Source organism: Magnolia sinica, chromosome 6 (assembly GCF_029962835.1).
Source record: "Magnolia sinica isolate HGM2019 chromosome 6, MsV1, whole genome shotgun sequence".
Classification (NCBI taxonomy): domain Eukaryota; kingdom Viridiplantae; phylum Streptophyta; class Magnoliopsida; order Magnoliales; family Magnoliaceae; genus Magnolia; species Magnolia sinica.
In genome coordinates this window covers 17,262,585-17,334,673 of record NC_080578.1, presented here as the reverse complement: position 1 = coordinate 17,334,673, position 72,089 = coordinate 17,262,585, and the positions used below count along the sequence as shown (strand labels likewise).

The window sequence follows — 72,089 nt, the reverse complement described above, 5'->3', positions numbered from 1 at the left end:
TACAAAGTCATCACAGATGAACAATATTAAAAGAAATAGTTTATAATTAACAAACAAGGTCAATATCATTGTGGGCCACTATTATCTTCAACAGAAAACAAAAAAAATATAAAAATATTTATGTGATTTATGACTATAGATGCCAATAAGTGGGCCCATTCCTATTTTACAGGGTGCACACCTTTTGACTCTCGAAAATGCGGCCGTTGTAACGGCAAAAGGCATTTTTCTCCATGAAAAAGCTGGCAAAGGATAAAATAAAAATAAAAAACTAGCTGTTAAGAAGATAAGCCTAAAACCGAGGCTTCATGCAACCTTAAGGCCATTTAAAAAAAAAAAAAAGTGGAAAGGGACGGCACAGCTGATTTTGGACCGCAGTTTTGCTTATGTCCCTACTGTGAATCCACGGTGTGTCTCCACCTCGTAAGCCCCACATGCTGAGATGACATGTTGATCGGAACCGTCCATATCATGGAATATATTCTGTAAGAGCTACTGGAAGAAAATTACTCTAAACAGGTATTTGTAACCCGTCAAAACATGTAGACGAATGTAGAATAGTGAAAAGAAGATTTCCAACGGCTTGCATTCCATCCTAAAATCGAAGTATAGGATAGCTAATAAATCTTAATTATGGTAGTAGAAAGTTAAAATCATCCGAACGTGGATCAGCATGTGGGCCCAGATGGTGGTTAGACGTACTGGATCGTGAGTCGCGACTAAGGCAAAGCGAACTCGTCTCCGTAGGCACGCGGACGCGGATTGCGTAGTGACAGCTTAGTAGCGTGGCGGTATATATATGTGTTTTATCCGTCCATCTGTTTTTTAAGATAATTATAGATAAATATTCCAAAAATTATGGATATCCATATCTGTAATGGACCACACTACAAGAAAATAGTGAATATTGAATTCGAGCCGTTAAAAACTTCCTAAGGTTCAATGTAATGTTTATTTGTCATCCAACCGGTTGATTAGGTCACGCACACCTCAATGAAGAGAAAACATAAATATCATGTTAATCCAAAACTTTTATGGCCCCTAAGAAGTTTTTAATGGTAGATGTTCAATCACCACACTCTTTTTCTTTAGTTTGTCCATATTAGACTTGGATCTGCCTCATTTTTGGAATCAAGCTATAAAATAATACGAAAAATGATATGAAAAAATAGAACAAAGGCTTAGATAGGATACATACACCATGATGGCTCCCACACGGTATTGTCAGTAGCCACCACGTTACTGATGCTGTAAGTACGCAAGCAGAGCAGGTGGGGAGCGGATTAGGTGCGGGTAACACCTTACCGTAGGGTTCAGCTCGATCATTTGTGGTATGTCCATGCCATCCATCTGTTTTTCCAGCTCAGTTTACGACATGGTACCATGTAGATTCAAATATCAGGTGGACCACACCATAGGAAATAATGGTGATTTAATGCCCCATCATTAAAAACTTCTAAACACCCACCGTAAGCATATCCGTGATTTTTTACTTTCCATACAACCTGTTGATAAGGTCCAACAGACATACAGTAAAATACAAAGATCAGCTTGATACAAAACATTTGTTGGTTACAGAAGTTTTAAATGGTCATTCACTGTGTGGTCCACCAGAGATTTGGATCTGCTTAATGTTTGGGATAGCATCCTTTAAATGAGCTGCAAAATCGGATGAACGGTGTGGATATAGAAAATTTTAATCAAGGTGGGACCCAGATGGTAAGGTTAACTCCCACTAAGGTGTTATCCAGGTGACACCTAATTCGCTCCGGAGCAGGTGCAATAGCTAAGTGCGAGAGTATGATTTCGCGTGCTATTGTAGTGCGTCTACGCGACATGCAACTGTTCATGTGGTGGGCCCTACTTTCTCTGAGGTGCGGCAAAAGATGAGATAGGTGGAGTTATCTGGCTTGCCACCGCCTATGGAGAAAAATTAAAACAACGACAAAAAAATAAAAATCATGGGATTTGGATGCGTAGAAACGTGAGGAAAATTCCAATGAAACAGTAACTTTGGGCAGCATTGATGGTTGGTAATCCAAACCGTTTGATCTATCGTTGGATGGAGGATGCTCCGAATATATCCTAGACACCTCTCATCTTTGGTTAACAAAAGGACGGTCAAAAATGAAAGACAGCAATGGTCCATGGAAGAGGCCACACTAGGATCTAATGAAAACATTTTAAGACGTCTGCCCATCCTTGATAGGGACCTCTGTTGGACGGTTACAAAGGACCGGTGATCTTTCCCAAGGGCTTGTTTCGACCTGTGATTAAAAAAATAAAATTAAAAAATGGCGGGTCCAGATCCCATGCTCGTCGCATATAGGAGTTTCCCATTTGTGATTGGACCACATCATCACAGATTGTATTTAATACAGCAGTGTTGAGTGCCAGTGATGGTGTGGATCAGTCACATTATAGGAAAATAAGGAATCCTTGTTTAGAGCAAGCACAAGATCAAGATTACTTCTCAAAAAAATCTAAAGGAAACAAGGGATCCATGTTTAAAGCTAAAGGAGAAATGAAATTATTTCTTTTAACATGAGTTTTTCAAAAAAATCTTTGTTTTTTTTTTCAAATATATTAGTTAAAAATTAAAAAAGTTCATTATTTTGATTTTATATGAGATGCTTTTAGATGCCCGATGGTATATATTGTACACGTGACACATTGATGCGTATTGTATATGTGGAGCACTTAAAATGGATTGTTGTTGCACGTAACACAGTGGTGCATTTGTACATGTGGGGTGTATAAAGATAAGGGCATGTTTGATTTTTCCAAAGTTGTAGTAAATACAGAGCAAATGGATAATAATTATTGTTGTAAATTGTATAAATTAATATATGTCTGTATAATGTGGAAACCGAAAAATTGTAAAATAATCTGAAATCAGGACATGCTGAAGCACGTCTGAAACGCTGTCCTTAAAGCGTTATTTGCCCTTACTCAAGTGAATTGAGTATGCTGATAGGTTACAAGCAAACCGCTTCTAGGATACGACGAGCCTAGTGTGGGTCTGCGTTCAGCAAACATGAAGCCCCACCAAATGGAATTCTTATACACTTTATCTGACAGAATTACAATATAGAAAAAGTCTCAAAAGAGAAAGAAATAAAAGAAATTTCTTTTGATTTAGACCATTGCACTGGTCAGTTTTTCAGCCACTGATTCAGATGAACCGTTCTAGACCACACCGTTGGTCTGTTTTTCTAGCAAAAGTTCAACCCTTACTGTCTTGATGGAACCACTGGAGTATTAGAGAGAAGTAGTGAGTTGTGTCTCAATTCGTATGGGTCTGCTGGAGTGGATTGAGATATGGTTTGGAAACTCATTCAGACCCTCATTTTATAGGCTATGATGGCTGGGGGTTATGGTCCAGGGAATTAAATCCCATGACCGTTTTCTAACTGTTGGAGAAAACTAGCCGCTTACACGTTTCGCTCCGGTTCGCTCAAGGTAACGAAAGAGCGGCCCTCTGCGACACGATACGGACGTGCGAAGTGCAAAGTGCGCCACTAGCACCTCTACAACCACACTGCCTCACATACCCACGCCCTCGCACCGTGTCCGTGCCTGTGCCCGTGACCGTGACCGAGACCGAGACCGAGCCCGAGCCCATGCCGGTGCCCGTGCCCGAGCGCGGGTGTTCCAGTGCGTATCCATAATCCTTGGACTAGGTGAGTAAATATTATAATACTCCACTGTTTTCATTTAAATCATTTTATCTTCTCTTCCCTTTCTCATGTGGGACTATTCCTAAAAATCCACAAAACGATGTTTTTTCAAAACAACTTTTTATATATCATTTATTATTTTTTTATTAAAATATATTTTATTAAAATCAATATTTTTTCAACAATCCCCTACTTGATTTTTTATAACATATATTTTTCCAGTTAAACAATTCTGCCAGAATAATTAACTTATATGCATAAAGAAATATATCTTTTGATTTTAATCTTTCCTTAGTGTAAGTATCTTAAAACTCTGTCGAAATGACTGGTAGTCGTAGCGTTGAACCAGTTATTCTTAGATAACAGAGTCAAAGAAACCACATACACATTCACTATGTGTTTGTTAGAGTTCCCACAATCTTGCTCAACACAATTAATGGTCATGTGCTTGTCCTAATTCGTGAATGATCTAGAGAAAAAACTCTTAACTCTCATAAGAGACGGCACCATCTCTACGTCCATATAGGTGAAATTCTTCTAGTGTCTCCGTTACTATAAGACACTTGTCCTTATAGACTGGATTTCATTAAGAGTTCTAAGACTCAACCTTCTTTCGTAATGCTCAGCACTTATCTATTATGAATGAGGTTATATAATTTAGTGCTGAAAACTTTTCACATATCAGTGACTTGTTCTTACCTATTAAACCCAAAATTAGAGATTTTCTGACTTTAGGTTGGGTTACCATCACTAGTGGAACTTTGGTTGAAGAGTTTTAACCTCATCCCTCTAGATGTAGCCTTTACTGCCTCTCTCAGTAGAGGTTTAGTGAAAGGATCTGTCATGTTATTACTTGATTTCACATAAGAAATAGCAATGATTCCATCGCGAATCAATTGTCTGACATAATCATATCGAAGACTGATATGTTTAGACTTACCATTATAAGTACCGTTATAGGCTCTAGCTAATGTGGCTTCACTACCACAATGTAGTGACACAGCGATATAGGCTTTACACAGAAAGAAATTTCTAATAGAAGATCTCTTAGCCACTCAGCCTTTTTGCCTGTTGCAGCCAGAGCTATAAATTCAGACTCCATAGTCGAATGCGTTATGCAAGTCTGTTTCTTGGATCCCCAAGATACAGCTGCACCTCATAGGGTTTATACCCATCCTGTAGTAGACTTGTTGTCCCCTGTACTCGATATCCAGCTCGCATCGGTATATCCTTCCAATACGGTAGGAAACTCTGAATAAAATAGTCTTATGTCTTTGGTTGCTTTTATGTAACCAAGGACTCTACTGATTGCATTCTAATGTTTAGTACTGGGGTTACTAGTAAACCTACTAAGTTTACTCACAACATATGCGATATCAGGTCTAGTGCATTGCATAGCATACATAAGACTCCCTATCGCACTCGCATATTCTAATTGTGCAACTGTTCTTCCAGTGTTTTCTTTTAGCTTGATACTTAGATCAAATGGGATCTTTGCTTCTTTTATATTTAGATGGTTAAACTTGTTTAGTGTTTTCTAATATAATGAGATTGACATAAAGCATAACCCCCACAATGTTTTTTAACTCTTATACCTAGAATGGTATCAACTTGTCCAAGATCCTTCATTTTAAATACGGAAGATAGAAACCTCTTTGTTTCAGTCACACCTTCCATTTCATTACTTATTATTAACATGTCATCAACATACAGACAAATAATAACAATATAACTACCATCTATTTTAGAATATATGCATTTGTCAGCTACATTATGCAAGAAACCATGAGATAGTATTTTGGAATCAAACTTCTCATGCTACTGTTTTGGTGCTTGTTTTAATCCATATAAAGATTTGATTAATCTACATATTTTATTTTCATTTCCTGGTAGAACGAAACCTTCAGGTTGTTCCATGTATACCTCCTCATTGAGGTCATCATTTAGGAAAGCGATCTTTACATCCATTTGGTGGATGTGAAGATGATGTATAGAAGCTAGCGCAAATAATATCCTAATGGATGCTATCCTAGCTACAGGAGAGTATGTGTCAAAGTAATTTATCCCTTCTTTTTGTCTAAAACCTTTAGCTACTAGTCGAGCTTTAAAGGTTTGGATAGTCCCATCAGTGTGATATTTCTTCCTAAATACCCACTTACAACCTATGGGTCTAGAACCTGGAGGTAAGTTTACTAGTTCCGATGTTTGGTTTGATAGTATGGATTCCATTTCATCGTTTATAGCTTCTTTCCAGAAAGCTGAGTCTTTAGAAGATACGGCCTCTTTATAAGTTTTAGAATCATCTTCTATAGTCATCACTATAGGTATTTTTCTTATAACATTTTCTCTATCTCCTTCTACAATATGGAAAATGACGCGTTGTCAGTCTATGTAGTCATCTCCTAGACTCTTCTCTATTCTTATCATTTGAAACCTATGAGGTTCAACAGGTGCTTCCACTATCTGTGGAGCTGTGGTATATAATTCTCTATTAGGAGTTTGGATTTCATTATCCTTTGACTCCAAGGATAGTGAGTTTTGAAAGAACTCAACATCTCTTGATTCTATTATTGTATTAGACTCTATGTCTAGAAGTCTATAAGCTTTACTATTTTGTGCATACCCTATGAGGGCGTACTTAATAGCTCTTGGTCCTAACTTAGTTCTTTTTGGATCAGGGGTTCTGCAATATGCAAGACACCCCTACACTTTTAGATATCTTAAGTTAGGTTTTCTACCTCTCCATGTTTTATATGGAGATATTTTATATTTTTTAGACGGAATTCTGTTTATTATATGGCATGCTGCAAGCAGTGCTTCACCCCATAGACTTAGTGACAACTTTGCTCTTATCAGTATTGAGTTGACCATTTCTACTAATGTTTTATTCTTCCTTTCAGCTATTCCGTTTTGTTGAGGTGTGTATGACGTTGTACATTGATGTATCAGTTCATGTTCTTTACAGAAGTTATTGAATTCATTGGAGAAGTATTCTCCTCCTCTATCACTACGGAGAATTTTTATCTTCTTATTTAATTGATTCTTTACTTCTGCTTTATATATTTTAAACATGTTTAATGCTTCATCTTTTTTCTTTAATAGGTACACATACACATACCTAGAACAATCATCTATAAAGGTAAAGAAATACCATTTACCTCCACGAGTAAGAATGTTGTTTAACTCAGAGATATCACTGTGCACAAGATTTAATACTTGAGACGATCTTTCAATACTTGGAAAAGGTTTCTTTGTTATCTTGGATCTTATGCACACTTCACATTTTTCGGTTTCATTATCTGTATATGAGATTAAACCATTCTTAGCCATGAACTTCAAGGTACTATACCTTATATAGGCTAGCCTATCATGCCACAGTCCAGCGGATTCAACCATATACGCAGAAGTGCTATTTTCATTCAGAGAAAACTTAACCATCCCATTATAAGCATATCCCTTTCTGACAAAGTTTCCATTCTTGGACATAATCAGTTTACCTGACTCGTACACCATCCGTATGCCTGGTTTTCTCAAAAGATCCCTAGAAACTAAGTTTCGCCTCATGTCTGAAACATACAGTACATTAGTCAGAATCACTTTCTTTCCAGAGGTGAATATCAATTCGACAGTTCCTTTGCCAACGACCTTCGATTGGACTTCATTACCCATTTGGACTTCTTGACCATCGGTCAATTCCTCATAGGTTTTGAAGGCTGATTTGTTGTAGCACACATGTACTGTAGTGGCAGTATCATACCACCAACCTGGAACTTTGCCTTGAATGGTATTCACCTTTGTGATCATAGCCACGATATCGCCTTCTTCTACTGCACTTGCCTCTTTTTTAAATTTGCAATAGCAACATACTCGAGTATAGTGCACGGTTTTCCTACAGACATGGCATGGGCCTTTGAACTTTCCGTTTTTCTTTTGGATATTATTCTTGAATTTTCCTTTATTAGGTTTAAGGGAATCGTCCTTCTCGGGATATTTATTATTAGTGTTTTCTACAGCATGTACCTTGGACGAGGCATTCCCGTTATCATTCTTTCTATCGCGGTTATGGGATTCTTCCTCAATCTTGAGGTGTGTAGTCCTCGATTTTATGTAGCAACTTTTTTCTATAGTCTTTCTACATCGGTGACAATTTGACAATTATAACCCTGACTTGGAATGATTCAGGAAGATCGATTTTTATCGCTTTGATTTTGTTAACTATTAGCTGCAGTTCTTGGATTTGGGGCAGCAACGGTTTATTATGTACCATGCTGAAATTAAAATACCTAGCGATGAGAAACTTATTGGTACCTTCTTCTTCAGTCTTATATTTGAATTCCAGAGCGGCCCAGATCTCCTTTGCTGATGACGTCTGTTGGTACAGATCGTATAGGCGGTCGGAGAGAGTGTTCAGGATGTGTCCTCGACACAAGAGTTTGTCTTCGGCTCTTTTGGTGCAGGCAGTCACCTGTTCAGGTGTGTCTTTGTCGGATGCTTCAGGTAGTGCTTGCAAATTTGGATATAATATATAATAGATCTTCGGCGCCGTCAAGAGAAATTTCTGCTTGTCTTGCCATATTGTAAAATTGGTTCCATCGAACCGATCAAGACGTATCAAGTCCCGATTCATCAACTTGATGGATGAAATACTGTCGGCTTCCATCTAATAATGCTTTAAGAATGTTGTAAATTATACAGATTAATATATTTATGTATAATGTGAAAACCGAAAAATTGCAAAATAATCTGAAATCAGGACAGGCTGAAGCACGTCTGAAACGCTGTCCTTAAAGCGTTATTTGCCCCTACTCAAGTGAATTGAGTATGCTGATAGGTTACAGGCAAACTACTTCTAGGATACGACGAGTCTGGTGTGGGTCTGCGTTCAACAAACACGAAAGCCCACCAAATGGAACTCTTATACACTCTATCTGGCAGAATTACAATATAGAAAAAGTCTCAAAAGAGAAAGAAAGAGAAGAAATTTCTTTTGATTTAGACCACTGCACTGGTCAGTTCTTCAGTCACTGGTTCAGATGAACCGTTTTAGACCACACCGGTGGTTTGTTTTTCTAGCAAAGGTTCAACCCTTGCTGTCTTGCTGGAACCACTGGAGTATTAGAGAGAAGTAGTGAGCTGTGTCTCAATTCGTATGGGTCTGCTGGAGTGGGTTGAGAGATGGTTTGGAAACCCATTCAGACCCTCTTTTTATAAGCTATGATGGCTGGGGGTTATGGTCCAGGGAATTAAATCTCATGACCGTTTTTTAGCTGTTGGAGAAAACTAGCCGTTTCATGGCCGTTTTCTAACTGTTGTGCATGGGCCATTAAGCTGCTGCATGCTGACTGTTGTGAGACAACAGTTAGCCATTTTCTAGCTGTTGGGCTAGTCATGCAGCAGTTACAGCTAGACCCTGCATTAACCGCACAGCTGTTACAAATCGTCTCGCTCCGATTCGCTCAAGGTCGCGAAGGAGCGACCCTCTGCGACACGATGCAGAGGTGCAAAGTGCAAAGTGCGCCAGTAGCACCTCTACAGCCGCACTGCCTCACATGCCCACGCCCTCGCACCGTGCTTGAGACCGAGCCTGTGCCCGAGCCCAAGCCCGAGCGCGAGCGCGGGCACACAAGGTTCATAGTCCTTGAACTAAGTGAGTAAATATTATAATACTCCACTGTTTTCATTTAAACCATTTTTTCTTCTCTTCCCTTTCTCATGTGGGACTATTTCTAAAAACCCACAAAATGGTGTTTTTTCAAAATAACTTTTTATATATCATAAATTATTTTTTAAATTAAAAAATATTTTATTAAAATCAATATTTTTTTCAACAATTATTTCACCAGGCATTAAGGGCATTGTTATCTATACTTGATATGACACTTACTTTTTTGAGCTTTAAAACTAAGGACACTGCCAAATATATGTGGGGCCCACTATGATATTTGTGTCTTATCTACGTTGTCCATCCGTTATGCCAAAAAAAAAAAAAGATTGATAAAAAGCTCAAGTGGACCACACCACAAGATTTAGAGAATTTCACATATATAGTAAAAAACGTACCAGTGTCACTGTTTCCTTTAGTATGGGCCACTTGGGTGTTGGATTAGGCTCATTTTTTGGCCCATGGTTCAAAATATTACATTAAAATTGATGGATGACACAGATATATCTCATATATATACACACGCACACACCGGAAGAAAATTACTCTAAACATATATTTGTAACCCGTCAAAACATGCAGACGAATGTAGGATAGTGAAAAGAAGATTTCGAACGGCTTGCATTCAATCCTAAAATCGAAGTATAGGATAGCTAATAAATCTTAATTATGGTAGTAGAAAGTCAAAATCATCCGAACGTGGGTCAGCTGGTGGGCCCAGATGGTGGTTGACGTACTGGATCGTGAGTCGCGACTGAGGCAAAGCGAACTCGTCTCCGTAGGAACGCGGACGCGGATTGCGTAGTGACAGCTCAGTAGAGAGGCGGATACTGGCAGTTCTCTTTTGGCCCGTTATGATATATATGTGTTTTATCTAAGCTGTTCATATATTTTTAAAGATAATTACAGATAAATTTCTAAAAATTATGGATATCCATATATCTAATGGACCACACCACAAGAAAATAGTGATTATTGAATTGGAACCATTAAAAACTTCCTAAAGTTCACTGTAATGTTTCTTTGTCATCCAACCTGTTGATTAGGTCACACACACCTTGACGAAGAGAAAACATAAATATCATGTTAATCCAAAACTTTTGTGGCCCCTAAAAAGTTTTTAATGGTGGATGTTCAATCACCACACTCTTTTTCTGTAGTGTGGTTCATATTAGATTTGGATCTGCCTCATTTTTGGATCAAGCCATAAAATAATCTGAAAAAATGGATCAAAGGCATAAATAGGATACATACACCATGATGGGGCCCACACAGTATTGTTAGTAGCCACTGCGTTACTGACGCTGTAAATACGCAAGCAGAGCAGGTGGGGAGGGGATTAAGTGATTAGCCGGTAACACCTTACCGTAGGGTTCAGCTCGATGATTTGTTGTATATCCATGTCGTCCATCCGTTTTTCCAGCTCAGTTTATGACATGGTACTAAGTAGATTCAAATATCAGGTGGACCACACCACAGGAAACAATGGTGATTTAATGCCCCACCATTAAAAACTTCTAAACGCCCACCGTAAGCATATCCGTGATTTTTTTACTTTCCATACAACCTGTTGATAAGGTCTAACAGACATACAGTAAAATACAAAGATCAGCTTGATACAAAACATTGGTTGGTTACAAAAGTTTTAAATAGTCATTCACCAACTTTTCTAATGGTGTGGTCCACTAGAGATTTGGATCTGCTTAATGTTTGGGATAACATCCTTTAAATGAGCTGCAAAATTGGATGAGTGGTGTGGATATAGAAAATTTTAATCAAGGTGGGACCCACATGGTAAGGTTAACTCCCACTGAGGTGTCATCCGGGTAACACCTAATTTGCTCCGGAGCAGGTGCAATAGCTAAGTGCGAGAGTATGATTTCACGTGCTATTGCAGTGCGTCTACGCGACATGCAGCTGTTCATGTGGTGGGCCCTACTTTCTATGAGGTGCGGCAAAAGATGAGGTAGGTGGAGTTATCTGGCTAGCCACCGCCTATGGAGAAAAATGAAAACAACGACAAAAAAAATAAAAATCATGGGGTTTGGATGCGTAGAAACGTGACGAAAATTCCAATGAAACAGGTTCTTCGGGCAGCACTGATGGTTTGGTAATCCAAACCGTTTGATCTGATCGTTTGGATGGAGGATGCTCCGAATATATCCTAAACACCTCTCATCTTTGGTTAACAAAAGGACGGTCAAAAACGAAAGACAGCAATGGCCTATGGACGAGGCCACACCAGGATCTAATGAAAACATTTTAAGGCGTCAACCCATAGGGACCTCTGTTGGACGGTTACAAAGGACCGGTGATCTTTCCCAAGGGCTTGTTTCGACCTGTGATGAAAAAAACAAAATTAAAAAATGGCGGGTCCAGATCCTTTACTCGTTGCATGTAGGAGTTTCCTGCTTGTGATTGGACCACATCATCACTGACTGCGTTTAATACAGCAGTGTTGAGTGCCAGTGATGGTGTGGACCAATCACAATATAGAAAAATAAGGAATCCTTGTTTAGAGCAAGTTGAAGATCAAGATTCCTCCTCAAAAAAATCTAAAGGAAAACAAGGGATCCTTGTTTAATGCTGAAGGAGAAATGAAATTATTTCTTTTAACAAGAGTTTTTCAAAAAAATCTTTGTTTTTTTTTTTTTTTCCAAATATATTAGTTAAAAATTTAAAAAGTTACATAATTTCAATTTTATATGAGATGCTTTTAGATGACCGATGGTTTATATTGTACACATGACACATTGATGCGAATTGTAAATGTGGAGCACTTAAAATGGATTGTTGTTGCACAATAACACAGTGGTGCATTTGTACATGTGAGGTGTATAAAGATAAGGGCATGTCTAATTTGTCTAAACTTGTAGTAAATACAGGGCAAATGGATAATAATTATTTCACCGGTCATTAAGCGCATTGTTATCTATACTTGTTATGACACTTAATTTTTTGAGATTTAAAACCGAGGTCACTGCCAAATACATGTGGGGCCCACAATGATATCTGTGCCTTATCTACACCGTCCATTTGTTATGCCAGCTGAATTTAGGACTTGATATAAAAATATAAATAAATAAATAAATAAAAGATTGATAAAAAGCTCAAGTGGACCACACCACAAGATTTAGAGAATTTCACATATATTGTTAAAAATATATCGGTCTCACTGTTTCCTTTAGTGCGGGCCACTGGGGTGTTGGATCAGGCTCATTTTTTGGCTCGTGGTTCAAAATATTAGATTAAAATTGATGAATGACACACACACACACACACATATATATACATATACATGTATACACACACACACACACACACACACACACACACACATATATCATGGTGGGGCCCAAAATTTTAAATCTGTCTTTTTTACTCGGTTTTCAAAACAGAAATACAAATGCTTTTTGAAACCGGAGGAGAAGTAATAATTACTAATTCCCAATGCATTTACATGCCATTTGGAGAATCAAATAGGACATACTTAATAATGGATGGTTGACATATATGTGCTTTAAGATTGTGATCCATGTGAGTCATTTAAATGAATATTTACACATGTAGAGCACTTGAAGATAGCTAGTGTCATATGTTGTATATATCACACATAGCACATATCACACATGTGAAGCCCTTAAATATTAATGGCGATCATGCGGCAACGTAGAACATTTGAAGATTAGAGTGTCATATGTTGGATATATCATGTGAACATCATTTTCACATCATTTTCAAAAATTGAGGGAAATAAATCGTTGAATGAGTAATGACATATGCAACCACTTAGAAGATGTGGTTGCAAATGTGACTACCTATTCAGTGCATCATTTCCCTCAATATTTAAAAAATAACCCATAAGTTTAGATAAGAAAATAAGAACAATAAATAAATTAATTACGGCAATAGATAGTGAAAGTCATATGAACTTGGGTCTCAATATTTTAAAAATAACCCATAATTTTAGATAACAAAATTATAAGAACAATGAAATAAGTTAATTATGGCAATAGATAGTGAAAATCATCCTAACTTGGGTCAAACCTGTCAAGTCAAGGGCATTTTCATAAATGACTTTCAAGAAATTCATAAAACAAACAACAACAACAACAACAACACCATTTTTATGAAAATAACATTTTCTTAATTTACATTTAAATGAATCCAAGCAGGTCCTAAAAAATGCCCCAAGGGCTATTCTTGCATGCAATCTGAGTGGATGTCAATTGTTCAATCGATCACAACCATTATATTTGGACTGGGGCTCTTTTTCATCTTCTTGGTCTCTTTTTTGTTCCTGTGTTGATTTGGGGTTGCCAATTGATAACAGTCCCATCAATGTGATTTTTGGCCATGATTTATCCAGCGTGAAGCCTGCAACTTGAGTGGTCTTTGATGCATATTGCTATTTCACTTCAACGGTTGAAGATTTCTTTTCTTTTCTTTTCCTTTATTATTATTATTTTTTTTTGTCCTGTTGATTTGGATAATCCCACTAACGTGATTCCTGTTGAAGCTTGCAACATGGTAGCCTGTGATACAAAATTTCAGGCTAAAGGGGCTAAGGCTGATGTCACCTAATGTGAGCCAGAGAAACTAAGGGCCCCTTTGAATATCACCAAATAAGTTACTTTTTCTACTTACAACGGTAGATAAGTAACTTATTTGAGATAAGTAAGTTTGGTTTAATATCAATTATAAGTATTCTTTTTTTACTTAAAGTTATTTAATCACTTTAGATTATTAAGTAAAAACTAAAATAAACTACTTGAAGTAGAAAAAAAAAAGAAGTATAATTAACTTAAGTAACTTAACATCCGAATGTCCCCTAAGGGACATGGTGGACTTCCACCGACAACAAGGTGGGCTCCAGAGCTTCAGCGTAAAGGGGCTCTATCTTGTGGGGGCACAAGAAAGTCCAAGCCATGGCTAACCACCTTGAAAGGAAAATGCAGAAATCTCGTCCATGGCTAACCACGTTTCTCTTCAAAGAAAATCCAGAAATCTTACTTCCCTTCGAATGCAAGCTTAACCAATCAGATTGCATGTTTCAAGTCACGGGAATGAAATGTCATGCTATCGTATTAAAGAAAAGAGAAATAAATAAAGAAAAGTCATGCTAACTACGCAACTGCCCCAATTTACTCCACGCTCCTGCTTACTTTTCTTGTGTCATTGACACCATTTTTTTCACTTGCTTTTTCTGTCCGTTCACCCACTGTTGCAAGTCAAGGTTGCCAGCATATATGGCCCCGGTGAGTCCCACCTACTAAGATAGTGAGATGATTTGAACTCTCCAGCTATTCAATTCTATCATTAATTAAAGGCTTACCTATAGCTGTGCTTTAGTGATGATCCTGACTGTTGATTTATAAAATTGAATGTAGATTGAAAATCTTCTTTTTAAATGTTCTTGACTCATTTACATACAATAATGGTCAGAATCATTCATTCAGTGTATGTTTCTTACCATAGCTTTAATAACATGGAATCTAGAGCACAGCTCAGATCTGTTCATTGAAACACCTCATCATGTGGACCTCTATGCCGCTGGGGCATGCTGGGATCATGAGCATCCTTCCATTGCCATTAGACATATTTAAATTCGCCTCAGGATATTTTAATGGTTGATTTACCTTATTTTCAATAAATTCTACTTTATCGGCAAGGAACGAGTCCTTACACAAATTACAGTGTCCTCTGCGTAAGCTAGAGCCGTTGGATGATCTTTTTTTTAATAAATATCATAGAGGAACAGCCATCACTAAGAGTGGAAGGCAACTGGCACCCAATTTCAAACGAGAATTGTGGTGCTAGAGGACTCTAGCTTATGCAGTAACCCCTAATGCGCCCAGCTCTGCGGGCCCCGCCATGGTGTATGCGTCTTATTCATCCTGTCCATCCATTTTGTCATTTATTTAGGGCATGGCCCAAAACTGAGGTAGGTCCAAATCTCAGGTGGACCACACTGCGGTAAACAATGTTTAATCAACGTCCATCATTAAAAACTTCTAATGACTCATTTAAATTGTAATATTTATTTGCCATCCAACCTGTTAATTAAGTTACAGAGACGTAAATACCAGTTTGAAACAAAACTGTTGTGGGTCCCAAGAATTTTTTAATGGTGGGTGCTCAATCACTGACTATTAAAAAATTCTCGCGGGAAATCAAGCTCGTCCATGTAACCCTAATCAGAATTCTGATATGCTCATGGGGCTAGCCCTTAAACAGCACTAAGAGTCGCAGCGGCACTGCAGCTCCATCATAGGCAGACCACTACTTGCGATTATCCATTTTCATTGGACGGCTATGATCATATGTTCAGACAAGTATATGGACATGGCCCACCTAGTGATGGGACCTACTAGAAGAACAGATAAGTTTAAAAAAAACGTAGGCCCTACCTGCACAGTTACCATGTGGGTATATAATTTGATTTTTCCATTCCGCAAGCAGGAAGCGGATTGGCTGGTGTACCACACACCAGCTATATAGCTCTTGTATTGATGTTAGCAAGCTCTGTGGGTTAAATCATGACGTATGTGTTAAATCCAAACCGTCCATCCATTTGCAAGCTAGTCTTAAGGCTGGAGCCGAAAAATAAGACATATCTAAGGATCAATTGGACCACACTGCCAAAAACAACAAGGGATTGAACGTCTACCATTGAAACCCTTTTGGGGGTCACGAAAGTTTCAGATCAATATTGTAAGACCCGTATCCTAGCCCGTACCATTCCGTAGGCCTCCACGGTTCTCCTGGTTGAATTTCGGCGACCTGTGATCTGTTATCGGCGTTTGCGCGCGATCTTAAGTCGTGTCCCGTATATCAGAGTCGGCTTGACTCGAAACTTATATCCTTGCGACCGCGCCGTCGCCACGGTTCCGACGCCGCTTCTCGCGCGCGGAGGCGATACCCAAGCTAGGAGATGTGGGCCCGTGTTCAATTTGAGGAAAAATGTCACGCGTTGCAATCCCTAGAGAACATCATATCAATCACATCAATCAAGTACACATCACTTTCATCACTCACACCTATCTCCAAGTACAACCACTCTCCCCAAAATCAATTTTCTCTTACAACAAAGTACACCCATCACTCACTCACCCATCACACCCCATCCCTCTCTCTCTCTTACAACCTCTCTCTCTCATCTCTCTCTCTCATCTCTCTCTCTCATCTTCCAAGCAACCCATGCCCCAACCTCCATGAGAGAGCTTGGTGTGGCCCACCTTTCTACCTTCCATCTCCACCATCTAAAGATCATCTCAATCGTTGAAATCGTTCCCTTGGAGCTCTAGAGGCTATAGGCGGAAGAAGGAAGAGGAGATCAAAGGTAGGTGTTCATAGCCTTAGATCTTGATATTTGATGTAAGGCTCAATTATGATGGGACCCATTGTCATGTATGTGGTTGTAAGCAAAGACGGGCCCATGTGGCGGGGTCCCTCTATCACGCCGTCTCTCTCTCTCTTGTGATGGGTGTGGCCCACTTGATCCACACCGTACAAGCCGTGTGGGCCCACCTAATGTATGCTTTTCATCCAAGCCATCCAACCGTCCATTGCTTTGGACAGTGGGGCCCTAACATGTGTTCCATCCACGCCGTCCATCTTGGACGCTGGATGAAGGGAAATACAAATAGCACCTTGTTCCATAGCGTGGGGTCCACCTTGATGACGTGCTACAATCAGCACGTGGGACTCACCCAGCTGTAGTGTTGCACCCACCACCGTCCAGTCCCTGGACAGTGGGACTGACTGTGATGTATAAGTTCCATCCCCACCATCCATTGCTTGGACGTGTGGCCACCTTGATGTATGGATTTAATCCACACTGTCCAGCGATTCCGTGGACCCCACCTATGGTGTACATGTTATATCCAAGACGTCCGTAAGTGGGGCCCACATGATCATATGTTACATCCTAACCGTCCATCAGACGGACGTCCAGATAGGTTGGAAGATTAGCGACTCTTTAAACATATATATATATATATAAAATATGTATAAATAATAGAATATAATATATATTATGAGTATTATGGTGGGGCCCACATGGGTCCACTGCTGAGAATCTGATTGGCTGATGTATCTCCCACCAACTATATGGCTGTATTGACACAGCAGTGCTAGGCCATCCATCTGGACGGCCAGCAGCAACAGCTACTGTACGCTAATGTCAACAAGTTCTGTAGTCCCTATCGTGAGATATGTGTGATATCGACACCGTCCATTGATAGTGGAACCCACCTTAGATACATGTGTTTTATCCCTGCCTTCCAAGTGTCCTGGACGGTGGGCCTGCTGATGTAATGACGTCAGTAGAGTTATGTGGGTTTCATCCATACCGTCCATCTGTGGACTCCCACCAACAGCACTGCTGCTGTACTAACGTCAGCACGGGCCCATGGTTCTGATTAGGTATGTGTTTTATGTTCACCGTCCAGGTGGCTAGATGGTGGGACAGAACATGGTGTGTGTGTTTCATCAATGTCGTCCATCTATTGGCAATCCACACCGTTTAGATAGCTGGACGGTGGGACTCATGCCGTGATGTATCTCTATTTCCACACCATCCGCCTGTTTTGGGACGGTGGACCCCACCGGTAATGTATGTGTTACATCCAAACTATCCATCCAATTGGCAAGCTCATCTCAAGGCCTGAGACTAAAAAATGAGGTGGATCTATCAGGTGGACCACATTACAAAAAACAGTGGAGAGTTGAACGCCTACCATTGAAATCTTTAGGGATCATAGAAGTTCTGGATCAATATGATATTTGTTTTTCCTCTTGATTCAGGTCTTTGTGACTGTATGAACAGATTGGATGGAAAATAAACGTTATGGTGGGCCCTGGTAACTTTAAGAGTGGAAATCATTATCTCCACTGTTATTTGAGTTATGGTCTAGACGATCTTCTAATGTGATTCATTTTTGGGTAATGCCCTAAATAAATCTCTAAAATAGATGAATGGTATAGATGGTGCGCCCCATTGTTGCGGCCCACTTGATGTACATGAGGCCTAATGGTGCGACCCATGTAATGAAACCCACCTTGATGTATTTGTGGTCCATCCATGAGGCCCACCTTGATGTATTTGTGGTCCATCCATGAGGCCCACCTTGATGTATTTGTGGCTCATTCGAGAGATATAATGTGACGTATTTGTGGCTCATTCGTTAAGGTCCACCGCGATGTATTTGCCGCCCATATGATGAGGCCCAATAGGCCCACCGTGATGTGTTTAAGGCCCATGGGTTGTGGCCCTTTTGATGTATTCGAGGCCCAGATACGTAGCCTATTTGATGCATATGATACCCATGTGTAGGGCCCACATGTTATGGATTTGAGGACCATGTGCAGGGCCCACCTGTTTTGTATATAAGGCCCACGAGTGAGGCCCATTGTGACGTATTTGAGGTCCATGTGATGCGGCCCATCATGATGTATATGTGGCCCTTGAGTGAGGTCCAATGCGATGAATGTGTTGACCGATGTAATATGTGATTACACTATAATGTCTGTACTGAGGTTTAGGTGAGCCATTGCTTGGGAGCTATGATGGTTAGATGTCTACATTGTGACCTTCCCTTGGGCCCATTGTGAGACCCATTCTTGTTATGAGTAGGATGTCTAGGCCCATCCTTGATATGAGGAAAGTACACCATCATTATATAACATGCTTAGTATAGCTTCACGACTCATGCCCATGCGCATCATATGTATGCCTGATATAAGGAATGATTTATCATAGCACATGCCATTGGGCAGATTATTACGGGGCTTCCTGATAGGAGGAGTTGTCCACATGAGCGCGTAGTGACCGGATTGTATGACTCATGCATCTTGCATTGTGTATTATGATTATTGTACGCCTTAGCGACAGCCTCCACGATTATATCGTGGATGGCCAGATGGGACACCGAAAATCTGTTCTAGCATCGGGCCACCATAGATTACCTTGGGTGAAAATTCCTAAACCCTCTTGGTACCAGAGGACGCCCCAACGTCGAGACTGAGTGGATACATGAGCGCCCGAATATCGAATATCAGGAAGTCGCGTTTCCTACTGTATCGTGGTCGGTTGGGAGGGGGTGTGGCCTTACCTGCCTGAGGGAGTAGGCAATGTTAGGCTGAGTCTGACCAGCTTGAGGAATGAGTCCGCTATTGACAAGTCGGGCCCGATATTGGCAGGCGGATAGTGAGGTCTCTTCCACTTACCCAGTTGTACGCTTGATGGGGCGGCAGGTGGCATAGAGTGTACTGGAACTCGGTGATGATCCCAGAGATGTACAGTATGATATGTGGACTTATCGAGCAGGAGTTGCATACTCATTCATTCATTCATTCATTATCCACTCAGGCTGATGGTGCGCAACTATTTGTTACATGTACATTTGTAATGGCCAGGATTTTGGTTGGGGTGCGCGACTAACCTGAGATCAGGAGTTTACCACATTGAGTCTGATTATCTAAATTTAGGTATGGGACTGGTTTAGATAGAAGTCCCTTGTGGTGGACCTCATAGCTCGCGATACTACATACTATCATCCCGACTTCACACTCCAGCTTGATCATTTCATTCACATCGCATATTGTATTGCATCCGCAGTATATGATATTTAGCTCATTGTGATCTACATTGTGTACTCTGATATTACATGACTCGTGGACTTACTAGTGTGTTTCCGCTTATTCTGTTATCGTATGATTCATGATCTCACCAGTATTTTCGACATTATATGATTATGGCATTGTATTTGTGTGTTTGGCACTTATCTTGCGCACACACTTTTATCATCCTCTAAGCTTTCTATAAGCTTATGCACGATAGATGCGTGCAGGTGGCATTATGTGGCAGCAGAGTTGAGCTTGGAGCATGTAGCTGTCTTCCGGAGCTTTAATTTTATTTTTTTTTGCATATGTATTTCCCTTTCGACATTGTATTCAAAGTTTATATTAGTGGATATGTGATGATGATGTTGCTTTTGTGATTTGGGTAAACTTGTGGTTATGCTTAGAGATAAATATACGTAGAAAAATCCTCCTTGTAGGATCCTAGGATCAGAATCTGGCTTATGCGCACTGGGAGCCGAAAATGGGGTATATGGAGGCTGTCGGCATCGGATTCAGCGATCAGAAATTTTGTGAGTCTGGTTTCTGAGTTTGGAGCGTGACAAATATGAAATTTGTTTTTCCTCTTCATCCATGTATTTTTAACCTTATTAACAGATTGGATGGAAAATAAACGTTATGGTGGGCCCTACGAATTTTTTAACGGTGAAAATCATTATCCTCGCTGTTATTTTTCGTGTGGTTCATTTGAGGTTTCAAAATGATTCATTTTCTTTCTAATGCTCTAAAATGTTCTTGAAAAATGGATGAATGGTATGGATATAATAAATACATCATTGAGGGGGCCATGTAACTTTGATCTCATTTGAACTGTTCGTATAGCTCGGAGATCAAGGCGCGTTGGTGCTCGTCTTCGCATGACACGTATCTACGCCAGCTATATAGCTGGTGTGTGGTACACCAGCCAATCCACTTCTTACAAGTGCTGTTGGTGGGTCCCACGTGATGGTTATGTCATGTTGTCCTGATTTTTGGGTGTCGAATTTTCGCCGTGAGGCAAATTAGATGGAAGCGAATTGGCCGGTGTACCACACACGAACTATATAGCTACTGTAGGTACGTGTCATGCCAAGACGAGCACTGATGCTCCTCGAGCTCTAAGTTGTATGAGCGGTTCAAAGGAGATCAAAGTTACATGGCCCCATAGTGATGTATTTGTTATATCTACACCGTTCATCTATTTTTATAGATCATTATAGAGAATTTTTCAAAAAAATAATAATATCCAAAGATCATCAGGGCCACACCATAAATAGTAGCAGAGATAATAATTTTCACAGTTAAAATTTTTAAGGCCCACCATAACGTTTATTTTCCATCTAATCCGTTCATAAGGTCACAAAGACATGAATTAAGAGGAAAAACAAATTTCATATTGATCCAAAGCTTCCGTAACCCCAAAAAGGGTTTCAATGATAGACGTTCAATCCCCCACGACTTTTTGCAATGCGGTCCACTTGGTAGACGTTCAAATCTATCTTATTTTTCTTCTCAAACTTTAAGATGACCTCGACAAATGGATGCACAGTTTGGATATAACACATATCTCATGATCAGAGCTACAAAACTTGCTAACATCAATAAAGCAGCTATATAGCAGATGTGAGGTGTACCAGCCACTTTGCTTCCAATAAGATGCCGTGCACATGGAAGGGGATTGGCTAGTGTACCTCACACCAGCTATATAGTTGATGTATTGACGTCATTAAATTCTGTGAGTTCAATCATGAGGTATATGTTATATCTAAACCATTCATGCATTAGGAGAGATTGTCTTAAGTCTTGAGACAACATAAGACAGATCTAACTATCAAGTGGACCGCACTACAAAAATCAATGAGAGATTCAACGTCTACCATTGAAACCCTTTTTGGAGCCACATAAGTTTTAAATCAATATGAAATAATTTTTTCCTTGTAAGTTCAGGTCTTTGTGACCTTATTAACAGATTGGATGGAATATAAACGTTTATGGTGAGCCCTGTGAATTGTTCCACTGTGAAAGTCATTATCTCTGCTGCTATTTGTGGTGTTGATGGTTATCGGATATGATTCTATTTTTTGGATAATGCCCTACAATGATCTCTAAGAATAGATGAACCGATCGGGTATAATAAATACATCACTGTGGGGGCAATGTAACTTTGATCTCCTTTGAACCGTTCATACAACTTGGAGCTCGAGGAGCGTCGGTGCTCGTCTTGGCGCGACACGTATCTACACCGGCTATATAGCTGGTGTGTGGTACACCAGCCGATCCGCTTCCATACGAAGGCCGCCACAAACAACAGCAGAGATATGATTTTCACCGTTAAACAAGTCGTAGGGCCCACTATAACGTTTACTTTCCATCCAATCTATTCATAAGGTCACAAAAACATGAATGAAGAGAAAAAAAAATTTTCATATTGATCCAAAACTTTTGTTAACCTAAAAAGGGTTTCAATGGTGGAGGTTCAATCCTCCACTTCTTTTTGCAGTGTGGTCCACTTGATAGTGAGATATGTCTTCTTTTTCGTCTCAAGACTTAATATTATCTCACCAAATGGATGGACGGTTTGGATATAACACATACCTTAGGAGGATTGTAATGGTTGATATCCAATCACTATTGTTTTCATGTGGTGTGGTCCACTGAGATTTATATCCATATAATTTTTGGGATAAAGCAATAAAATAATCTGAAAAAGTGGATGAACGGAATGGATGAAACACATACATCATGGTGGGGCCCACAGAGCACCGACCACCAGCCATTGGCTGGTGGCAGGGGGAGCAGCCAATCCGTTTCCCTCTCCCTACCTCAGTCGTCAGTCAGTGGTTATTCCGTTCATAGGCCAACAGCTATGGCAGCAGCAACCTCGTGCTTTCCCTCCCCAACCCTCCCACAATTGAAAACTCCTTTCCCCTTCTCCCGCCAAATCCCAACTAAATCCAACCGTCCTCAAAAGGCCCTTACAACAAGGCCCACCTCCATTCATCTCCTCAACCCCACACCCGCCATTGCAGCTCTCCTCGGAGCAGGATTCGCCCTAGCTTCCACGTCAGCAGCATTCCCAGACCTAGCAGCCTATGCTGCTGAATTCCCATCCATCCCCCTCAACGAACCCACTAACGCCCTTTCCTTGCCGACGTGGGCCATCCACGTCTCTAGCGTAGTTGAATGGTAATCACAACATCTATCTCCTTTTCTAATTTCCTTCCTTCCTTATTATTATTATTATTATTATTATTTTAAATACTCTTTCTATCTTTCATTTTCTTGAAGGATTACAGCTATGGTATTGGTTTGGCAATACGGGGAGAAATCCGGACATGATTCATGGAAGGGGCTTTCTTGGGGTATGGTAAGAACTTCCTATCCTTCCGTTTTCTGTTGCATTTTTTCTTTTTCTCTCTTCTTCTGATATAATTTCTTCTCTATGAAATTCTACTTACAAATGATAACTGGTACTTGCATGCAATTGTCGATGAAAAAGGAACAAATCTCATTGTTTTGCATACAAGAAACTTGGATGTGGTCATTGTCAATATGGGGATGTATTGCATCATTTTGGGCATGCATGACATTAAATTCAGTGCATTTGCATCTTGATATACCAATGTATCAGAGAGTGCCACTTGTGTCAATCTTCATTGTGGATGCATTCCGATACAAATGCATAGCAAGCAAAAGGCAAAAAAAAAAAAAACTGCATATCATCAGAATTTATCATTACAGAATATATCCTCCACCCCCAAATAATTTTAACAAAGTTTGATATTGTGTTGAGATCAATAAAATAGGATGGCATCATATCATTTGGGAATTAAACCCCGTATGCTGATACAATAAGTTCAATTGGTATTTTGAATCTTGCTTTACACATCATACTTGAGCTTTCATTTCTAAAAAGTGGGGTACATAGTTTAGTCTTCTGGACCATTGGCTTGCTGCGTCCAACTGTGGATGGACCATACACCAAAATCTCTTCGATGGGACCATAGTATCAAGGTGTAAATGGATGTGAGAAACAGATGCATGAAAACTAGAAGCGAGAATGAATGTGGGAAGTGGGAAGCAAGTAACCTAGGGATGTGCAAGGGGAATTGAGATTCTCGATTACTATTGATAGTACAATTGTAGCATTGCAATTTGTGGCCTACATTGACTGTTCATCACCACCATCACATTTTTATTTGGGTTGGCTTTTTCAGTCTGGTTTCATTAATATTCCCAAGGCTCTACCATCAGTAAAAGCAAGATTTCGTATCTTTCTCACCCTTCAAACCCATGTCCTTTGTCTTCCTCTCATTATCTTTTCAGGCCCTTTTATGCTACTCAAGCTTCTTCTTCTTAGCAGAGCCATTTCCAGACTTTGTTGCACAATGAGTCAATGGCCAAACTATTTTGATTTATTCTCCATCATTTTACATCACCCAATTCTATTCTTCCTAGTCTTTCTGCACGTCAATTTCAAACATTTTCATCTCAGCAACAATCATCATCTTCTCAGGTTACTTTTTAACCATTGTTTTAAGACTCGTCATCTTGGACTGATTTGCCCAATCCTGAGTCGAGTCACAATTTGGCTGGTTAGGCGGTGACTTAGCCCAAGTCACCCATATTTTCAATGCTGAGTTGTGGTGCTGAAAATGACTTAACCAAGTCTGAGTAGACTTGGAGGAATCATTAATCCATGCTTCTAGCTTCCCAAAAATCTGTCCCATAAACCATAACTGGTGGAATAGTTGTCCTACAAAAATTTCCCTTGAGTTTCATGAGCATGTGGTGATCACATAGCAGTCTAAATGCATGTCTCCACTTCAGTCTTCCAGTTCTAATGCTACTGGAACCATACTCATCTGTTTCCATCCCTTTAATGACCCGCGAATAGATGGTTAGGAAGAAAAAGCAACTGTCCACATCTGTCTGGAAAAAAAATAATCCCAAGATTGGTGGCTAGGATCTTCCAATTTCGGAAAATTTTGGGGCATAATCCATTCATGGTGGGACACAAAAATCTAATGGTTTGGTTTGCTGAACCACGGGCCTCCTTGCCATAACTGAAAACCCAATGATGCTATTGAAAGCCTTGGGTTGAGGATCCTATAATTCCTCCCACTTCATTCATCATAAGTAAATAGTTCTCGTAGTTTGGCTTTCCACAGCAGCATGAGCCCCCTCGTAGACTAGTCAAACAATCCCAATGATGCAAGACGTGAAAATTTAAATATGCTATGCAAAATTTCAAGCTTTAGATCATACTAGTTTAGAAACAATCACAAAAATTTCCACATCCCACTACAGTCAAGCACTCAACAAGGGAAATCTATGCGGGTCCAAGCTTACACATGATAAGGCTGGATCGATTAAAAATTATAGACCAAACAATGATCAAAGGATAGTAGATTTATCCACACATGCAAAGGATTATTTTCCAATCCAAGGGATTCACATGTTTCAATTTGGGAAACCCTAGGGTTGCAAAAGTGGAATAGAACTTGGGGATTTGAGATGATCTAGGGTTAGGGTTATGGAAACAAGACGAGAGAGGAGTGAAATAGAGACGAGAGGGGACCTGTGATCCGCCCGCACGTGTGGAAAGCAAACCGACCTGACGCACGTGCGTGGATGGCGGCCCGCACGTGTGTGGGGCCCACAAATTTGTAATCGGTCAGTTAAGGCCTGGTCGGCCAGGGTTGGGCCACGTTCCCTCCAAATTTTAGGCCAAACGGATGATCGGTTTGAACACGGTGATCTGCCGAAGTTTCAGCCCTCTTGCAGGGCCAGATTTTGAAAATCTGCTATAGGAGAAAGATTAGCTGCAAACGTAGGTGGATTTGATGAGGGGATGGTTGTAGAAGATGATGAATATGGAGGTTAGGAGATGCGGGCGATTTGGGATGGGTGTGGCTTCGCACCACAGTACTTAGCCTTTCGAAGAAGGGAGGGTTTCGCACCCAATTGGATTTCCACAACTCATAGAATTAGAGAAGCAGGAAAACGTAGAATTTTATTCATAATATTCAATGAGAAAAAAGACTACAAGGGGTGCCTATTTATAATAAAATCCTATATCCCAGAACTCGCGCCATGTGCGCAACCTATTATTTAGAGACGAAATAACCACAATTAACAACTAATCAAAATAATCTAAACCGTCAATGATGTTCCTAATAACAATAATAACCAAAACTCAAAATACTAGATCGTTTAGAATAGTGGGCCACGATTATGAGAACCCAAGGTGGGATTCACATGACGATCGGGTCCACTCCAAGGAACCAAAACACAGTCCCTAATTAGGGGGTCCTCTCTCAACGTCATCATCAATCCAGATCGACGGTGGGGCCCTCCTCCTCCTTGCGTGTGTGTGTGCGCGAGATGTCCCCATCAAAGCTTGTCCAAAATTTTGAGTTACAAGTGTTGTCCAGTGTGAGATGCAACTCTCTTGAAAAGGACTTTTCAAAAAATAAATAAAAAGTTCTACCCCACATCCGTAACTGTAACTGCACTCTGTTGTATGCAACCCAACACTATATGAGCTTGATTTAAGAGGAAAGCATGCTCATATGAGATCTTTTGATATTTAATGGATTTGAAGTGCCTGGGTAGTCTTGTAAGGCTTAATGAAATAACAAAGCCGCTCTACTGGTGCCTCTTTCGTTACTCAAGATTACCTCGCCTTTCAGTTTTTGACTTCTTCCTTTTGATTGTATTTATTTATTCACTGTTCCTATGACTTTACTTTTCACCAGCTGTTATCTTCAATTTAACTCAATTTCTACATCTAATTCATGTATCTATGTTGCCTTTTCACATCTTGGAGGCATAACAATTGAGGTTGGTTTTTACAGCATGCTTAGTTATTTTAGCATCCCTAGAGTTATATTGTCAAGGGAAATGTGCCTTGTCCAGGCCTGTATTATGTGTGAGTGTAATTTGTATCTATTTTTATTTCTATCCTTTTAATGTATTCAGGTACCCCTACTTGGTGGTGCGTTTTGTGCGTGCACGTGGCATTTCTTCTACAACTCTGAGTCACTTGAAGTAAGCATACTATGTTATTTATTTCAGTAGCCAATGCCTAGATGGTTCCGGCACTAAGTTGATATTCAGATCCTCACTCAAGTTATACATTGATACACACCATTTACATACACCTTCTTTAAGCTCAGAACAGTATACGGTTTCGAGTTATGTGAGGTTAATGTATTTTGTAGATGGAGAAACTCCGTATTGGATGAAGTTAACACATCCCAGGTGTTAAAATTTTTGGTCTGTGCCAAGTAAAAACAACTCAAACTCAACTTTGATTCTGTAGGAGGTGAGTCCGAGTCGTTCGTAGATTTGGTTGAATACTAAACCAAGACAATTGAATTGGGTTTTTTGAGTGTTTGAATGTGATTTTTTTTTTTCCCCTTTGAGAATAGACAAAATTGAAAAGCTAGTGCAACACCAAACATGTTAGCCACAATTTCATTATTCACAAGTTCTCATACTAACTAATCAAGCTGTTAAAGGATTTGCTTGCATTTTCTGCATGCGAACTGTTAGTGTTTATAAGAGCAATATGGTTATGGGCGGTTTGGTGATCCCATCCTTCTGTATAGACATGGCTAAATCATGGTCAAAGATTCATATATAAATGTAAGATTTTCAAAATACAAGGATGGATTGTAATAAGGTTTATAAAGCTCTTCCCTATATTATTGGGTTCCCGCTCATAATTTTGGATGACTTCTTGTCATCTTTACTGATGTTTTGTTCTTGGGTTTCTGGTTTTTAAAAAAAGTTTCATCATCCAATTAAAAAAAGGGTCCCTACTCCTATGGGAGTTTGTTATTCCTCTTGTACTACTGTGTATTGCCTTTAATGGCTAGTCCCATCTTTTGTAATCCTGTAACAGAGACCTGCTGATCAGGTATGAGCTGTTTTTGAAACTCAATGGGCTTAGGCTATGCAAATTTCTATTGAGGCAGGCACCAAACCGATGATCAAGCTTGCTTTCTATGTTAATGGGCAGGCTTGGGCTTGAAATTTAAAGGCCAAACTAATTAATGGGCAAAACCAACTTCTGTCTGATTAGAAATCTGGTCAGGCTCATTTGACCCTGACCCGGCCCATTGCCACCTCTCTGTTACATGCCCATGAGAAGGTCACACTAAGCAATCCAAGCTTCCTACTGCTACAATTTACTGAATACAAAGGAAGAAACATATTTCCTTTTTTTCTTACTTCCGAGTTTCTATGGCTTTATTGTACTTTCGACAGGAGCAAGCAAGAGCATCCTTCTTTCTTTCCAAGTTTAAGACAGATTACTTGAGACACATCAATTAACTAGGCTTTGCTATGTATCTAGATACTGGTGGCCCTACAAGCTGCTCTGACAGTTATTGGAAACCTGACTATGTGCATTGCTGCATTTCGCATATACAAATCATCTCAAGGAGACCCTGAGAATCTGTAAATGTTTCTGTCTATATTGTTATGCTGTTTCATAGCACCCATCAAAAACTCAACAGCTAAAAGAAAAAAGGTTAGCAGCTTCTCGTCTTTGTCGATTTACAGTTACACATTAAATTCTCTCCTTGTGTTGTGTTTTCTATAATGGTATTACACATCCGAAGAGATGTTTTATTTTTAGTCTTTCCTTCTCTTCTCATAAACGATAGGTCAGCTATGCATCTCGGACCATCACCGTGACTTGGCAGAGTAACCAGCTTACTGATTGAGCTGCCAACAATGAAGATGATTGAGTGCTCAGGAAATAAAGTGGACTGTTGCTGCAGGTATGAGCTGTTTTTCTGCATGTTACTGAAATATAGCAGATATGCCGGATTTTCTTTTAGTGCCAGTTTGTCAACAAGAACTCCTAGTATACCCTCTGCTGCTAGGATGGTAAATCATGGTGCCGCATTGAAATGTATCAGATGTGAAACTCTCCATGAGCCTAACCCATTCCTGTCTTCATGTAACTTAAATGTTTTTCTATATTTTTGCAGTGCTTTTTGACCTGTCGTTGCCCATATTAGTGGATCCAGATAACCGATCCACTAATTTGTTAAATTAAGCAAATGTAATGTTTTTAATTCTGCAAATTATAATTAGGAAAATCTTGCATGCCAATCTCGTATAGTAAGGCCTGTTTGGTAGATGCCTAAAAATGATTTTGTCTTAGCAGTAATTATCTATAGGGGAATTGGCACTTGTAATACATGTGGAGAGGGGGGACCATCCACACTATTGTTTGTTACATGGCTCACTCGATTTTTAAATCTGCCTCTTATTTGGGCCGACAACCTAACATGAGACGACACAACAGGTGTATAGATGGATGTTATAGTCATCAAGTTGGGCCCCACATAACCTTTGTTAGATGGGCTCATAGTGCTCACAGATTTATAAGCAGTCCATTTGCAAGGAGTGGGGAGGAGCAAGAAAAATCCAAGCTGACCATTTATAAGCACACAAATTTCTAAAATAACAGAAATGACACTGATATATATTGAAAATCCTAAAAACTAATTGCATGGACAAAAATGACCTTGGCTCTTTGCATTTTACAATAATTAAGAATTAGAGATCAAGATCTCCATTACGTAACTATTGTTAACCAAATGAGACAAGCTCATTTTTAGGTGTCTACCAAACAGGGCAGAGAGAGAGAGAGAGAGGTCTCAAAGTAGAACTGATTGGGCTACAAGTTATGGTCCACCTAGTGGCTAACTTCAAACCTAAGTGAATGGGAAATCGAACCCTTCCAATAGGTTGGCCCTGACAAGAGGATCGTCTAGGGCAAAAATCAGCTGTGTACTCCTTCGGTGGATCACACCGTAGAAAACAATGTTATTGATAAATAGATAAATACAAGTGTGGTCCACTCAATGAGTGGTTGTGGCTGAATTTTTTTTTTCTCAAGGCAATCCTCATGGTGGGGCCAACCTATTGGACGGATTAGATGTTGCACTCACATGAAAGGTTGGAAGTTATCCGTTGGGTGGGCCGCAAATTGTGGTTCAACCGATTGGACTTGCGTGTGCGCGGGTGGTCTCCTGCCAGGAGTGCCTCTGCCTGAGACCATCGGGCAAAGGGTGGGGTGGCTCGAATGGGCCCACCTTAATGGCTTTCTAAAATTCACTCCCACGGTGAGGTGCATGACCCATGTTGGGCCTAGGGCCCAGGTGAATTTATGATTCAGGTGGGTCACACCAACGGAAGCGGTTGGGAGGGGGACGCCCACCATTGATTTTTTACTGGGCCCATGTGATGTATATTTGAAATCTGCTTGCGACCATTAGATTTGCAATCCCATTTTAGGTCCGGGTCCAAAAAAAACAGGCGGACCTGTGATTTAGGTGGGCTACGCTAAAGGAAACAGTTGGGATAGAGACCTCTACTCTTGGTTTTTCAAAAAGGCTCACTGCGATGAGCATGTGAAATCCACTCCAACCATTAGATGCCACACCAAATGTTAGGCTTGGGGCCCAAAAATCAGGCCCATCTGTGATTTAGGTGGGCCACACCAATGGGAACAGTTTGGATGGTGTGTCGCCCTGTACACTTTTTCAAATCATGTGGTCGACCTGAATCAGGGATGGGTCTGATATTTGGGCCCTGGGCCTAAAATGGGGTGACACGCTTGACGGCTTAAGTGGATTTCACGTGCACATAATGGCGGGGGCTCACCCAAGCCACCCACTCTTTCCAACCATCACTGTGTATGTGATGTGTGTCATAGCAGTAATTAGCTGGACCTGACTCAACCAGTTGCCAAGTCCAAAATCAGTGGACCTAATTCAAACTGATTTCTAAATGGTACATGGACTTGATTTTCAACATGAATCCAAATAATACATTTTCCAAGGGTATAGGTAGGATTTTGGATGCAAATTGCCCGTGGGGCTGGAAGGTATGTGGGGCCCACCCCAATGTCCTTGTGGCACCCACTCCGTCCATCAATTTTTCATGCTCATGTTAGGACATAAGCTAAAAAATGAAGCCGATTCAAAACTCAAGTAGGCCATACCATAGGAATCAGTGGGGGATAGGACACCCACCACCCACCATTGAAACCATTCATGGGGCCACAAAAGTTTTGGATCAGCCTAATATTTGTGATTTCAATTCATCTCAGTGGAAATAACCTTATTAACGGTTTTGGATGGCATATAAACATCAAGGAGGCCACGAAAGAGTTATGCTGGGTGTTTCTATCCCCACTCGCTATTGTCGCGTGGCCTACTTGAATTTTGAATCTGCCTCATTTTCAGGTCCTCCTAACATGAGTTGGCAAACAGGAAGGGCAGAGCATATGTGGCGCAGATATTGAAGTGGGCTTCACATAGTTTCCAATCATAGGAACGTGCACGGATGTTGAAGTGGGCTTCACATAGTTTTCAATCATAGAAACTTGACACGCAAGTGATTTAATATTAAACTGGTCAAATATTTATATCCACGTGCCTTTCACTTTCACGTGTGATATTCAGTAGAAGACTCCTATCCTTTAACCATCTTTAAAAATATTATTCATGAGTATAGGAATAAGGCTCACTAGATAAACAAACACGAGTTCAATGGGGCTAGGACCATATACTTCCAATTCTAAGCCCATTTTATAGATGGGCTGAACTTGGGTCTGCCCATAGGGGTGCAACTTGGGTTCGGGTTGGAAAAGGTCAAGCAAATTTGGATCGGGTTGGGAATAATCACGTATTCCAGTTGGGTCAGGTATTTTAGGTTGGGTTTAGGTTAGGCACCTCAGGTGGGAATTTTGTTCAGGTCATGTTGCAGCTTAGGCCACCCTCAACCCCACCCAACTGCATTCCTAGTTTGCTGTAAATGGATTGTTGGTTATGTTTGGGTCTGAACTGTGGTTGCATTTAATAATAAAAAAAAAAAAAAAAAAGTGTTAGCCAGGGTCCATTTAGTAAACAGGTTAGGCTAGTCTGACTACCGGACCAAACATGACGTGGTGCCACCCAAATTTTGAGATCATCAAGAAACGTTGAGTGATGGATGCTTGCCTCTTGCATTTTGACCGTCCAGATGGTTCCGATCACCTGAATATGGTTGTCGGGATTATGCCCCATTATTTGGATGGTGTGGATAAGTTGACCGGTTGGTTGTCTTTGAGAATAACCATTGATGTCATGCGGCTGTCAATGGCTTTATATGGAGTAATATGGAGTTATGGACTCGTCCATTGGGATGGGTTTTCCACGTATGGTCCATGTCAAAGAACTCATTCTCCAGACAACAGGCGTGGATTAAGTGTTACTGGGGAACACCTTAGTGGGGCCCACATTAAAGATGCGTTTTATATCCACGCTGTCCATCCGTTTTTCAAGACCATTTTCGAACGTTGTCCAAAAAATTAAGCAGATCTAAATCTCATGTGGACCACACCATATGAAACAGTGGTCATTGAAAGCTCACCACTAAAACTTCCTAGTGCTCGCAGTAATCCCACCTTAATGTTTCTTTTCCATCCAACCCGTTGATAAGGTCAACCAGACTTGTATGAAGGGAAAATATAAAGATAATTTTGATCCAAAACTTTTATGGCCCACAAAAATCTTTTAATTTTCATTCGCCACTGTTTCCAATGATGTGGTCCACATGACATTAATATATCCTTAATTTTTGGAAACATGCACTAAAATGATCTGGAAAAACGGATGGAAGGCTTTGATATACAAAAAAATCATCAAGGTAGGCCCCATACGGTAAGGATAACACCCACTAAGGTGTTACATGAGTAAAACACCTAATCCGCTCCGTAGACAACAGCCCAGTTCTGAGAAGTTATCTCATTTCCAAAGATCAGATGGTTAGGATGTCATGCCCCGAAATTCGAGTACTTGAATAAGGTCTTCGGGACCCGAATCTCAAGGTGTGAGTTATAATATAATGACATTAATTACAATCCAGCTGATTTAATCAAATTAAATAAACACTCAACGTCATCTAAAAGGAAATACAACTAAAATGTTTATTTAATTCAACCCCTTTGATAGTTTTCCCTTTCTATGTCGAAATTTGAACATAAACTAAACTTAAATAACAAAATGATTTGAATTAAAACTAAACCTAATTAAAAATAATAATAAAAATAAAAATAAAGCTAATAGGAGAGGCCCTCCTGCTCGTAGTATTCCAGCTCTGCACCTGTGCATTTGTTTTAGTAGGATGAACATAACAGCCCAGTAGGGTCATTTCTTACCCAAAATTTAACATGTTCAGATAATATCAATTTTATAAAAATGAAGGAATAAAAAACAGATAATATCAATTTTATAAAAATGAAGGAATAGAAAGCAGATAATAGAATTTAACAACAGAATTGTGAAAATGCAATGCATGTGATATTTCCATAAATATTCATAACATTTATATTATTTCTTACAACACCGTATCCAAGTGGATGGTCACGTTGCATTAACGCCCACGCATTGGTACCTCATGGTGAGAGACTCATTTATACGTTAGCTGGTCAGACTACTGCTCCAGTTGTACTCCTGACGTATGTTCATGCACACAATTGTACTTATACGCCGTACACAAAGGAGACTCTAAAGGATCCAGTGGGTTCTGGGGTCTTTTACCCAAGGGACACGATTGTCCTACTTGCTAACTTTAGGGTCTCTCACCCAAGGGACACAATTGCCCTACATGCAAATTTAAGGTCTTTCACCCAAGGGACATGATTGCCTTACTTGCTTACGTTACATCTAACATAATAAAATTTAATATTCAATGAATGGTAGATATACATGTAAGATTAATAATTATTTCACAACAAAATATCAACAATATAATTCTAATTAATAATTTTATATTTAAATTTTTGTTGAAACTTTAATAATTCAAATACTTAAATAAAGTATTATTTTACTATTATTTAATTCAGAAATTTTTGTGAAATAATATACAATAAATTTTAGTTTTAATTTTAAAATTTTGAAAATTTTCTTAAACGTAAGTTCATTTAAATTTAATTTAATTAACTCTTCAAATTTTAGAATTAAAATTTGAATTTTAATCTTTACAGAACAAAAATTATCACACTGATTTCTATAATATAACATTAATAATGTAATTAAATTATTATTTGATTATTTAAAATTTTTTATTATTATTATTATTTTTATCTAACTATTTAAATCTAAATTCAGAATTTTATTATTATTTATTTTTAAATCTAAATTGAATAAGGTTCATGAAGATATTAATTTGGACTTTGGATATTATTATTATTATATAAATTATTTGTTACAACATTATGTTAGTATGATTAATCTTGTTTTATAATTGACTATCTAAGTTAATAAATTTACTTTTGTTTGATACATTTAATATAATTATTATATTATTTTTATGTTAAATTGTTAATATTATCATTTACATAATTTTTTTGAAAATAATAAATTATATTTATTACAACTTTTATATATTATCAAATAAAACTTTTCTATTTTGTTATTTATAACATAATCATATAAATAATATTAAATACTTATGTATTAATTATGTAATATAATATTATCTTACACATGTTTACTTTAATTATGTTATATATTTGTCATTATTTTTATTTTATTTTTTATAACGTACAATTATGTTGTATTACTACTATATTATTATGAAACATAATATTTATATTTTACTATACCTCAATGATCTTATAAACCTTTTTATTTTATTTTATTTTATTATATATCTTATTATATATTATATTAATATTGATTACATATTACAATTATATAATTTATAATTTGTTATTATTATTATATATTTTTATTTTATTTTCATAATCATATTTGCTTATATATACTTATCAATCTTACATCACTTATATTCACAATTCTTCATAATAAATCATCAATACTTTAAATAATTAATTATATATTCTGTTTGTACTGTAAAATATTGTAAGGTATTATAATTTATTTGAAATTTAATTTAATAATTTTTTTAACAAAACATTTAAAAATTAATAAAATAATCTTAAATAAACTATTCATTTTATTCTGTAAATTTATTTTATTTTATTTATATAAAAATTATTTCAGTATTAAATATTTTAAAAAATAAAATAAAATAAAATAAAAATTCCTAAATGAGTACATTCCCTACATTAAAAAAAATTCAACTGACAATAATATTTCTACGAAAATTTGGATTAAATAAACATAATAATAACTGAAAATGATAAATTTCAGGTTACGATCACCTACCTTAAAGTCTGATGATCTGGCCCCACTTTAATCTCTCTCTCTCTTGATTTACAGAGCTCTCTCTCTCCCTCACTCTATTTTTTTTTATAATTTTATTGATTCCTTCGATTCTTTCTCTCTCTCTCTTTTTTTTAAAAAAATATTATAAATGGATGCGTAATGGAATGGAGGAGTGAGAATTATGGGATGGTTTCATTTAGTGGGAGGTTTGGCGGCCATTACCATACAAAAAGGAAGGAAAGTGGAGAAAGTGGTTTAGTGGTGCGGAAGACGTAACTTTTATTTTTTATTTTATTTTTATTTTTTAAAATATGGTGGGTCTCACTAACAATAATTTAAATCTACTCCGTCCATCATCTTGGCCTGGCCAAGAGAAGATATAAGGCAAAAAAATGAGGCTGATTCGAAACTCAGGTGGGCCACACATAAATGGACGGTGGGATTAGTTCCCACAAAAAAAAAACAAAAAAAAGGGTTGTTACATAAGATCATACCACAAGTGCAGTTTTTGGGCACTGCCCATCAATTGTAGGACCCACCAGATGAATGCTTTGGATGAGAATGTGTAGGATTTACTACACGATTACATACGCTACCACACGTATGGTGCCGTTAGGCTCTTGGAACGGTGTCTGGACTTCAGTACAACTATCACGTGTAAAGCATTAAAGCAAGAGTTTTTCTTATTCTTTTCTTTTTTTACTATTAAGGCGGCTAGCGAGTCGTGACTCGTTGATGGACCGAGTTCCTACCGGCAGCTGCCGATTCATTGCATTCCGAGTCAATTCCCACCAGCAAGGTTCGCTAAGCCCACACGCATGTGGAACCCCACCCATCCACACGCAGGCAACGTTACGATAAAGCACACGTGTACGAGATACTAGCTTTCCGTTAGGTGGGCCACTGTATTTACATCCTCTTCCCTTAAAGATCAAGCCTTAATCGTGTGGGCCACGGTGTACAGAACAAACCGTTGGCTATGATAATAATCTTAACCGTCCATTTGTTTGTTTCATGTATTTTCCCCCCACCTGAGGAATGAAACAATCTGATTCTATACCCAGAAGGTCTAATCAGTGTTTTCCACCTGATGTAACTCTCGGATCTCGCACAGTTGCTATACTGGCACACGTTCCTGCGTGTGGATGTGCAAGGCTACACGCGCGTTAGGCCTTAGCAAACGTAAATAGCTAACAAAGGGCAATTCAGGTAATTCCCCAAAAATGATTGCGTAACGCTGATGTATATGAACTTACAAATATAGCCATTCCTTTCCTTCCGACGTGCGTGAGAGAGTTTCAAGTCAAAACCGGTTGGACCACGAAAAGTAACTTCCAACCAACTAATTGCATGCGAAATCCAAACCTTCCAATTGGTTCACCCCACCATCAGAATCACCTAGTACAAAAATAAGCCCCATCTACGTAGCAAGGAATCCACATCCGTTATGAATTTGGTCTGTTGATCACAATTCCATAGTCCACTAAACATGATTTGGCTTAATCCGGTGTTCTCCCATGGTAAAAATTTTATCCTAAATTGGATGGCTACGGTACCTTAGTATTTTCAGACATGTAATCATTGTGCAATAATAATGTTAATCCCATCTAATGCAATTCAATAACATTCAATTCCATGGACTGAACACGCCCTAACCCATGTCCGGAACGCAGATGGACCACATTATTTAAAACCATATGAAATCATACCATCTAAAAGCACCTGGTGGCGCCTACTTGAGTTTTTTTTAATGAACTTAAAAATGTTATGACCTCAATGAGTGGGGTGGATGTTTGAACTACATTCCAATGGGCCCTATAAACAAGCAATAAGGTTTCAATGGGTGAGAGTTGTCCGTAGTGTTGACCACCCAAGTCTTGTATTGGCCTAATTTTAGGCCCATGGTATGGTGCATTTAGTTGATGGTGTGATGTCCAAAACACATCATGGTGGGGCTTAAAGAACTTGACCTCACCAGTAGTAGTGTTACTTTTGTGTGTGTGAGAGAAATTGATGAAAAGATGAGCCACACCATGATGATTATCCCATATGAAAATCAGGTAGATGTGCTGACTGAAGAGACCACAACAGTATATTAGGTTGCACCATTAATGGCCCATTGATTTTGACAATAAGACATTATGCCCTGGGTGTCTGGATCCTTTGTTTGCCACTAAGTAGGAATTTTTGCTTGTTGCAATGTGATTAAGTCACATTAACACCGAATGCAACAATGTTCACAACATCAGTAATAACATAGACCAATTACGTTGTTGCAACAAATAAGAGATTTCTACTTTGGGCAAGCATTGGATCTAGATTCGATGCATATATCAGCTTGATTTTTGTACCAAGTCACCATCACGAGCTGTCCGACTTTTTGCGAGGATAGGACGTTTTACCAATATGACACGTGGGCAAGGAAGGGTGGGCTGATGGTGTAAGTGAAAGTTTCACTTATAGGCGCAACAGGTACTCTTTTTCCTTTTCTTTTTCTTTTTTCACACGCACACCCACAAACACCACATGCTTACTCAGAACTCATGACCTCAATACGTAGTAGCTTCTCATTCCCCCGTGCTTTCACAGGGACTAGAATCCTTTGCACACTTGTTGTAGGAAGCGTGTGTGACACCCAAGCTCTATGGAGCCCACTGCTATGCATGTTTGACATCCACTGCATTCATCATCAAATGCACCAATTCATCTTTATGGTACAAAATAAAACTCAGCTTGAGCTACCCTAGGTAGGGGTGGCAATGGGCCATGTTGTGTTTGAATAGAAGGCCATACCCACTTGAATGTGGGGACTATGTGCATAAGCAATTATTCTTATTAGAGTGTTGGGTACCTGTTAAAATTTTAAATACTATATTAGCATATCACCATTGCTTACGAACTAGTACTATATATCAACCATCATAAATTTTCCATTCGAATTTTCATTTTTTTTTTAGGCATTTTGTGTTTAGACCCACCCATGCAACTGGCACATCATATGTGCCCTTTCACGATGATGGGATGCTCAAAAAAGAAAGCCTCGAGTCATGGGCTGCACAGCTGAAAACCACCCAAAGATCTTTCAATCCATTCGATGGCCCACATATTGGTTAGATTGGTCTAAATTGTATGGTCCACCGAGTTTTAGATATGGCCGATTTTTAGGACATCCCATACCTTAAAAGGACCCGTTAAACGGACAGGTGTAAATGTTTGACAAACATTATATTAGAGCCCTCAAAGCTTGACCTCATGTGACCTTTTCGGTGTGGGGTCAGTTTTGGCATAAAAAGTATACTCACAGCCGACCTATACCACGGTTTAATTATTAATAGGTCTCAAAATAACACCCTAGCCCGGGCTTATACCCTGTACCAAGTTGGCGGCGGGTCGGGATTGGGTATCCACCGGGTCTCTTATTGCCTGCTTGATGTCAAGAAGACTAGACAATCTCTCTTCTTATTACTAGTTTAGAGTGTTTGATTTTGCGAAGCAAGATTAGATAATCTTTTTTCTTATTACCCACCTAAATTTTATGGCTTTTGTGAAGCAATGCCATATATAGAAATACTAAAATTTTATTAAAAATTTGAAAATTCTTAAAATCAAATAAAGTAGAAACCATATGTTGTACGTGACCACAAAAGGATGCCTAACTATTTTTTATGTCATCGAAGCACTTTCTCAAAATCTATAACCCGCTTGAATTAAGAAATCTTACAATTATCCAACATTTAAGTGATTCTACTATTTCTAACAAATTATAAAATTTTAAACTTTGTTTGTAGAGTGGTAACTCCAAATTATATACATTATAACAACTCAATCAATGTCACACTATTTACACAATTAAAAGAAAAAAGTGGATATAATCTACTTACATAAGCAGGCATTGAATACTTACCTTTGAAAACTATTTTATTGTCAATAAAAGTATTGGATCAAGCTGATATTTATTTCTTCCCTTCATGTCAAGTTGGTGTACCTTATGAACGGGTTGGATGACAAATAAATATCAGTGTGAGTCCGTGGAATGTTTCTCCTATGTATATCATTCTCCGCAAACTTTATATCTACATTATTTTTATTTTTTAAAAATTCATGTTCTAAAATGAAGTAGCAAAATAAATGAATGACGTGTATAAAACACATACATGATGGTGGGGCGCACAGCTTTGATGGTGCTGGGTGACTGGCCAAACTGCGTTCTTCTAGAGAGGGTGTCTATGAAGTAATGTTCCTTAGGATGTGGATTTAAGAGCCGGTGTTGATGTTACACACATCGTGATGAGCCTTTCGGCGTGGCAGAAGATTCCGTTCCCTTTCGCGAGAAGTCGAGAAATCTGTCCCAGCCCGCTAATCTGACCACGTCAGATACAGCCAACGCGGCGCGTCGCTCTTGACAGGCTAACCATACGATGACGCCACACCGCGGGACCACCCAACAGCCGGCCAAGCAAGTGAACCGAAGCAACCAGAATCCTCCGCCAGCTGTCGGTCCTCTTCATCCGTACGACCTCCATTCCCGGGATGCCAATTTCCTGTACCGCCCACGGAAACTTATTGTGGACGGAAATCCACCGTCCATCAGTTTTTCAACCTACAGCAGGAGTCCGAAAGCGGGAACATGGGTTGCGGTTTGGCTACTCATCCTAACACCACCCAGCTGCCTACTGTCAATGTTGTGTGGTTCCTACCATGATGCGTGTGTTTTATCCACGCCGTTCATCCACTTTGCCAACTCATTTTATATCATGAGCTCAAAAATGAGGCAAATCAAACTCTCATGTGGACTACACTATAATGAAACAGTAGGAATTGTACTCTCACCGTTGAAATTTTTTTGGGGTCATAGAAGTTTTAGATCAAGCTGATATTTATGTTTTCGCTTCATCCAGGTCTGTGTGACCTTATCAAAGGTTGGATGACAAATAAACATTACCGTAGGCCTTTGAAAGTTTTTAACGGTGGATGTTCAATTAATACTATTTTCCTATGTTATAGTCCACCTGTGACTTGGATCCGGGTTTTTTTATTTGCTGGTGCCCTAAAATGAACGGGCAAAATGGATGGACAGTGTGGATAAAACATACACACCATGGTGGGGCCCACAGAGCATTGACACCAGCAAGCAAGCGAGCTGGCTGGTGTTAAGAGTCACAGGCCAAACTGCGTCCGGGAATATGATGTTTACATGCTATCCAAACCGTTCGTAAGGTTATTACCACGACACTATGATGGTCCTTCGATCTCCACTTTTTCATGTGGCGTCGTTTGGATACGTGAGCTTGTGAAACTGATGGACGGAGGGGATTTCCCTCCGGCATTTCTGTGGGTCTCATGTAGGTTTCGACCACAGGAACTTCCTCCATTCCCCGGTCAAAGGCGGGTCCCACCCGTCCGTCGACCGGTTGCTTAAAAGACATGTGACCGGCTACTTCGGTAAGCGAGGCGTGTTGAAACGGGTGGGTTGGGTTAGGAAGGTTGGTTAAGGAAATTTAATAATAATAATAATAATAGAAACGAATAGAAGAGAGAGAAGGAAAGAAGCTTCGTCGATAAAGCATAAGAGAGGAGCGTTTCCCTTTTCCTTCACGTCTGATTCTTTCTTATTTAGGGTTTGAGTCTTCCCGCTTCCCAAATTCCTTCTCTCTTTTTTCCCTTGTTTTTTTCCATTTTATTTTTGTAATTTTTTATAATCTTTCGAAGCTCGATCGAAATCCAAAACTCATCGAATATCATCTGAAATTCTCGTGATAGGAGAAGGAAAGGAGGAGCCGTCGATCATTCCGGTAAAGAACCCTAATTCCTTGCTTTTATTTTCCGATTTTCATCTTCTTTTGTTGAATTCCCATAACGATCCTCAAGATCTTTCATAATTTTTAATTTTTAATTAGTTCAAGGTCTTAGATCCTTCTTCCGTCGGTTGTTTTAGAAATTTCAGGAAAGAGGTTTTCTTTTTCCTGTTTGGGAACTTTCCGCAAACACTTGCCAGGCAAAGGGCAATTTCGTCAATTAATTAATACCACGGGTTCTGACAAAGAATTTTTCTTATTTCCAGAAAAACCCTTGAGCGCAAAAAGCACCTTCAGAGAGAGAGAGAGAGAGGATGGGTTCGGAGGATAGCTGGAATCAACTCAAGGACTGCGAGCCGCCGGAGAATCACCGGCTCTGCGTCAACGGCTGTGGCTTCTTCGGCAGCGCGGCGACTCTCAACCTCTGCTCCAAATGCTACAGGGACCTCCGCTCCAAAGAAGAACAATCCGCCTCCGCCAAAGCCGCCGTCGAGAAATCCCTTACCACCGTCGTTAAAAAGACGAATCTGCCCTCGACCTCTCAAGATCCCATCTCCTCACCGTCCTCCGTCGCTTCTCCTCCCTCAACCTGCACCTCTTCTTCGGCCGTTTCAGGTGTCGTAGTATCGGTACCTGCCCCGCAACCCGAGTCGGGCGCGAAGAGCAGGTGCTCGAACTGCAAGAAGCGCGTGGGGCTGACGGGGTTCAAGTGCAGGTGCGGGAGCACCTTTTGCGGTGCTCACAGGTACCCGGAGGAGCACGGATGCAGTTTCGATTTCAAGGCCGCTGGGCGCGACGCCATCGCCCGCTCCAATCCCCTCGTGAAGGCGGACAAGGTGCAGAGGATTTGAGGGAAGGGAGGGCGTTTTCGTCATTTGTGAAAAACATGATGGAGGGGCTGGTTTGTAATTTAGTCGTTGTTGTGAGCGTAAAAAGGAAACTGTATTTTGTGAGGGGAATGGGATGGTTGTTGGGAAAGACAGGCTGGCTTGGGAAATACGGTTAAATAAAAAAATTATTAAAAAAAAAAATTTCAAAACCTCTGCTTGCCGGCACCCCCTCCTTTTTATATTTTCTTTTGGTGGGTTGTGTAGGAGAGCTTGCGCATGGCATGCGCACTGCGCACGCATGCGGGTATTCTTAATCATACAAGCCTGTGACGTTTGCTTTTAGAAGGTCGTTAAGGGCGATTCAGTCAAATGGGAATTGTACCATGAACGCGACATCCCAAATTCGTCCAAGTTGTGGGGTCCATTGAATGTTAGTTATTTGATGATCACAACTGCTTTATTTTTCAGCATTGAATTTTGGCGTATTGATATTGCTTTTTGACCTTGTATTTGATGGCTGCCGATCAAAAGAGAGGCTAGAATCATCATAAAACTTGCAATTTGGAGGTCATCTGGAATGAGGGACCCACAGTTATTGAGTAAAAATGTTCAGGCTATTTACGAATGAATAGGGTGGAAAAGCAAAACGTGCTGAAATCCATGAGCAGGCCTCGGCCAAAACTGGTCCGCAATCAAATCACCCTTGGAGCCTCTGTGCATTTTTCTCGAGTAGGTGGACCCAGTCTTAATTGAGGAGCTGGGTTATCTCAGTGAAAGGCTTTGATTTTGGGCTGGCTTACCACTTATGGCACGTTTCAGAGATCGAGGGCCATTCATGGTTTGAGCCAAACATAACATTGGCCATCCAATTAGAAAATAATTCAACGTATTTGTGGCTGACTCGATCAGTGTGCTAACCTGATTTTGGTAATGAATGACCCAGATCTGTAACACGTGCCATCCCTCCGATCAACATGGGAACAGGCTAGTGTTAGGAAGGCAATTGGCAGCAACCTCCAGAAGCAGAGCCAAGCACTGTGGACCCACTGTTTCCTATGGTCTGGGTTCATGTCCTAAAATAAACTGGTGATATATATATATATATATATATATATATATATATATAGAATGAACATCATAGTGGGCCCCACTGCTTGGCGCTGCAGGCAACCCCTGGATGCGGGAAGGGGAATCGGCGTCCCATGTGTAGTTGTAATGAACGGGGCCCATTCTATCAAAATGGCCTAGTGAAACTGCAAACCTAGATAATAATCTCTCTCATTGCATGTAGATAACAGTTTCTACAGAGCCATAAACACCAAAATCATTGAAGAAGCTATTATGCCTTGGAAACAAAACGAATAAAGGAGAGAAGAAAAGGAAATATGGCATACACATGATGGTTAGATATACAAATTCATCTTCTAAATTAAGGATTACATACCCAATCAAAAACCCCTTTCTGGCAAAAACTTCAGAAGGCTCCCATGGCGCACCCAAACCAAGCAGGCGACCACTCAATCTCAAAATGGCTCACTCATAGCTGTCATGCATTCTCACATATGTTCCAGCAACTTGAGCATCAGCCACAAGTTCCTCAACATTCTATCCGCAACCGGCGCAACTCGGTTTGGAAGGTGGGGCTGGAATTCAGTGTTCTGAGTGCAAGGGTCCTTATGTCTTCTCGAGAACAGTCCCGGGAGATGCGAACCAGCTCCCATAAGGCACCCCCACTAATCATGTCCCTTGCATTCATTTCTGAGACCGAAAACTCATCGCATTCAATACCATATACACAATATCAGTAGTTCATGAATGGTAAATCATACTCACCTTGTTGGGCCAAATGGCAAAGCGCAAGCTCAATATGCCGTCGGATTGGTGAAGCTTCATTGTTGGCATTCTGTACAATCCAAGGCAATGCTCCGTCATCAATCAGGAGAGACTTCCCAACCTTCGTCCCTGTTGTGATGAGCCGTTGCAGGTACAACCAATCAATACAAACATTGAAAACCCATGACAATGTTATTACAAAGGGGATTAATCTGATTCTCCAGCTGCATATGATGCTTGATACGCAGGCATTCAACAATTGTACACGAGGCATACATTAACTCACATTTAACCATCCAATTAATGCCCATCAATTGGATAGCCATTTTAGGATCTAAAGTGAGATCCACATTTTGCACAATTTAATTTGATTTACTTATATTCCATGCATATGCAAATTCTAAGCAATTAATAAGTACTAGTGAATCACTCAACATACTCTACCAAAGTATCAAAGTTTCTCTTTCTACAATAGAAAACCTGTGATGAGAATAATTTGGGATCGACGCTGAATTTTAGGAAAGAAGAAATCAAGAGATAGTAAAAGTGCATGTAGTATCAGCCAATAGTATCAGAATCACGTAAGCCTGATACAAAACAGCCCCGAAGTCATTAGATTTTTGGGTATCAAATGAGATATTACAAAATATCATATTGTATCATATAATGCGATATTTTGACGATATCACAGTTAAATACTTCTTGGTATTGACAATACATGCAACAGCATTTGTTGATACCATTCCAGCCACAAGATCCCCTTGTTTTTTTCGAAAAGAATCTCCAAAAACCATAGAAAAATTGATTTTTTTCTCAAATCCTTTGCCTGTAATCCATTCCCAAATTGATTTCGACCAACCCTCTTCCATTTTTTGGAGAATTAGTGGGGGTTTTACATGAAAATTGAGATCAAACAGCGGGTGGGCCTGGCTTTCAAACGGTGAGATTTTTTCCATTTCAATCATCTTTCTTTTCTTTTTTTTACCTTTTTTTTTTTTGTAAATCACTTGGAATTACTAAACTGAGATGAAAATCCATAATTTTATATGTTTTACATGCTCAATCATGAATTTCAACCTCCGATTTGCGAAAATAGGAAAAATTGGGGACATCTGAAAATTTTCTTATTTTGCTCATTTAAATTGCAATTAGAGTATGGAAAAATTACATAGGACATGTAATTTATATATATATATATATAAAATTAAAATATAAAAATAATAAATAATAATTTTTTTTTAATAAACAAAAATGATCAGCAATTATTTAGCCTTACTTTGCAAGCATTTACAAGTGTTGGCTGATCTTAATATCAGTTACATTCTAATTTGTGAATTTGGGAAAGATAAGAGATTTGAGAAAATCCAAAACTTCTCCCATTTCACCCATTTAAATTGCGATTAGAGTGGGAAAAAAAAATATCACATTAGACATGTTGGAGGCTGATCTATAGATTGACAGAGGTTTTTTAATATATATATATATATATATATATATATATATATATATATATATATATTTGAAAGATAATAAAAATATATTAAAAACTAATAAAATACATTTGTGTGTGCGTGTGTGTGTATATATTGTTAAAATCCAAATTGATCAGCAGTTATTTAGCTTTAATATTTATATATTTAGCACATTAGATATCTGTTTGCTTAAGTTTTCATACATGTCTTCTTATATTTATATGTTATATGAACTGATTTTTAAAATAGTTGCACTTCTGTCAAATAGCATATAATTTAGGACCCTATATAAAGGAAACTTATTGTGTGTACTTGTTTTCTTTTGATTTCTAAGTGTGCAATGTCTTTTTTAACATCCCCTAAAGTTTTATTGAAAATTTCAACCAATTTCCCAATGTTTCCCAAAACAATGTTACATTATGCGACAAATCCGATATTTCCCATGCAATAGCTGATGTGTTTCTGTATCCCAAGGGTGGGATACATCCATCTATACCGATACTTGAAACACTGGATGGTAAATAGTCAACCCCATGAGATAGTATTACCTTGACTAGATGCTCTAGATTCACATTTTGCGAAGTTTGCTATGCCACGAGCAACTTGAGCAAGAACATCCGGATGCCCACATCTAACCATTCCTAGTAATGCCTGTATACCACCTTCACCTCTTAGCTTCATCTGTAGCTTATCTGAAGAAAGCAACATGAAACCTTAATGTGATGAGAAGTTGTGTGAGAAGGGATTTGCAATGAAAAGTATCAAGAATCATAGAGATTGAATGCGAAAGCCCCCGTGGTTTGAAGACAGTTTCAACAACTAAGGTTTTTTTCTATTTATTTGTATATTAAGGTGGCAAGGAACCACTGCACTAGAAAAGGAAAGCAGTTGTCAGTTGTCGGTGAAATTATCTCCCCCTACGAAACTAACTGCCAAATCAGGACTGTAAAGCTATTTATCTCATTAGTGAATAGATCTCCGTAACTGAGTTGTATGGATGGCATTATAGTTGCACCTACAACCATATTTCCAGTAATTTATTACACCATATGTTTAATTATTGAGCTTTAAAATTATTTCTACTATTGTTATTGATAACAAGCTTTACAAAGAGTCTCCCTAAACTTTTTGGGTGCACGCTCACATGCGCATGCTCATGAGATGTGGTCCCTTTGGTGTTTCTGCCACCAGATGCTCAGAGCACACCCTTTGAAAATCCAAATCATGGAATCCATGAATCATTTGTAAACTTGGACAAGCCCATGGCCATATGTAACAAAGTAGCAAAGGAACCAGAAAGAAATGAATTCTATGAAACTTGCAGTGATTTTTCCCCTGTCGGAATTAATATTATATTTTCTTTTTTCCTTAAAAATGGCGTTGGATATTGAAAAACAAGAGGGAAAAGAGAGTGATTAAGGGGTAAAGCTAAGAGAGAATAACCTAAGACTCCCTCTTGTTTGAGAGGTGACAAAACATGAGTGGAGACCACTCACTACTTAAAACTATGCAGCTTCATACTCAACCAATCTACCTTCTTGTAGTGGATGAAGAAGTCAAATCGACTCACTTTCTTGAGCCATTCCCTCTTCTTAATAAATTTGATTTTAACTCCTAGACAGTATTGAGAAGCTTTCCCTGGTCAAAACTATTCTGCCCTTCATCTTCAAATGACAAGGGCATGTTACTTTGACTGCATTATGGTTTTAGAAGGGAATTTCAGTATCAATTAGAATCAGATGATCCTAAGCAAAGTGATTGTAGTTGCAGATGGTTTGCAGATCTGGATGGAAAGGCAGGACAGGTGTTGGTCGAAAACGGCGCCTGGGGCCCCTAATCCATTCATTGGCTCCATGATTATCATGAAAGTTGCTTTCTTTATTGTCTCCTAAATGCAAAACACGTATTCATTTCGACTGAAATAAAGACTTATTTCTTAATCCCACCATGTTACTGTTTGTGTGTGTGTTGGGGGGTGGGGGGGGGGGGCAACTGAATCAGAGGATTGGGAACTGATCCAGAAAAGATGCAGCAGAGACAGGCTGGGGGTGTGCACGATCTATACCAGTGGACTTCAAAGCTTGCTTCAAAACAGTTATGACAAGGGTATGTCTAGAAAATCAGTTTAGCTGAGTTCCAGGTACAATCATCTCCAGAGTCAAAATTTTGACTGGGTTGTTTGTTTGCAATATAGAAGAACAGAAGGAGCCTAAATTCAAATGACAAACAATATGACCCCTCTTCAAGCAACCTTTTTGCTTTCTACGAAAAAAACTAACAGGTACAAGATCCAGTATATGCAAAAGCAACAGTGGATACATAAAACAGAGCTTACCATTGCCACAGAGATTAGCAATGGCTCCAGCAACCATTCGAAGAGTTTGAGGATCCTCGGCATCAGCTGCAGTTGTTGACAGCAAACTAATGCCCCCTTGAGCCATAATCAGCTCCTGGTTGGTTTCTGCAAGAAGAAGACATGGATATTGGACTAATCTGAACCCAAAAGTACATATGCACAGGTTTAGAACAGCAAGAACAAGGGCCAGTATACTTTAAATTGTAAGATGAACCCAACGTCTGCCCAATCAAATGGTATGATAAACTCCAATAAAAATCAAACAAAATGTAAACATTTACCGTTCATTGCAAGGTTGGCAATTGCACCCGCTGCTACTCTACGTATTGTCTCATCCTCTGTGCTTCTGAGAAGCATTAGCAAGGAAGTAAGACCACCAGCTTCAACAATCTTCTCTTGATTTGCTTCTGCACATGGTAAACATTATTTTGGAGAATGGGCGGTCAAAATTTCAATAGCAGTGGCAATCATATATCTGCATTTGGGAATGTAACCAATGCAATGAACTCTCACCACTGTCCAATGTATCAATAGTATTGGGTGATACTATTGGTATCACAGGTCATCCATACAAAACCAGGGTGGTTATCACAAAATTACATTGCCTTGATGATAATATCAACAAGACTTGCCAATGTATTACAATATCAACATTATTGAAACATATCAGTGAGAAGCTTGTCATAAATGCATAGTATCAACGAAAATTTGCAATTTCAAAAGTTACAATCAATGCAGCAACAAATTTTGTGATATTCAACAAAATAAATAAATCAATAAATCCAGCAAAACTAAAAAAGGCTCTTTTGCCCAAATTATTTGGGGATTGTTTCTTGGTGTCCTTTAACAACTCCACTAGAGTTGTTTCAAGTCAAGATATTAATTTGGTGGAGAAACCACAATCCAAGAGCAGGTTCAGGCCAGAACGCTAAAGCTGAGTAAAGTTTATTTAAATTGTTTTTTTTTCCCAACAGATTAGCGAAAAAAACATGTAGAAATCCATATTTATGCATGCTATTCATGCATTGAATTTTGGAGGTGACAAGCAGAAGAAATTGGTGAAATCCAAATTTCTTTGGTTTTCACCCTTTAAGATCATGATGCAAGTGCTGAAAAATGTCTATTGCTAGTGTTTTATCGACTGTGTTTCATTACTTGTATTTTATGATATTTGAATGATACGAACTCAGTTTGGATATAATTGCATCACCTGTGGCTGACATTGACAGTACGCAATTGTCCCATAAAAAATGGAAAACTATTATGCAATTCTAAGTGTGTATTCATGTACCTATTAAGTTGTTAACATCTAGTTTCACTGAAAAAATCATCCATTTTCCCAAAAAAAAAAAAAAAACCAATGTTTCACTCAGACCGTGATACATTATGCGGTACATATGCTCTTTCCCATGATATTTCCATGTCTTAAATGTACGATGCATAGCACGAACCAATGCTTCGAGCACTGCCTCTAACTAAATTACTCATCTCAAGGTCTTCAACACCATATGCAGGCTAATGCTACAATGATAACCTAGCAGGTCCAGCTATACCATTAACAAACCAGTTGAGAACTACATGGAGAAGCTAAATGTACATAAAGCATTGAAATATCTCCGCAGCTTGATTTTTGAAAAGTTCATAACCAGAGGCACCTAAGGAAAACCTGATGCAGTTTGTAAAGCAAGCATCTAAACATAAAGCAGGCAGTCGTGGCACACAATGCCTGGGAATGCAAGAGCAGCAGGCCCCAGCATCCATAAGAATACTACCTTCAGCTGCTAGGTTAGCAACCACTTTCACCGCATGAATTCGAACATCAGCATCTTCTGATTCAAGCAATGACAAGATCTTTTGCAAACCCACTGCCATATTAATCAGCTCTATTAGAAAATCTAGAAAATTAGATATATAAACAAACGTGATCAATAACTAAGTAACATAGTTCTAAATATAGATCCAATCAGACCTACTACCTTGTTCAAAGAGCTTAGCAATTGAGACCTTCTGTCCATTTCCTGAATCTTTGAGTTGTAGATGCCTAACTTGGTTCATGAGGGAATCTAAACCAGTAAAGACTCTTGCAGGATCGCCTTTGTCTAAACTCCTCCTTGTCTAGTAAAATACAATTAATAGGTTAAAATGGAAAAAAATAAAATAAAATGATTACATAAAAATATGAACTAAGCAGCCCTATATATATATATATATATATATATATATATATATATATATATATATATATATATATATATATATATAATTCACCAAATTAGCCAAACAATATCTCGGGATGCTTAAGATATGAAGACTTTCCATCAAATGATGTTAAAATGACTATAAACAGCATACCTCATCAGCTTGAAAACTCAATTGCAACAACTGACTTCTCAGTATTGTGATTTCTTCTTCAAGTTTTTCTTTCTGACATGCTTCATCTTCCAGCATCTTCCGGAGTTTTAAAATCTCAGCATTTCCAGCTGCCTAGGACACCAAACACTTCATCTTATATACTACCAAAAGCCTATAAACAGGGTCAATCAATGGGATGAAAGCCATAAACACTGTTCATGATTAAACATACCTCTGACCTTTTCCACTGTACCAGTTGGCTTTTAAGATTGCTGACCTCTTCTTCAGCTGCCTTTCTCAAACGGATTTCATTCTGAAGCAACTGGTTGAGCTCAGCTATTTCCTCTGAGAGAGATGACGCCGGCTCCTTTGGGTTCCACAAAGGAGAAACTCACCCATGTTAGCTGTATTAACTATGGTCTAGGCAAGTATAGTGATTTATGCTTACTGTTAATCATGATTCGTTGTGACTCATAAGTCATACCTAGTTGGTTTTTAACCATTTTCTTTCAAAAAATCCATAGTTTATTTTTATTCGTTATATATGTTAAAAAAAAAAAAAAAAAATTAGTGAATTATCAACATCATCATAACCTTTTTTTTATGGCCTTTTATTTGGAAAAATAGGAAGAGATTATCTGTCAAGGAAACGGATTATCATCTACAACATACGCAGAGTCCCAATTCATTCTTTCCTAAGCCAAACAGTCAGATATGGAATTTTCTTCAAGTGATTAGACCAAAGGAAAAAAGTGCAAGTATATCAGCCTCTTAATTCTGTTGACAATAAATTGCTTCTACCAAGGAATTGGACTTGACCCATATACCCAACTGATGGCGCACTTGGAATCTCCTTCAATAATGATTCCACAGAGAAGCAGAAGCTGATGCCCAAAATGAGGAGCACAACTAAGTAAAAGTGGCAGCATTGTCGTCTATGAAGCCATCCCAAGCATGCAATGCCATGCCAACGAGATGCATTGGCCTCCATTATCAATTCCTACCAAGGCCCACAAAGGAGCGAGACTAAGGTGGATTGTGGCAATGTACCAATGCAAGTTCAGTCACACGTGAAGATCAGACCCACCAGTAGGCCATGTACGTCATTAATTGCTACATTTGTGTCTGATCAACATTGGTTAATTAGGGTTTATTAGGGCTTACTTAGTGGTTAAGTTAGCTTAAAGTCAATTAGGGTTTTTTAGGGCTTGCTTAATGTTAAGGTTGCTTAAGTTTAACCAGACATTCTATAAATAAGTCGTAATAAGAGTTCTCCGACATAGTAAATTTCAGATGATCTCTCTTAGCCTTCACGTTCTTGGTGTTATTTTGCAAAGGAATTTTCCTTGGCTTTGCCAAAGAAATTGGCCAGATTCCTGCCAAGTTGTTTGTGGAACCCATTTTCGCTAGCCATCACTGACCTGTTGCTGAGACACTCTTAGGGAAACGTGAAAGGGTTATCCTATGACAACTTCGGTCATCATTCATCGGTGTTTTGCTGCAGACAGCCACAGCATGCATTCATCACAAATAGGAGTGCATCATCAAATAAAAATTATAGTGGTAGCAGCATTTGTGGTGATAGTAACTACTATAGTTGTGATAGTAGTGTTGTAGTCGTAGCAGTAGCAGCAGCAGCAGCAGCAATAATAATAAGCTGATAATAGACAGTAGTAGTAGCAATAATAAGAGAAATCACATTAATGAGCTAATAATTCAAATAAAACTGGAACATGCAACATGAAAGATTGTTTCAGAGGAAGGAAATACCTCTGTGCTACACATCTTATCCAAGCATTCATCTTTAGGTTCAGCTCTGGTTCTATCATTTCCATGCTTTTGCTGATTCAGAATCCACTGTTCCTCTAGCTTCTTTATTGATTCCATGTAGTCTTTTTGGTACTTTAGTCTTTCATTCTACAAAAAAGCAAATGGCAAAAGGGGTTGAAAAAGAATGTTGTTCATCATCATCATAGCCTTGCCACATAATTAGGGTTCAGCAAAAACCAGAAAGAAACTACCAACAAGTAAAACAAATTTAGTGCTAAATCAAGGAACACAAGTATGACTGCAAAAGTCCTGAAAAACGTAAATGGGAACCAATCTAGAGCTACCCTTCATCCAATATGTCAGAGATGAAAATAAGGTCTTTTGCCCAAGGAGAATAAGTGATCAACACATAATGAAACTAATAATATGAGTATAAAGGATGAGTGTGCATTATGGTATTTCAGTATTTAATTATTTAATTTTACAACAATGTAAACTTGTCTTTTACAAAAACCTGATTGCATTTCTTAGTCTGTAAGAAATAAAGAACTGATCATCTGCCATTTCACTCATTAATTTATATTGAATGGCATTGTGACATGAAGTGGTGTTATCCTAGTATCAAAGCTAGGAAGCTGGGATAATTTGCAAACCAATCATCTCACCCTCCCTAGCAGGATATGTAGCTATCAGTTCATTGTCAATCTCATTAATTGCTAATTAATTTTTGTTGTTACCTATCTCCTCCATGTTCTTCTCTAATCTTTTTAATAATAAGAATAATAACAATAATAAATGTTATTCTCTGATCTGTGGATCTACCATCCTCCAAAAATAAAAGAGAGGGTTCAGATCAATGTTGCCAATCTGAGACATTTAGAGTGTATTTCTTTCGCAATTAATAAAACAACAAGTACACCAACAACAACAACAAATGTTATTAATGATGATGATAATAATGATATAATGATAACAACAACAATAAATGTTAATTCTCTGTGGATCTACCATCCTTCAAATATAAACGTGAGAGCTTTCAGATCAAATTTTTGCTGATCCGAGAAATGTGGATTGTATTTTTTTTCTTTTCACATCCATCATGAGTCTATTTCAGTTACTTAATACAGTGTAAATTTCATGCTGGACTTCTAATAATTAATTATTTTCACTTTATCGTAGAAGCTTATGTCTTCTTTTTTTTTTCTTTTTTCGTTTTTTTCCTCCAAGGTGAGTCTTCTTCATTTCAACATCTCCAACATCACCTGTTTAGCTTCTGAGTAAATCATTATTTGTTTTTCTTTACTCCGTCCACTAACAAGAGCAAAATATTCAGCTCTCTTACTGGCCTTTGTTTCCATTTTCAAACTTAAAGAGTCATACTGAGTTAAACAATTTTCTGATCCTGATTTAAATATTTAATTTCAGATACATACTCTTGGAGACTACAAGAGGTGGTGGTAGGTTGAAGAGCAGAACTGCATGGTATCTAACATCGAGGCTTCAGTTCAGACTGGTTACATGTAATAGAGCAGTTGTTGCTGACATAGAGGAAAGGGTGGCTATGCATCCACGTCTTAGAAAGATACTGCATGCAAGTATTTCTGTTGAGTGGTTGAGAAGTGCTTCACTTCCAACTTTTAGTCTTATTGTGGGGCCTCTCATCATTGCTGATGATTAAATGCAATTTTGACTGAACCAGTAGGGTTTCAGAAGATGTTGACTTTTTCCAAGGCGATGGCAATTCAATGCCACTATCATAAATGGTTATGAAGCTCATAGGTTCCATGAAGAGTCTACAAATTAGTAATGTTTCTTTTTTTTTAATTGCTGAAGAACTATATTCAGAGGAATCAAGTATTATACTGGGTCCACAATTTACATAGACATTACTTGCATCATAATCATTATCTATAAACTTAGAGAATAATAATAATAATAACAACGGCAGAACCTATTTCACTGAATTGTATTTTGTTTTGTTTTTTTTTTTGTTCAGTTGAATTCAAATTAGGGAACTGCTTTATGTATTTAGGGTTATAAAGAAAACCTGGAGAAACAAAGAGAAGGGGGGAATTAGGCAAACAGAAAACAGAAATATTCTATTTTAAGGGAGATATACAATGCTTGTGGAGCTTTGGATTGACTAACAACTTCCATTGATTGAAATCATTCATATGACAGGCCACATGATGGATGTGAGACACTACTCAAATTTCCACATGTTGACACGAAAAAAAAGAATCCCATGCGCACCCGCCTCCGCACTCAATCCCGGCGGTGGCTTGGCACTAGCATAGCAGGGCAACCCAACACCAATGCTAGGCGGTCCCGCACGAGGTCACCTGCTTGGCCCAGCACCATCACCTCGTGGCCTCGTGCAAGGTCACCTACTTCAACTCTTATAAATACCCCTCAAGGGCATTCATTTGAAGAGATGGAGAAAATCCTCTCTGAGGATCTTCAGCTGCTACCATTTCTTTCTTGAGTTCACCTATGAGCAGGTAAGGAGAGGCGCCTGCTCACCCATATAGGCTAGCAGGTTGGGGCAATGACCCATGCGGAGCTGTTGGGACAGCGCCTACAACCAGTCTCCCAATTAAGCATAGATCCAAGCTCACCTACATGCCAGCAAGCATCGTCAGTACTGCTCTCGCCCACACTCACTCTCGTGCTATCCAGTACAAGGGCCAATGTTGGCTGAGCTACATCCATAGGCAGTGCCACGTGCTGCCTCATCATCGTATTGTATAAACTATAAACGCAGCCCTGCATTGCCCACACAAACACGGGTACGAGCTCCTTGCCTACATGGACATAGCTCTACACTCCCTACTTGCCTTGACATAGCCCTGAGCTCCCCATCTCGTACGTGGCACAACACTACGTTGGTTGTCTCGTACCTACCATAGCCCTATGCTGCCTATCTCATGCCTGGACAATGTCACACACCAATCCTCTTCGCTTTTTATCTCCATATAGCCCTGTGACGATCTGAGGTCAGCCATGCAATTGATACTTGATATTGGATAAATGATAATCACAAGGAGAAGCCAAACAAGCGCACATTGCCACTCATTTGGATGACAACCCAGCATACGTATGCTCTTGGGAGACCATAAACTCGTCGTCAAGGCAGCATGCGTGTCCTTTATATAACTACACAGGACAAACATTAAGGCAAACCATTCCCTGACACTATGAATGCCCTTCCTAGTGACCCGGACACTCTGAATAGGAAGGATCCCCGGTTAAGGTATATGCATCACATGCATTACTCTACTTTCTGTATGCATTGCAGGTGAAGGGGCATGAGCCCAAATCAGTGATCATTATCATATGCATGCTATGAGTCACCCCTAGCATACTTTTCGTAGCATTCGGAAAAACAATACTTGTACTTCAGATTTCCCTCATTTTAGTAAAAGCTATGTACCAATGCCCCATGGACGTGCGGATATTTTCGAACCATGCAAATCTCTGTGCCTTTTGTATTTTGGTAGTATTTTTTCTGGTAGTATGATTGAAAGGATGGTGAAGCAAATACCGCCATCTGGAAGGCTCCACAGCCCGCATTAGGTGAGCCCGAGGATAGGTTTGGACCGTCCTCGAAACCCGAACCTCCGTGCAGTCAATTGACTCATAAGGGCCAATATCCCTTTTGTGGCCAATCACCCTTAAGGCATGTGCCCCTAGTGGTCCGCGCCCTCTCAACAACACCTTACATCTCCTCAAAGGCTCTACCTTGTACAAGCTCATAAACCATTTATAAATTTGAACTATATCTATTTCTCTCAAGCAGTGAGTTCATTCCAGTTCTTTATTAATGCATTCCTTAAAAGGTTAGGCGCCTTGCACCTTATTTATTTCATTTATATGATGTGTGCCCTTTCCTCTTTATTTATGCTTGCTTTAGAATCAAGGGTATTTTCTTACAGAAAGTAATTAAGGGCATGTGCCAAACCACGGCCTGAAATATATATTTGAACCCATATCAATAAAAGGCTCCTCAAAGGGGCGTGCTTTCTTTCTTTTTCTTTTTCTTTTTAATGTGTATCTCGGTAATGCCCAACGATGGTCTATGGAAATCATCCCCAACACCCCAAAAAAAAAATCCATATCAACACCCCATCATGAACCAAATCATCTCCTCCGATTTTGTGAAATGTGGATTGTTGGGTGCAATTGCCATTGCCATAGAATAGCTGGGAATGTCTTAGAGCATGCATGGTCCATCTCATAACGGCCCCCCAAGATCAATGGCTTGGGTTAATGAGAAGTGGGTCCCACTTGTATCACTTCTGAGTAGAACAAAAATGTTGTATTTTGATCAATCATCGTATTATAATTTACAACTTTGTTTTCTGTTCTAGATTTTAACAGAATTTTTGCAGAATATTTCTAAATATGAAGTTTTTTCCCCCTAAGTTCTCGCTATTCATCTCCAACTTGCAAACAAAATGCCTAGCCAAGTTATTCTTAATTTGAACTTCCCCAAAGTGCTATAATACGTGTTGATGCAGAAATCTGGCTCACCCCCTCCGAGCTCCAAGCACTCGCGCTGCCTGCACATGAGGAAGACAAAGGAGACCCTGGCTAGAGCAAGGGACCCTCTGATGCCATAGTCAGGCTGGGAATCTAGGTCTAAGTAGTGTAGATGGGGTTTTGGATGAGAGATTTTGCGTAAATGTCTATGCAAATGAATCCTTATTTATACCTTCTAGATAGAGTACCGTGCTCGTCATTCTCGGCACAACTTATGCCATTTAGCAGGAACGATGCATTCGCTAAAGTTGACAGTTACCCTGAAATCGTGCGCCGGATATTACTCCATACAAGTGTTACTAGAGTTAAGCCTCGAGCGCGATTATAGGACTTGTCTCTTCCCGAGCCGACCTTATAATCCGAGTCCTTCCTGTGACAGTTTAGTCGTGTTGTCGATGAACACCTACTCGGAGTCGGCGGACGAGGTGTGTAATGGCTTCTTCTGGGTTCCAGACTGATGTGAAAGCTCTACAAAAGAACTTGGACAGAGTAATATGGCTCGTTCCAAATCACGGGTCAACTTATCTTGCTCGGCCATCCCTTCTCCCCGATGCGGTTGCTCAACTGGCCGAGCCATGCTTACCCCAATTGAAGTCAGCTCAAATTCTCCCATAACAATACGCAACACCATTTTTGACGGATGCTACATGGACTGAGAATTTGGCCTATGTTATCTGGGTCACTTATGTTGAAGAAGGTCAATCATTGAGGGCGAAGAAGTGAACATAATAAGATGGGTACATTGGGTAATTGAACCTTCCTAGAGGATGAAAGGAGCATTTGTGGTGATTTTGACACTCTTGAGTCATGAAAGTGGACTTTGATGGTTCACATGCACAACAGGGCCAACTTTGTTGGAGGTGTGTTAGCAAAATGTGGCCAACCCGGCCTAGGAGCTACTTGAAATTCCTTTCCAAGTTGGTTTTCAGTTTCGTGTATTTTATCTCATCAGTTTTTTCATCTATATATGTATATAAATAATAATAATAAAAATAAAAAAGATCTGTTATGATTTGTCCGAAAATTAAAAATGCATTTAAGAAATACAAGTCAGAGATAGAGAAGTCCAAGGTCAAGTCTGATGCAATAGTTGCAGGACCCACTTTACATGACCTCACTGTAGCAACTAACTGCAGAGGGCGGAATTTGTAAATTACATGTAGACAATCATTGGTTCAGTTAAATGCAAATCCATATATTGTCAAAACCAGCCACAGTCATATGTTGTGTAAGAAACTAAGAATCCAAGCCAATCTAGCATCAAATGCATATCTTGAGCATCATGATAAACATTACTGCATTACCATACTAAGAAGAGAACCAGAATTGTCTTGAAAAGACACATTCTCCCACCCCCAATAAATAGATATTTCACATGAGACATGCCTCCTTCAAATCAAGTGTATTCACAGATGACTTGACTAACCCCACTGTCAGAAAATTGATGCCCAAAAACCATTTTCCAAATATGCAGTTCCACCATAAATTAGTTACTAGTTACTACAGCAGATATTTAAAAAACAAACCTCCAATGCATGTGAATAGTTTCTTTCAGCCTCGGAGATGCGATTTTCCGACTCTACTCTCATTTTTTCGACCTCATCCTCAAAAATTTTCTGTTGTCTTTCATGTTCTGCAATTATTTTGTCCAACTGTATGTCAAGCCTTCTTGCCAAGCTTTTGTAGTCAAATTCTTCCTTTAGTTTCACCATGTTCTCAACCTTCATTGCCTACAAGATAAAAAAGGTTATCTCCAATGATGAGAGGACCTTCGCCCGTATGACAGTGAGTTTGCATAAAGTTCTGTGAGGAAATATTTACAGTTATTCTAGATAGCACAGTGAATACAGTAATAGTGAGCATGCCAAGAAAAGTTATCATCTGCTCTTGACCAAAACAAGCCTAGGTTAGCAGAAAGTCTTCTTACGATGAACGTCATAATGTAGAGGTAAAATGGCAGCATGGCGATCGTGTTGGGGACACAATCTGAGAATGCAAACATCAGGAACAACTAGCTTGTATGGGGCCTCTTGCAATCAACCTAACCTTGAATTCAGAGGGCAAGTAGCAATGGCCAAATCCAATAGTGACTAGAAATGCATTTGAGGAGAACAGAAACTTTAGTATGACAAGGGAGGTCCCTTCTCCATCATGTCTTCAGATGTGAAATGACGAGGGTACTTCCTCAGTAAAGATGGGTACTGATGTGGGAACTTCCATTTGTATTGAAGACTCATGCCATTTAATGTCAAGCAACTTTGGCTCTGCATTTTCGATGATAAAGGCTTGAAAAAGTGTTGATGCCCTGCCCCAAGTGCAGAATGAAAAGTGCACATGCATACCAACTTAATGCCACAAAATAATGTACCCATGGCCTCATAGCATGCATCCAGTTTTTTAGACAGCCAGTACACCTTATATTTTCACGTGAACTGATTTGAAGCAGCAAGATCGTGGCACAAACTTCTAAAGTTTCCATGACTCAATGGAAAATTTTTCACCAATCAAGTATGAAGGTATTTATTGATACAACCACAAATTATAGCATTTCCATGATTCTATCTTTCCATGAATGCCCATTCACATACATATTAAACCCACGGTACGTATGCATAAAGATATGTGGAGGTGCACACCGACTGCATATGCAGTTGCTTACATAATTTGATACGTTGAAGTGCAAAGTTACCATGAATATATGAATTGTACAGAACATTTCTTAGGGCTTAGGCATGGAAGATCACTATGCATACATATGCTGGCAATATATTCCCCCTAAAAGCTATAAGCTGTGTTGTAGTATCAGTATCCAGTATATGCAATGCCGACCTGGGACATGGAAACATGTATCAACATAGCCGATAATATCACCAATGCCCAAAAATGTATAGCTGACCATGAGAAACATTGGGGAAACAATGGAGAAAAAGGTGGGATTTTTTAGTGAAACTTCGGAAGATGCTAAAACACACAGGTTCACATATCTAATAATTACCCAAAAAAAAAAAAAAAATTTGCAAAAAAGAACCATACATAAATAAGTTTCCATTTAACAGGGGCCTAAACCATGTGCTGTTGTAAAAAACCATGCAATACCATAACAAAAAAAATTCCATGCATACATAGATACATCATCCATCCATCCATGCACACATATATAATTATGTGCATGCATTCATACAGACCTATCAATCCATTCATGCATAACACGTCCATCCATCCATCCATAACACATACATTTATCCATCCACAGGCATATATCATACATCCATCCATGCATGCATACATAATTATGAAATAACATAATTACTTTATAAAAGTAGACAGATTTTTTCATAATTTTAATACTCCAAAAAAATATTATCTATTAAAAAAATGCAACACATCACTTTTTCAGAGAGATTAAATGCAGCACATCACTAATCAACATCCATTCATAAATAGAAAAAATTAGTAAGTGATTCATGAAACAGCATCATTATCTTTTGTAAATAAAACTTTTTTTTTTTGCATTTTTTGTAAATAAATTTTAGATAATTTTAAAAACTCCAAAAATCAAAGTGGAATGGTTGAAATCCACTCCCCAAAAACACCCCCCCCCCCCCCCCCCCAAAAAAAAAAAAAAAAAAAAATCCCTTTTTGTAATTGTTCTCTGATTTTCAGAGTATTTACAAGCATTTTCCCCTTCTCGATTTCCCCCCAAAATGGTGGATTTGATTCACGAAAACTAGAGAGTGGTCGAAATCCACTCCCCAACGAGATCCTCAAAAAAAAAAAAAAGAAAAAACCTTTTTTATTTTTTTCTGATTTTCGTAGTATTTATGCACATTTTCCCCCTACTCAATTTTCCCCCAAAATGAAGTTGATTCACAAAACTGAAGAGTTGTCAAAATCCAAAACCCAACTAGATACCAAAAAATTCCAAATAAATAAATTTCCTAATTTTCTTTTTCTTCTTTACGTAATATTTATGCATGTTTTCCCCATTCTCATGCGATTATCAGTGACAATATCATTGATCCAATGGATACAAGGGAGATTGTGTAAAGACTAAAGAGAATAAGTGACGATTTTGGCGATGCCACACGTTATCGATACATTGGCGTTATATCGCTGATACCTCGAAAAATCAGTATTTCCACTAGTATCTATATCACCAACCTGGGAATGCCAATATTATCAATAATATCAACGACAACTGGAACACTGGCTACAAGTCCTTCAATAGTTATGTGGCATCCTCGCAGAAAAAAGAGTCCCAAAAAGAATTTCTACAGAACATAATGCCACCACCTGATACTTAAAAAGAAAAGAAAAGAAAAGTGTGCATGGAACGACAAGCATTGTTAACTTTTCCCTCACAAAGGGACCATATCCATAAAGATTGAACATTAGAAGAGATAAAGCAAGGCTCTGTCGAGCCACAGAGATCAGGCCTTCTTTTTAGTTAAGTTCGAGATCTAGCTACAGGGTTATAGATTAAGTTTTCCAGGGTTCAAGAAACTATTGTTTGGCATCCAATTTTGGTCAAATATGAACATTGGAGGTCCTTGTGTATTAGGGAAGTCCATCCCTTCAATGTAGCTTGTTTTCCTCTTCATTGTTAATCACTGCATGCAAAAAACGAATAACTCCACAGATTCCGTATGTCGACGTACTTTTCGAAATAATATGTGAGGTTTAAGCACAAACAAAAGGAAGCAGCATATAGCGGCACAGCTTTTTTTTAAATTCTATGCTTATGCAGACACATATTTGAACACAGTTTGGATCTTCCATAGCAACCGGAGGTGTACCCATAAACAATAAAACTAACAAAGTGCCACAATAATTCAAGAACCTCACCCTTTGTCCAAACATTATGGTACTTGCAGTTTCTCCTCGGTGACGTGGAGAAGGACCAATAGTTACGACCAGCGAAGTCCTTGCAGTTCCTGGTGCATTGTTGGAATCTCAGTCAAAACATGTTTGAAAGATGCCATATTAACAAAAAATAAATCTCGGAAACTCCCGTACACATTCTAGACAGAGCATGGAATAACAAATTCTAAATATGATAGCATGCCAGAAGCTATTAATCATCTCAATGAAGAATCCATTGTTAGACACAAGTACATGAAAATGTATGTGCAATGTTATGAGATCCATGGTCAATTCTAGTTGAAATCAAGCCATCACAATAAATGTCGATTCACGTATGAAGAATGTCATACCTCCAAATGAATCACGAAGCAGCCTTGTAAGCTTTGAGTCACGAACTGGCACATGAGGACTGTTTTCTGCCAGGGCATTAATGCACTTCCCTAATGCACTAAGTGAGAGATTGATAGACTTAGCTTCCTCTAATGTATGTCCCTCGCTTCCTGAAAATGAGAAAGGAACATAAAAGTTTACCATAGCATTGAGGGGCCCAACTCATAGCATACAGAGATCAGCATTACAATGTAGCATAATTACCGTGAATTATTGATTTTCTGCATATTAGTTTATTGACAATTGGAAGGCAAAAAAGAAGACAACAAACAACACTGCCAGATACATAATCCTCATATAACATCATTATGTTCATTTAATTGTCCCAGATTTTGCCAATTAGACAAAATAAAATACACCAAAGAGACACCAAGCAGCAGAGAAAGGTTATAGGCAAGACAGAGAAGGCATATTCCTCAAAAGCGCACAAAGCACTTGAAAACAAAAGATCACCCATCACCCTTGCATATAATCTCTTTTGCGTTCTGGTAGGTAAAAAGGTTCTTAATTTATGCTTCATTCACTCTCAAACATCCATGTTTTTTCTTCAAAGGTGAATCATGAATGGGTCGCAAATACACCAACTTTATTCTAACACCCACACAAAGTGCAAAATGATTAGTCAATTTAGGCTATTTCTTTCTTGATTCCAGTGGGAAAGCAGAGCACCACGAACCATGTAAGTCAAACTGACAGTCAAGTAAATTTAGTCCCAAAATTAGTTTTTGGGACTAAATAAATAAAAACTCTCTTTGAACATTTCTTTTTTTTTTTTCTATTTCTTTACACCAAAGCTTTGATTCTTTTTCCCGAATTTCTTAGATTTTCTTCATGAATCCATGAGACGTTGATTTCTTTCTTATATCAGTGTTTTAAGCACCAGATTAGACTCCTCGAAAGCAATTTGAGCTTCCAGTTGTGCCATACACGAGATTGAAGACAACTTGGAGAATTTTAGAGGAATTGGAAAGTTTAGGTAAGAGGATTCAGGGATTTTGAAAAACATTACTTTGGTTTTGGAAATTTTAGGGATTTTGGCAAATTTGTGATTTTGGGTTGTGGAATTTAGGGGAGTTGTGGAAATTTTCACATTTAGGGTTGGGTTTTGGAAAACTGGGAAAATAGGATTTAGAGCTGGGGGGGAATTTATGAAAAATTGGAGACTTGGGGTTCTGAGCTAAGAAGCATTGGGAATTTTATGCAGTTAGGACTTTAAGGTCTGGGAAATTAGGAGACTTAGAGATTCTGGGGTCTTATAGATTCATTGGAATGTTTGAGTAGATTACATTTTCAGAACTGGTATCTAACAATTAAAAAACCAATATATAACTATAAATATAATGTTTATGTTTTAAATGAATTTTCAAAAAAAATTGCACCTTGATTCTCCAGGCATGCATGCATTCCAAAGGCACTAGCATGTGCCTAGCACCCTTAAATATAGGGATTTAGATCAAACAAATTGCAATGCATAGAAACTGTTTTTCTTTCACTTTAAACCAAAACTAACAACCATTCAGCTACTTGAAAACAAATCACTTGACACATGAAGATTTTTCTTGGATACCTGACTTATCAATACGCTCGGAACCCGCAAGATCTACAACAACTAGCTTGCTTCTCCTAACAATGGGTGGCCTGAGAGGTTTGATCAAGTGTGAGCCATTTCCATTCTCAGTTGAAAGAGATACTTCTAGTTCTCCTCCCTTGACAGACCTCCTAACATGTACCTGCAAGAAGGGAGTAACACTTATTCTCTCCCCAGCATAAATTAAAATCTTGAAACATCATACAAAACCAGAACATTTACGAACACTTAACCGTACAAATACAACAAGTCATTCACCATTAGAATAGCATGACTACGGGAGGATTCCGTATTCAGCTTCGTGTTGGCAGCAAATCGATGAGCTTCCCCTATTCGTAGTAGCTCTAAGAAACTCTGCTGATCTCTGATTCCCACTACGGTTGCACCAGGGAGTGAAACATCTCCAGTTTTTGGGTCTTCCACAATGGAGATATTATCATTTGTAGGATCAAGGAGATCTTGGATGGTCTCCATATAAAGCTGTACACAGTGAAAAACAACAAGCATATCATACAGCAGAAAGTTCTCAAAGAAATCATTATGAAAACGTATAAAGAAGGCATCCCAAAAACAAAACACATTCAATAGTCAACTACAAAAGATAATTAGCAATTAGATACTGCTGCAAGGGCCCAACAACCTGCAAGTAGGAGACAGATACAGAATCGGTATCTGGAGAAACATCTGCAAGAATATCCTCCATTGAGCGCACCATAATTCCACGGGCAGCGGTGTCTTCCTCACCTAGCCGCCCAAGAGTGAAAGTCTTCCCCGTGCCAGTCTGTCCATAAGCCATCACAGTTCCATTGTAACCCTCCAGAACACTCTACACAAGGAAACCATGCTCAGTCATGTTCTGCATAAGTCAACAACTTAGCCGAGGAATGACAAGACAATTGCCTCCACAGAAGATATAAGGAACATTTCTGATAAAATTTAGAAAACCAACTTCTACGATATGCTTTTTCAGTGTAAATTCATACAAGGAATGAAAGCTTATGAAGTCGATTTCATAATAGATACCTCAACAACAGGTTTTGCAACAACTTCGTAGACACGCTTTTGCGATGCAAATTCAGTTAGAACTTCATCGAACTCATAGGTGTCTGAATCCCAATTATTCTTACGGAGCTTCAACCTTTTCAGCTGAGGTAGAGCAAACAAACCATGAATTGCAATGTTCAAGTTATGACCTTCCATGAAACAGTTGTATCTAGGAGAAAGCATAATCATGAACTAGCACCAGATATCAACACAAAAGGTTACAAAAAACAAGAAAATGACACTGCAATTACCTCTGGCTGCAATTCCACACAATCAGCAAAATCAGCATCTGCAACCAGCTCCTCTGCATTCCGAGGTCGTAATCTAACAGCCACCCGAACTCTCCCAGGAACTGTCCCAGACATGGAAGCAATAAGAATAATTCAGCATCAATAAAAAAGGGCCAACAAACATGAATCCAAATGAGGGGATCAAGTGAGAGAAGGAAAATGGTAGAAAAAAAATAAATAAAGTATGCATAAAAGAGAGCTAATGCGAACAAAGTGAGTACTGAATATTTTTGAAGGCCCAGAATGCATGAGACTATGGAAGTAGGAAAACATTTTTCTTGTTGATAACAGACCATTCATTCTCACCACAAGATACTTCTCTTAAGGGTTACACCTAGTGGTCGAAGATTGGAATAAATTGGTTCCATTCCTTTTATTGTATGATTGATCCTTGTGGGGCTAGTGTCGAAGCACAAAACTCAATATGTTTGGAGGTACAGAGCTCTTTAGAAGGTTGCGGCTTTTGGATGGTTGGTTGGAAGGGAGAGGATGTTGACAGCAGATAATCTCTACAAGTGTACAATGATTATCCCAAACATGTCTTATGCGCATGGCAAATTCTGAGTCGGTGAATCAGCTTTTCATTCATTGTCGGTTCACAACTCAAATTTGGTCAGGTTTCCTAAGGAGTTTTCATGTTCATTGGGTGATGCCAAATTCTGCTGCTGATCTCCTTTCGGCTTGGAATGTGGTGGGGTCTTTGAAAGCAAGATAAGGCTTTGTAGAGGTCAAGTTTGCTTGCTGTTTTTTTGGGCTTTATGGTTAAAAAGAAATGGGAGATGGTTTTGTAATGTTAGCAATAGTATGGATATGGTTCTAGGTAGGGTAATGGAGTAAGTTGTTGAGTGGGCTTCTTGTATAAATGCGTGAAGGAATTGTAATTTTCCTTTTCAGTTTTTCTTTTTTTCCTTTTTTTCTTTTTTTCTTTTTTTTTGTGTGCCTTTTTAGTCCGTCTCTCAACAAATTTTGATGTTATCTCCAAAAAAGAAAGAAGATTTAAGGGCATTGCCAAGAAAATATTAAAGCAATAATCCAAAAGAGCCGGTAGATTAAATGGTTAGAGATAGTTTAATTAATGCAATTTTTACCATCCGTCCATCCATCAAGTGACTTATCAGTTGGTTGGTCCAGATTGATTGACATATTCACGAAAATTATAAGTTCCCATTTAGGTCTTGTAATAGTTATACCCAATGTTCGAAATATCGGTATCGCGTTATGTATTGCACCCTTGGGATACGGATATGTACTGGTTATCGCATGTGATATATCAGTTGTATCACTTAATCTATTGCTGTTGTTAGAGACACGGGGAAACATTTGGAAAATTTGTTGAATTTTTCAATGAAACTTTAGGGATTGTTTTAAAAAAAAAAGACATCAATACACACTTATAAATCAAAACATTACAAAAAACAAGTGCAAATAATAGGTTTTCTTTGTATGGGGTCCTAATCTATGAGTTGTCTAACTAAATTGATGCAAGTATATTCAAAGTCTATTCATATAATTTATAAATGTAAAAAGACGTGTGGAAACACAAGCAATACATTCAAAAGCAAATGAAGAATCACTACATCAAGTTACATTAATGTTTGATTTTATATTTGGACATAAATATTGCAATCGATTTGCGAGAAATTGAAAAATTTTGAATTTTTTTCCACAACTCGGCCTGTTTCCTCCAAATCTTGAAATTGAAGCTCCCAAATCCATAATTTTTTTTATGTTTTACATGAAAAATCATGGATTTGTAACTATTCGACACTGATTTAACATGATTTACAGAAAAAGGATTAAAAATCGAAAATGTTCACTAGATCGAACATGCGGATATATCGCACTCCTTGTGTGTTTCGTATGGCGCATGTGGGATATAAGATATATCGTGGGAAATATCACCAATATCATCGACACTTAAAACACTAGTTATACGAATCCATGGCAAGTTTACAAAGTCTGGGTTCATTTTCTTCATTTTCTATTCTTACATGCCCAAAAGCATATCCTAGTCACCATTTTGCTAAATTTTGAATATCTCAATGCTCCTTTTTCATCATCCCCACCACCACCATCATCATCATCTTTGTCTTATCCCAATTAATTAGGGTCAGCTACATGAATCTTATTCCGCCATTCCACTCTATCAAGGGCCAGACCTTTCTACATAAATTTTGTTCTACCATTCCACTCTATCAAGGGCAAAACTGATACGGACATCAAACCATTCAAAGTATATCAACGCAAGAGACGTGCATTACCTTTGTCAATGTAGTTAGATGACAGGTACGGGTTGGGTCTCTAGAGTTTGAAGACCTTACACATGTGTTAGTGATGTGTGAAAGTTGCCTAAAGAAGATATTTGGACCGTTGGATTACGATGATGGTGTGATCGGATCGTTGGATCGTCGCGGCCCACATTCATTGCGCTATCATTGGGGCTCATTGGGCATTTTTGATTTGAGTTTATCTTATGAATATTTTATTTATTTGAATTTTGAGATAGTGCGCGCACAATTTTTTATGCGAATTTCTTTTAAATTTTATATATATATATGGGTATATTTTGATCATTTAATGTAATTTCAAATTTATAAGGGTGTTTTACCCTAAACCTATAAAAAAAAAAATGCTATGTTAAGTTTACAAAAAATAGAACTTTTGCTTCTTCAAAGCCGAATGTTTCCATCTTCAACTTCCAGTGATTAGAAGAGGGCGTGAGGCCCAGGGAAGTGATTTCTCATTTTCTCCTCCTCTCTCCTTCTTTCTTTTCTCAAAGTATTCTCCTCTTTAAACCTCTTTTCTTCCTTTTCTTCTAAATTCTCTAGATCTAGGAGTCAATCCATTTTCTTTTCAATCCAAACCATTAGATCTTGGAAGTTCTTAATCCCCACATATACATATATTGATCTTCTTTAAATCTCATCACCTAAGGCCTTAGATTTGAACTATAATCAAAAAAAATTCCTGTATTAGAAAATTCTTATTTCCTGGATTAGAAAATTCACTTGAATCGTCAAATGGACTTATTGCAAGACAAAAGTTTTATCTTTCGCCGGATCCGACTAAATTTAGATTTTAAGGTTCAATACAACGTGTTTGTGATGGATGGCCATGATCATTGCTGAATTTTCCTTAGTTCCTTCTTGTTTTATGATGTATAATGCTGAATTTTATTGTTAATGCTCGCATAAATCTGCTCCATTTGAATACCACATTCATTTTTGCATAAATCTGCCCCTTTTAAATACTGCATTCATTTAGGATTGGATTAGGCCATCCTACACCGTGGACTTTCAGTTAGACCATAGGTCATCAAGTCTTTTCCTACTACCTCCATCCACATCCTTTTGGGCCTTCCCCTTGCCCTTTTAGAGCCTTCAACTTGTACTAACTCACTCCTTCTAACCAGTGCGGTTCTCGGCCTCCATCGCACATGAACAAACCATCTAAAGTCTACCTTCCCTCATCTTAGTATATATTGGTGCTACTCCTAAGTTCCCCTCGAATGCATTCATTTCTAATTCTATCATTTCTCTTTTTGCCACTCATCCATCTAAACATCCTTACTTCAATTACACTTGTCCTATGACACGTTCTTTAACTGCCCCACATTCTGTCCATAAAGCATGGCTGGTCTTATAGTTACACTATAAACTTTCCGTATTATCACCCCCACCAGTGTGACAAATGTCACCAAGATTTAGAAAATCTTACAACATCATCACAACAAATCAACTGAACAACATTATCACAATATTTTCAAAATACAGCCAGTTTCAAATTTTCACAATTTTATCACAAAAATATCCTAATATTAACGTTAACAAAATAGAACATTAACCGATCACTTATAATTATGTAAATTAAAGTTTTAAAAAATATTTATTAAATTAACAGATACTTTAAAACTATATTTTTGTGGGGTTTTCCCAATAATATCCCTAGAAAAACCTCAAATTTTAAAAATCTCTGGAGAAATTCACAAGAACGAAACTTGTCGTTATGACCCCCACCACTTCCTTTGCCAGTTAATCCCTCAAAAATCCACTAAACGGACCAGCACATGCAATTTCCATAGAAGAGGATACTTTGACACTGAATCTTCACTTTTTGCTTTACAACATGCCGAAATTACTAGCATTATCAACCGATTGCTTGCAGAAATGCATCCACATTTACTGATTTACCCAAATCACAATTGCATACAATATCCATCACGAATCAGATAAGCATCCAAACAGACTCTTGTTGGGGGCGGGATTTTATCAGCGAACCAATCAGACTTGAAATTATCAATCAGCATTACAAAAAAGAAAAAATCAACCCTAGCATTTGTGCCACCAAATCCAAAAGCAAAAATCGCACTCTCTGACAAATCCCAGCTAAAATCATTCAAATGAGAAGGAGGGGAAAAAATATTCTACGGATCAAAAGGAAAAGATGCATCCGATAAGTAAAATGACGAAACTAACCACCAGCATCATCCTTTGCTGCGGCAGCAGTGCCGTTGAGCGAGCCCGGGCTGCTACGGCGGAGCCCCGAAGTGGTTGAGACTAGGTTAGGCTTGGATTTTATAGCCGACTTGATGCTGGAACTTGAAGAAAGGGACCTGTCGAGCTTCAAAGAAGCTTTGGACGTGCCGTTTCTATAGCCTCCTGACGCCATGGTCGCTGTGGGAATTCAAATGGCTCGAACCATGCGCGGAGAAACCGAGAAATGGTCGAACCCTAGCTAGGTTTTGTGGTTGGAAGAGCAGAAAAGGGAAAAATGGGAAAATGCAGAGAAGAAATCGAGGTTGGAGATGGAAGATTTCTGAGGGAAGGGAAAATGGAGATTTTCGCCGGTTCAAATGAATGCTGCCGCTGGATATAATGTTCTCGTGTAGGTAAAAGAAAAGGGAAATGTGATGGCGGAGTACTGAAATATCGATACACGTGCGGGTGGAATTTTTACACGTGGAATAAGCTTGCTTCCATCTAACCGTTCAAATGTTGTGAGCAAAAGTAGATGGTATGAATCCATCGATTCAGATTTACTTAAGGATTATAAAGCTTTGATTGAAGGATATTTTGGTGTTCAATTTCGACTATGTAATGAATTTCATCTTCACTGCTCGTTTGATGGCTGTTGGCCGAGTATTTAGATCTTCCGTTCAGCGTGTGGTTGCCAACCGTTTCTGTCATGATTTGAACGGTTGCGATTGAAGCTGGGGTGCCTCAAGTGCACGGTGTATGTTTACGTGTGGAAGTCTCTCTACGGTATCGACTAGCGGTTTCTTCAAAGCACGGAGTTGAGGGACATGTCGTGGAGTCGTGTGGGCCCACGGCCGCATCCTGCTGTCCCGGGCTGTCCCGAGAATGGGACGGTATGGTGAGATGAGTTAATCGGTGAGACGGTGTGTCGCAGCTCGCACTCCGCTTTCCTCATTCTTTCTTTTTCACTTTTTCTAGCGGGTAATCCAAACCAGTAGAGGGTATGCATATTATCTTCTAGTTTTCTGTTTTTAATTCAATAATCCAAACCGTCAGTTCAATTGGCCAAACATTCGATTGACCATGGGACATATTTTTACTTGAGGAAACGATCCCAACCGTTCGATTGATGGATGGTAAGCAGACGGTTTAGAGAAGAAATGTAGCAATGTCAAAGCCAAAATTTAAGGAATATGGTATTCCAGACTGGGAACACAGGAACGGGTCCATCTACAGTTGAGCCATCATTTCAGGCTTTCGGGTATCTAGATCACTGAATGATAGGCCCTACAGGTACTGAGTTCATACAAGTGGACCCAATTTTTAGAGATCCAGACCGTTGATCTGATGATCCGGGGCCAAGAGTCTCCTGGTGAGGCAATCCTGATCCTTTGATGGTTAGCCTACTGTTTTGAAATAAGAGCCCACGGACATTCTCATTCATCAGAAAAGGGCCATTTGAACAGCTAGAATTTAAAAAATAATTATAATAATAATAAAGTGGGTGTTGAAAATCCTCACTGATGTCGCTTACTTCAACCGTCTGGATCACGGAACTGTTGCCCCAAAGGCTGGATTGTTAAGTGAGGAACCGCCATGCTATAGCGGGTGTGGATACTCTGTGGGGGCCACCATGATGTACCTGTTTTATCCACGCCGTTCATCTATTTTTTTGAGCTCATTTTATGTATGAGCCCAAAATTGAAGCATATCCAAAGCTCGGAAGCGGAATGCGTACCGAGTATATCAGTAGCGTACTGAGTAAACTCTGTGGGGCGTACCGTAATTTACATATTTTATCAACTCCATCTATCCATTTTAATTGATAACATGAGGTCTTGAGCCCAAAATTGAAGTATAACCCAAATTTCAAGTGTACCTCACCACTGGAAACAGTGTGAATTGAAATTTCACCGTTGAAAATTTCTTGGGGCCTACAGAAGTTTTAGATTGACCTCATACTTGTATTTTCCCTTCATCCAAGTCTGTGTGATCTTATGAATAGGTTGGATGACAAATAAATATCATTGTGGGCCCTAGTAAGATTTCAACGGTGGAAGTTATTATTCCCAATATTTCCTGTGGTGTAGTCCATTTGATGTTTACACATACTTTTATTTTGTACTGAAACACTAAAATGATATGAAAAAATGGATGAACGGCGTGGATAACCCACATACATTTATAGTAAGCCCAACTGAGTTTACTCAGCATGATAAAAGTATAATGAGTAAAATCTGATTTCCCGGATCCCAAGGGGACGACACCACAAGAAATAGTGGTAAATGAACGGCGTGGAAGTTTTGGATCAAGTTGATATTTGAGGTTTTCCTTCATCCAGTGTGATCTTTTGATAAAATTGGATGACAAATAAACATCTTTAGGCACCGATCTTCACACTTGCTCGGGTGGTAGACTCTACACCCAGTCAAGGGTTTGAGCATCCATAGGTGGTGAAAATCCACTAACGTGATTGTGTGGAGTGTGTGTGCGTGTGTTAAAAATAAAAAAATAAAATAAAATAAACAAAAATCTTTAGGCCCTAGGAAGGTTTCCACTGCGCGTCATTAAACGATGCACTAAAATGAGCTTTAAAAACAGATGTACGGCGTGGATAAAACAAATACATCACGGTTGGCCGAGAGAGTATCCACAACCCGCTACGTGGTCAGCTCCGCATTACACAATCCAATCCGCGTCCAGGAGAAAGGTTTTCCTACTCTGCCAGACGGTGACGGATGATATTCAGGCACTTAGAAATTTTGCATACGTGGAACGCAATTATTTCAAATTAAACTGTGCAAATTATATATAATAATTTAGATGTACCATTAAGCGAAATTTATTCTTATTTTATTGTCTGACCATCAGATACGTTGACAATGATTTAACGGTTACATTGAGAAATATGGAATCTTAATATTTTAACAAACAAGTGTCGACAAATCAGAGGGTAGGATTGCTCCTGATTTATGGACTGTGACATAACTAGAGTAGGTTCCACAATTCAGTCTGTTCAGTTAGAGTTACTATATGTTACGTGTACTATTACGAACTGCCTGCTTATCAAGAGTCACAAACAGCCAGAGTATCAAATAACTCCTCACCGGAAAGACCATTCGTGGACGCTTTTTTCCGTCAATTGCGGATCATTGTTGTATTTTATCCTAACCGTCTATTGGAGCCCACTCATTGTAGGGCTAGATCTTCCCATCTGGGAGCATGTACGAGCCATATAATAAGATCACAGAACGGTGGGCCACACTTGTAAAGATGATG

At 38.8% G+C, this 72,089-nt stretch overlaps 3 protein-coding genes across 5 annotated transcripts; 2 read left to right on the top strand and 1 right to left on the bottom strand.

Moving 5' to 3' along the window:
• Positions 1-22,781: 22,781 nt before the first annotated feature.
• LOC131248420 (uncharacterized) lies at positions 22,782-28,983 on the top strand. The gene is made up of 5 exons (XM_058248700.1): positions 22,782-23,151; positions 23,254-23,332; positions 26,950-27,018; positions 28,331-28,507; positions 28,644-28,983. The coding sequence occupies exons 1-4, from the start codon at positions 22,832-22,834 to the stop codon at positions 28,436-28,438; spliced, it is 576 nt and encodes a 191-aa protein (XP_058104683.1). The 5' UTR covers positions 22,782-22,831; the 3' UTR covers positions 28,439-28,507; positions 28,644-28,983.
• Positions 28,984-40,742: 11,759 nt separating this feature from the next.
• LOC131248419 (zinc finger A20 and AN1 domain-containing stress-associated protein 1-like) lies at positions 40,743-42,036 on the top strand. 2 transcript variants are annotated; one of them, XM_058248699.1, is made up of 3 exons: positions 40,754-40,828; positions 40,971-41,002; positions 41,272-42,036. In XM_058248699.1, the coding sequence occupies exon 3, from the start codon at positions 41,320-41,322 to the stop codon at positions 41,854-41,856; it is 537 nt and encodes a 178-aa protein (XP_058104682.1). In that variant the 5' UTR covers positions 40,754-40,828; positions 40,971-41,002; positions 41,272-41,319; the 3' UTR covers positions 41,857-42,036. The 2 variants fall into 2 exon arrangements, with proteins under 2 accessions (XP_058104681.1, XP_058104682.1); XM_058248698.1 differs by having other exon boundaries at positions 40,743-41,002.
• A 1,047-nt stretch (positions 42,037-43,083) lies between these two features.
• LOC131248418 (kinesin-like protein KIN-UB) lies at positions 43,084-69,190 on the bottom strand. Of its 2 annotated transcripts, XM_058248696.1 has the most exons (19): positions 68,811-69,189; positions 64,297-64,397; positions 64,025-64,147; positions 63,642-63,827; positions 63,260-63,481; positions 62,981-63,143; positions 61,374-61,523; positions 61,006-61,094; positions 57,687-57,890; positions 51,619-51,765; positions 50,081-50,215; positions 49,849-49,980; positions 49,473-49,611; positions 49,269-49,361; positions 47,778-47,903; positions 47,476-47,601; positions 45,689-45,832; positions 43,669-43,797; positions 43,084-43,593 (listed from the first exon to the last, which is right to left on the bottom strand). In XM_058248696.1, exons 1-19 carry the CDS (start codon positions 69,001-69,003, stop codon positions 43,433-43,435), a joined length of 2,763 nt encoding a protein of 920 aa, XP_058104679.1. In that variant the 5' UTR covers positions 69,004-69,189; the 3' UTR covers positions 43,084-43,432. The 2 variants fall into 2 exon arrangements, with proteins under 2 accessions (XP_058104679.1, XP_058104680.1); XM_058248697.1 differs by lacking the exon at positions 50,081-50,215 and having other exon boundaries at positions 68,811-69,190.
• Between the last annotated feature and the right edge of the window lie 2,899 nt (positions 69,191-72,089).

What these genes read in the sequence shown, in the direction of transcription:
- LOC131248420 (XM_058248700.1), top strand. Translation starts at nt 22,832, where the DNA reads ATGGCAGCAGCAACCTCGTGCTTTCCCTCCCCAACCCTCCCACAATTG. An exon ending in GTCTCTAGCGTAGTTGAATG is followed by an intron (nt 23,152 to 23,253) that starts GTAATCACAACA and finishes ATTTTCTTGAAG; the next exon opens with GATTACAGCTATGGTATTGG. An exon ending in ACAACTCTGAGTCACTTGAA is followed by an intron (nt 27,019 to 28,330) that starts GTAAGCATACTA and finishes CTATGTATCTAG; the next exon opens with ATACTGGTGGCCCTACAAGC.
- LOC131248419 (XM_058248698.1), top strand. Translation starts at nt 41,320, where the DNA reads ATGGGTTCGGAGGATAGCTGGAATCAACTCAAGGACTGCGAGCCGCCG.
- LOC131248418 (XM_058248696.1), bottom strand. Translation starts at nt 69,003, where the DNA reads ATGGCGTCAGGAGGCTATAGAAACGGCACGTCCAAAGCTTCTTTGAAG. An exon ending in CCATAATGTTTGGACAAAGG is followed by an intron (nt 57,891 to 61,005) that starts GTGAGGTTCTTG and finishes TTTATCTTGTAG; the next exon opens with GCAATGAAGGTTGAGAACAT. An exon ending in TGCCAACCTTGCAATGAACG is followed by an intron (nt 47,602 to 47,777) that starts GTAAATGTTTAC and finishes TTCTTCTTGCAG; the next exon opens with AAACCAACCAGGAGCTGATT.